We start from the raw sequence: 72089 nt of genomic DNA on the forward strand, positions 1-72089 counted from the left end.
TGCTGTTTCTCTTCACCCCCTCGCTTGAGGTGTTTGGTCCAAAACAGGAATAAGCCAGTTGGAGACCGCTTTAACTGCCCTGGCTCAGTGCTAAGGGATTCTGGGAATTGTAGTTCTGCGAGGCATTGACTTTTCTCGGTTAGATTCCTCTGGTGCCACAATAAACTACAAGTCCCGACTCCCAACATTCCCTAACATTGAACCTAGGCAGTTTTAAAGCGGCCTCAATTGAGGCTTCTTTATGTATGTTACATATTTATAGTGTATCCCATATATATTATCACTCTATGGTCCAAAACACACTGCAGAAATAATCCAGTTTGAGACCGCTTTAACTGCCTCGGCTGAGTGTTAGGGAATCCTGGGAACTGTAGTTTATTCTTCTCTGACAGAGAAGAAGCCTAAATGTCTCCCAAAATGACAGTTCCCAGAATTCCATACCACTGAGCCGGGGCATTAAAAGCAGCCTCAAACTGGATTATTTCTGCAGTGTGTGTTTGGCCCTCAGTGGATTTCCATGGCTGATTCCAACCCTCAGTCCAAAGCTCAAACCATGACACCCTTTGTGCCTTTGAAACCTGAAAATGTTGATCAAAGTCTTAGTTCAAATGCCTTTCTGTATAGTTGTTGTTGTGGTTGTTGTTGTGGTTGTTGTGTGCCTTCAAGTTGTTTCTGACTTACTGCAGCCCTAAGGCGAAGCTATCCTAGGTTTTTCTTGAGAAGATTTGTTCAGAGGACATTTGCCCTTGCCATCTTCTGAGGCTGAGAGAGGGAAACTTGCCCAAATGCATCCCTCCAGAATAGATGCTTCAGAACTGCAACTCCCAGCATCCCCCCTCACTAGCTATACTGACTGGGACAGATGAGAGCTGCAATCCAGAAACACCTGGAGGGCCACACTGTTTAGAAAAGTTTAGTCAATCATGATTTGAAGTTGGCTTATTCTCTTAATCTAGTTTGATGTTCACTAAAGTTGTTCAAATTTGGACAAAACCCTATACTGCCATTTAGTTGAAAAGTAGGTTGATTCTTTGGAGGAGGTGAAAGGTAGAGGGCACAAGCCTGAAGTAACTTATAGCGATCCTAAGGCTAACCTATCACAGGCTTTTCTTGGGCTGAGAGTGCGTGACTTGACCTAGGTCCCCCAATAGGTTTCCATGGCTAAGTGGGGAATCAAATCCTGATCTCCAGAGTCATGGTCCATCGTTCAAACCACAACAAAAGGCATGATAGAAATAAAACAACAGAAATAAAAATGTTACGGGGGGGGGGGGGCACAACTTCATTTTGAACAAATAAAGCAAAGTAAAACACTTGCCCAGAAGATCTGATGGAGAATCCTCAAAGTATGTTTCTGCTGAACTTCTGTAGCAAGAGAACTAATATTATTTTTAATGTGGAAAAACTGGAACCCAGCCACAAAACACATTTCTCATTTTGTGTTACTAACTTCACACATGTGGATTTTAAAGCTTGTAGAAAAACACACTCTTCCTGGGTTATTTACATTTTCCTGCAACGTTAAAGGAAATGTGAAATCTATTGGCTGCTGTTGTTATTGTTGTTATATGCAATTATTTTTTCCTCTGCTCCATAAAAAAATTGTTGGGGGTTAGGGATTAAGAGCAAATAACTTCACGAATGTGTCCTAAGTAGACATATAAGGTAGTTCTATGCACAGTTATTCAGATGTAAACCCTACTATTCCTTTCTAGTAAGGACTCCAGCATTAGCAATGTAGATGTCCCCACAGACAATGCCTTTAGAAAATTGAAGTCCAACTCATTTGCTAAATGTAGGTTCCCCACATTATGGTAGAGGTAAACTAAAGGACCAATCCATAGGCCGGCCTGCCATTGTGGTAAAGCAACCATCCTGTGATCAGGATGGCTGGGGAGTAGTTGCAAAGCACACCTGCAGGGAGACAGATTGGAGCTGACTGGCCTAATAGTGAAACTATTATTAGCCTGTAATGCAAGACATAATGACACTGTTTGAAGTGCATTGCCAGCTCGATAATTAGCTAATAGTAAATGGTGGCTGGTGGTTTCCATGTCAGCTGGATGGAGGATTCAAACCCAGGGTTTGGTTCAAAGTTGCTGTCCGAGGTTCCGAACTCTTTCCTCAAAATAGGTGTAGCACTTGGTTATCGCCATTATGGTCCAGATTAAAACCTGGAGCAAATTGATTATGGCACTGATATGTAAGTCGCCAATGTTAATGTTGTTGTGCTCCTTCAAGTCATTTCCAACTTATGATGACCCTAAGGTGAACATATCTCAGGATTTTCTTGGCAAGATTTGTTCAGATGTTTCTCTTTACCTTCCTCTGAAACTGAGAAATTGTGACTTGCCCAAGGCTACCCAGTGGGTTTCCATGGATGAGTGGGAATTTGAACCCTGGTTTCCAGTAGTCCAAAGCTCAAACCATTGAACTATGTTGGCTCTCTCTTTACTGCTAATAGTATAATCTTATTTGGTTGCCTGCGAGAAAGCAACTGGGATACAAATCAGTAGCACAAAAATACCACACAATTTACCTGAGTTCATTGCTTAAAATACAGGGGACACCTACTTAAATATAATTAGAGCTTTGTATAGTCTGTACATGAAATATACTGCCAAGTGAAGTAAGTATGTGCAGTTATACTAGCCTTTAATTTAGGTGAGGCATAATTAAGCTGCGTTGTGTGTTCTCAAGTGTGTGCTTTCTTGCAGACAACCAAATAAGATTATACTTTAGAACAAAGGAGCACCTTGCTGGCTCAGAACAAATTTTGTCTTGTCCAGCATACTTTGTAAGCCATCCCAGTACTAGATCATCCACTAGTGGACTGTGAGCTATATTTTCCCCACCACTGGCCTAATTATAATTCATGTTGTCCACTGAGAAAATCAGAGGTTAATCACATGTACCCAAGCAAAGGAAATACATTTGCACATATTTGATCATTATTCATAATTCATTTTATTTTTAGGAATTGGGATACAGCTACAGAGGATACTGAGGTTTCTATCCCTGGCAGCTTGCAAGGCTGCTCAGGACAAGAGCCAGACATCTTTAGCTTCTGCCATTTCATCAGACATTAACCACACTCTCTCAAACCATTTTCATAGCCTTGAGGCCTTTTCCAAAATGAAATTTGAGATGCCCAAGACAATAAATGATGTGCCTTAACAACAAATTATTTGCTTGTGCATTGCAGTTATAGAAATGTGGCCCAGGGCAGGCTATTGAACTATCATGAAAGTCCCCCAGTTTGGAGGTTGCAGCTTGGCTCCTGGTGGTCATGTACTATGCACTTGGTAAATTTCAGAACAGCCACAGCCACTAAAGATAGTTGTTTAATGTTCAGGATCAACCCAAGATGTTTGCTGCCTAACAATATGCCTCTTCCTGACTGTGTGTGTCCTGAGGAGGCTGCCTGATGTGGCCAGCTCTACCTAAAGCTGGTCCTGTTTGAATTTTTCAAGGAGTAATTAGCATGACATATTGGCCCACAGTATACATGCAGCTTGGTGGTTTGAGTGCTGGATTACAATTCTGGAGACAATGGTTCAATCTCCCATTTGGCCATGAAACCCATTTGGTGATCTTGGGCAAGTCACACCCTCTCAGCCTCAGAAGAAGGTAATGGCAAACCTCCTCTGAACTAATCTTGCCAAGAAAACTCCATGATAGGTTCTCCTCAGGGTCACCATGAGTCAAAAATGATTTGAAGGCACACAACAACAAAAACTGTGAAAGATAACTGTTTTGAAAGCATTCATTGGCACTCTTTTAAATCTGAAGATCTGAAAACTAGTATTTGATAATTGGGGAGAGCTGTTACAAAATCAGCTAAGCCTTAGTTTATTTGTACTGCAGTGCCTTTCTGTTTGATAAAACAACTGCCTGATTACCTAAAAATCCATCCTGGTTTGTGCCATTAACACTCCCACATCTCTGTGCTCCTGCTGATTTGATAATTGCCCGTGTTGTCTGCCAAGTTCTATGCTCACCAGAGAAATATGTTTAAATAGCCATAAGAAAGCAGCATGCATATTTTGTGTATTGTCTGTCACACATTTATTTGTGGGGATTCTTGCAATAAATTTGCACAGAGTCACACTACTTGAAATATTTGTTGTGATGCCAATCACTGTTTCTGCTGTGGCAAAAAGTCTGGAGCAGGATTACATCTAAATCCCTTTCTTGTGTAACTCAGATGTTTCATAAAACATACAATGATTTTATAGACAAAAAAACCTGCTGAGTTTTCATTCCAGATCTTGAAAAATTAACCACATTTTAAGAGCCATGCATGATCAGACAAGAGTTTTTCTAGTTCAAGAATGGATGAAAGCAAGAAAGAGTGTCCTTTAAAGAACTGGAAACTTGATATGATAAAAAAAAAATACAAAATAGCTGTACCTATCGTTCAGTCAAATGAATCTATATAACAAAAAGTATGTTTTCTGTGTCAGACAGATCAGTTCCTGAATTTACATTTGAAACTGGATTTGGGTATCTTGACTTTGACTATAGAAGGAAGGATGAATGTGCTGCTATAAGATGTAGAAGTATGATCTCCTGGTGTCGAGGGGCATGCTTTAATGACATATGACACAGAAATTAAGGTTAAGGGATTTGAATACATCTATCTTGGCCAGATATGCAGAGACACATTGCTGTAGGGGAGAGGTGGTTAGTGCACAGATGGTGTTTGGTGCATTCTCGCTCTGTTATTACTGTTGTTTTTAAAAAGGAATCCAGGGATAGCAACTTTAATTCCAAAAAAATATTTTTGGCATCCAAAACATTTCTCATACCCAAACTGTGTAGATTCTTCATGCAGTGAAAATTCTGATAGATTCTCCCAGCTATATATGTCCTAACAAACTGACTTTCCCCATCCCTGTGACTGTCCTTCCTTTGCAGATCATATAGCATGTATCATCAATCTCCCTTACTTTACAGGATAAGTGATCAGCTGAAAGTGGAGAAAGTGTGCAGAACTTAGGGAACTAAGCAACTGTGTTTGCTATGGCAGCCACCGTCTGATTTCTTACCTGAAGGAATATACGTTGCTTTTATTTTAAAATTGTCACACTTATAAGATTAATGTTAAAACCATTAACATGAATTGTGTTTGTCTTGTACACTGTTCGGCAATAGTGTAGGCACATAAGCCATAGAGGAATCTCATGTATTCCTCTGTATTAATAATATATAAATACAAGCTAATGAGAGGGGGAAAGGCAGTTGTCTTAATTGACTTTCTGAGATGCTAATCTGTGGCTCATTAGCTTTAAACATAGGTCTTGCAACACTGTGCCATGCAGAAATAACGTACTTTAGCTGGAAACACAGCACAGTAAATGCAGCATGATGTTCATCCATTATTCAGTTATAAATACCCCACCCCCAGGTTTGTTCTCCAAAGAGTTTTAGAAAGCAAAGATGATTAAAGGCAGAGAGGTCTGCAGAAAAGCAGGCATAATAAAAGCCTAGAGAAGAAGAAGAAGCTGGCCCTAAACATAAAAGGAGAAACAGTGGCTAAGATACACGCTATGGCTGTAGCAAAAAGCATATGTTCTAAACCATAAAAGCTTGTTGCCAATCTTAGGCCCTAGTTATAATTTGTAAAAGTTATTTTTGAGAACTGCAACTTCCATCATGCCCAAGCCAGGATAATTGTTCATGCTAAATCCAGATATGTGGTTATTTAGTAGAGATACTTTTTATGGATCATCTGGATGTCTTGACATATTCACCAGTGTATGAAATGCATACTTGTTTATGTAGAGAGCAGATCTAGTTAAAACTTTGCAATTGCTCTTAAATTATATAAAATGGAGCCTTGATTCTTTCCCACTTGTACCTTCATGTATTTTAAATGTGGGTGATCATCATCCATAGGCACACTTGGACATCCATGTCAAAGCTATCCAACTGTTCCATTTGCACATGTCCTGTCTAGCAATATTTGTAACAGATGCAGCCTATGAACTTCATATTATTACTGTTATATTGGCATCAGTACGTGTTTATTGCACCTGAACCCAGTGTGATACACAAGAGAGAAAACAGCTTTAAACTCTTTTTAGCAACAAATTTTAAACCACATAGACACGCATACGAATACAAACAAACTTAAAAACCTGGTTTTGAGGACCAGAAACCATATGAAACAATATAGTTTTGCTCCCAAGAACCTCCACAAAGATGGAAACCACTTGACTTTCCTTGAGAGGAATTGTACGACCAGAGTGAAAATGTAGAGAAAACCCTGTCTTATATCCTCACCATATCTTCCTGGGAATGGTGAGATATGCTACAGGACCTCTACTGAGAATTTCAAGTTCTGGGCCTGTTCATTTGGGGAGGTGGCCTTTCAGATATCCTGTCCCCAAGCTGTTTACAGCTTTGTATACTGAAATGTATAAAGTATATTGAATACAGTATACTGAATTGAGCTTAGAAGCAAACTGGAAAACAATTTGGTACATGTGATATGTCCTTTCTGAAGAATGCAACAGCCTGGCCACCACATTTTACACTAACTGTAGTTCTCTGAATACTTTTCAAGATAAACTTTTCATTCCTTCTACCTTCAGTGCTATGCTAACCCAGAGGAACTTGCATAAACCAGTAGCCCACAGGCAAGATAAGCCAGCAGTAGATGAAACCACACACAGAAGCAGTGGCTGTATCAAAAACAGTCCCCAAAAACTAGATTCCCCCCCCCCCCCCCACTTTCTTGCCCCATTTTGGTTGACCTAAAATCAGGTGCATTGCTTAGAGATATTAAAGCATGAGAAAATCCTTTAGAGTTAGCAGAATTATCAGTCAGGCTAATCCCTTCTTGCCAGTGCACCTGCATCCCTTTTAAGCTTTGTCCCTGTCTCACCCACTCTGTCATTGTCAATTTGAATGAGTAGTGTTTGGGAATTGGCTCCAGCAATGGCTGTTAGCGTCTGTGAAATGTCAGATGGAAAGAGTGTGTATATATATCTGTTTCATATTGTTATCACCGCAATCTCTTCCATTACCATCCTGGGATTCTGGATAAAACCTGGGAATCGGTGGAGAGGCTAAAAACACTCCCCTCATTCCGGACTCTTGTACTATGCAGAATACTAATCTCAAGGTAATTGTTTGTATTTAATTTTGTGCTAGAGCTTTGTAGGCCTTAATACCACCTCCTGCCCAGCTGTTCAGTTCATCTGATGCTGTAATGTGAGCTCTGCTTTCTGATAGACTAAAAGATCTCTGTGGATTTTTTAAATTGTATAATTTCAGAAATGTTTAATATCTCATCAATACGATGGCCATAGCAGTTCTTGCTTTTTCATATAATCCATGGAGTTAGAATGGTACACTGAAGATCAACTAGTCCACCATCATTTCAATTTCTCCTGAATGCAGGCTCTGCATTGCAGGATTCAGCGACAGCATTCCTGATAGATGGATATCCCGTCACTGTTCAGATCTTTCCAGTGAAGGAAACCCTACTATAATTTGAGGCAGTTTGTTCTGAACAGTCTGTTCTTTCTTTCTGAACAGTCTGTCCTGCACTGTTGAGCTCCTCTCATTGTTAGGACATTTCTCCTAATATTGAGCCAAAATCTGCTTCCCTAAACTCTGTCTGTCTGTCGGTTCTAGTCATGCCTCCTGGAGCAACAGAGACCAAGTATGCTTCCTCTTCTGCCTGACAGCCTTTATGACAGATATTTAAAGTCTGCTATGATATCTCCCCTTAATCATATTTTCTCCAGATTAATCATACCCAGATGTTTCTTCGTCATATGGCTTGGTTTCCAGACTCTATGCCATCCTGGCTGCTCCTTTGTGGACTCTTCTAATTTCTCAATTACGCTCTTAAAATGGTGCCTCCAGAACTGGAGACAGTACTCCAAAGGCAACCTGATTAATGAAGAATAAAGCAGAGTTATTACTTCTCATGATTCAGACATTGTGCTTCTGTGAACTCAGTTCAGGATTATATTAACTTTCTTAGCTGCTCCATTACAGACCTCTACTTTTCTCATGTGCTGGTGCTAAGATAGGTTTCCCAACGTTTTGATTTGTTTTTACCTAAATGTAAGGCTTTGCATTTATCTCTCCTGATTTCATCTTAATATTACCCCACCATTCAGCCACTCCACTCCTGGAGTGAATTACAAATTGTTAATTTGAGAGTTTTCTGCCCTTGGGTTTAAAATCTGGGCTACTGCCACAATGCAGAAATAAAACAGTTTGACACCACTTTAACTGCCATGGCTCAATGATATGGAATTTTAGGGTTTGTAGTTTTGTGAGATATTTAGCATTCTCTGTCAGAGAGCTCTGGTCCTCCACCAAACTACATATCACAGAAATACATTGCATTGAGCCATATTATTGCTGGAGAAGAACTAAGGCCAGGGTGGTGGTACCCCCAAGGTTAAGTCCTCAGTGATGAAAAGAAAGAGAACAAGGGGATAAACATGGCAGAACAGATTCCACAGTATAAAAGGTACTGAGGGTGAGGCTTATCACAGGGCCATGAGAATATCATTACAGAATTATTGTATTTGAAACCACTCTTCCCACTCTGTCCTGCCATAACTCTATGTAAATAGCAATAAAGATCAGACTGTACTCCATGACTCGTTACCTTTGGTAATAATGCATGAAATTAAAAGATTGCAACTCTCTCATTTCAGAGTATTCTGATGTAGAATTTTGTTATTGGCCAATCATAAAATTCAGGTGCAAGTGGAAAGACATTCAAAATGCTGAAGGTTCAGCATTGTTTGGCATTAATGCTGTTAATACATGTTAACATAGATCCACCCCCAGTTTTGGAACATATTTCAGGATTCTTTGTTGAAGGATTAATAAGAGAAAGTAAAAGGAACTGAAAAGTATTGTGTTTAACTGTGTACTTCCTTCCTTTGTGGTTTTATTACTCAACTTCAACATTTCCTTGTTGACTGTATTACTGACTAGCTCACAGTTGATTGCAGAAAGCCATGGTCCAGTGGCAGTGCACACTGTTTACCTACAGAAGGTCTCAGGTTCTATCCCTGGTATCTCTGAGGAAGGTTCATATGAAACCCTACAGAGTTTCTGCCAGGAATGAAAACAATACAGAGCTAAATGGACCAATGATCTGATTTCATGGTATAAGGCATGCTCTCATGCTCTGCATTAGCAGTGTAAACTTTTAAACATGCTAGTGAGAATCAGTGTGGTGTAGTGGTTTGAGTGTTGGACTACAACTCTGGAGACCAGGGTATGATTGCCGGCTCGGCCATGAAACCCACTGAGTGACCTTGGGCAAGTCACACTCTCTCAGACTTAGGAGGTTTGGCAATGGCAACCCCCCTCTGAAGAAACTTGCTAAGGAAACCCCATGATAGGGTTTCCATAAGTCAGAAATGACTTGAAGGGACACAACAACAAGAAGCTTTCTCCAATGTTAAAAAGGGGGGTTTTATGTGACAGCATTTCAGATGCAGGATATGTACACAGCAGAAACTATATCCTGGCAAAACAATCCTAGTATCAAACTGAATATTCTTACACATCATAAAACCATCTACACTTTCATCTATTTGTATCCAAAGTTGAGTGTGAGAGAGAAAGACATTTTTCTGTTCCACCAGCATTGCAAAATCCTGTCATATTCTAGTCACTTTCGTTTGGATACAAGGGGGAAACTGATAAAATAACAAACTACCCCCCCCCCAAAAAAAAAAAGCTGGCTAATTTATTATTATTATTAACCTTTATTTATAAAGTGCTGTAAATTTACACAGTGCTGTACATGCAATCTTTTTAATTGGATGGTTCCCTGCCCTCAGGCTTATTTCTTTGGTTTGGAATACCCATGAAAACACCTTAAAAGGATGAGCTTTGAAAGGAAAACATTCTGTCCTTCCTGACTTCAGTTAGTCATTTTCAGGTTCGACAGAGACTTCTTCAGGCATGGAAGGTGCAACATTTCTGCTTGTGTTCTAATATGACTTCACTTTAAGTCTTGCCTGGAAATGAGGGGTGAAAGCATATTTATCTGCTTCTGTCCTGCCATCTGGGGTGGGGGTGGGTGAATGCTGCCCAGAGACATTCTCAGTCATCTCTGCTAATATTCATTCTCAGCTTACAGGTATAAGGTTGCTGTAACCAGTGGACCATGCAACTGACTCATTGCAGCAATTCTTTTTCTATGTTCCTGGGCTAATAGCCAAGGCTCGATGTCACATGGATACAAAATACCCAGATTTTGCATCAGGAGAACCTAAATGCTGTGCCTACAATAAAGTCTGCTTTATCTAGAATGCACCAACCTAAATCTTTGTCGCAGAGCTTGGAAATTTACTTTTAAGAAGCATGGCCTATAGCAACACACCGAAGCTATCCATAACCAAACAGTGGCAGTGTAATGTTGCTTTGGATCCCAGAGTATCATAGATTAGTTCAGCATGTCATAATATTTATTTTAAAAAGGAAACCTTCCAACCTATAACTTAAACTGCACTATTTTAAATATTAAGATTAAAGTTAAGAAAAAGAGGAATAAGAGCATTTGCTCAGGGTAGAGATTGTTGTAAGAGAGTGTGACAGAGGAGCAGGGAACATTTCTAGTAGATGGAACATGCAGCAGTACTTAGGGTGTGTGCTATTTTTTAAAGCCTTTCGTTTCTTTCCTTAGAAAGAAAGTAGATGTATCTACTCTGAAGTAAATTCAGCAGTGTTGAATGGCATTTACTCCAAGGAAAGGTTGCAGTTTCAAAGCATCTTGTTTATTGGCCATGTGTGCACAGCTAGCCTCTGGCCATGGGAAGCCTGGCACAGATTCTCTATGACACTTGAGCACATGTATGGGAAATCACATGGGGGATGTGAACTCCCAGAACTTAGGTTGTGACACTCTGCTGATCAGATTGGATCATGGGCTAGAGCTACTCCTCCCTTTGCCCCTCCAGCTGTAGCATATACATTCCTTCCTATTGAATTTCTTTTTGCTATACCATTGAGGTCATTTTTAAAAAAATACGTAATTAAATTTAGAAAACTATGAAAGGGTATCAAGGCAGGCTCTCCTTGTGGGCCAAGTCTCCAAAGGTGTTTGCTTCTGTCTCAGCTTTGTCCAAGGCTGATGTACACCCCTAGTAGGGACTATATTGAGTGCATTCATGGTCATTAGTATGTAAGGGTGTGTGTGTACAAAACTGGGATCAGAGTTCAAGTGAGTGTGTGTGCATGTAGTTACAATTGGACAAATGGCCCCAGTGCCTGAGTATGTTCTTACTATCATGATTTCCACTGCTGAAAAGAGACAACAGTCCAGATGAGATGCAGAGCCAGGCCTGGGATTCTACTGCTAACCTAGTGCTAAAACAAGGTTATGACCTTGGACAGAGACAGGGGGCTTGTCTTCACTAGCCAGAATACTCTGGGTTGCCCCTTGAATATTGTAGCCTTGAATTTCCTTTGTTATCTGTGTTCTCTTTGCAGCGATGATGCCAGTTGCTTTCCTATGAGATCCCTGCTCACTGCCTGGCATTGCCATTGCGGTTACAATGAGATGCCCAACCATGTTATTGATGTTCAGCACCCTGTTCTGACTTCAGAGTGACTTGTGGCAATAGTGGAGGTGCCGGGCATCTCACAGGGACTTTTTGGAATTGCCTCTTGTCGCTGCAGAGAAAGCTGAAAACCTGGAGTAAAAGGTTTTAAAATTCAGGTTAAGGGAAGGAAAAACTGAAATGGGTGTAGAAACCATGAAGACAGGCAACCTCCGGTTTGGGGTTTTGGCCCTGCATCATGTAACCAGGATGCAGCAAGGGAGGGATAAAAGCAAATAGCCAATGTAGACAAGCCCAGAGTTATTGAATCAGAGTTCAGTGAATATTGTTCAGGACTAGAGTTCAGTGTGGTTAAGATGGAAGGTGTTGTCTCAGTAGTGACCTAGAACAACTATCAGAGTTTTATAATGAGGTATGTACAGAATCATAATGAAAAGCCCAGTGTTAAAGATACATCCTTGGATGTTACAGGATGGGATGCAGAATCTGATACTGTTGGATGAACTTGAGAGTGTAAATTCTACCATAGAATTCTACCACAATTAAAAATCTGTACATTTAATGTACAGATGGAGTCAGAAATTGATTTCAACTCAGCTCTAGGCTCTAATTACTTGATGGCTCCAATAGCTGATGGCTGTCAGGCAGAAGTCACGAGTACTAGCATTTTGTAAAAAAAGGTAGATGCTCTCCCCAGCCCATTTCTTGCCCTTATTCTTTTTCAGAAGCACTCTCTCCATCTGTTCCTGTGTTTTCTGCAAAGGCTTTTCCTTAATGTCACTAATGGCCTATCATGTTAGCTTCTATCTCAGACTGAAGAAAGACCTAACATTTTTAGGATAGTTTGGCCAGTTTGGAAGCTGTCCTACAACATTCAATTAAAGTATAGCTTTTCTTCTCCTGAGATGCATAGTTTTAATCACTTTCTCTTCTTCTTCTTCTTTTTAAACCCCTCTCATTAAAAAACATGCAACATGATACATTGATAAATGGTTTAAATTAAAAGATCATGTATATGCATAGCTTTACAAATGATTTCAAAATCGCAGTGGGCAGATCATGTAATGCATGGAGGAAAGGAGTAAGAATGACAAATAAATTAGTCATCTGTTTTTGAAAGTCATTCAACTGCAGGTTGGAAAAGTTACTTTACTATCCATTCTACATTCTCTATTTTTATATTATATTTGTCTCTTTTTGTGATACACATGTTTTCAGCCCATTGTGGCAAGTATTTAAAACCTCCTTCCTCTCTTAAATATCTTACTCATTTCGAAGAAAGCTATTAAAACTGATTTTAAAAAACTGGTTTGGCTGATCTGAAGAGAAATGTGTGTGCCAGGACACTTTAAATAAACAGCTTGAAATAGACTAGAAGAAGAGGATCAAGATCTATGTTTTGGGAGTCTGGGTTGGGTGCAAATCTATACAGGACAGAGAAATACTGTTGCATATGAGTACTGATACTTCTTAAGAACTAATAAGTGTCAATCTTCAGAAAATGCATAGTTGCAATACACAGTTAGCCCTCCGTATCCGTGGATTGTGATTCCATGGATTCAACCATCCATGGCTTGAAGATATTTAAAAAATATAAATTCCATAAAGCAAACATTAATTTTCCATTTTGTATCAGGGACACTATTTTATTATACCATTATATATAATAGAGCTTAAGCATCCATGGGTTTTGGTATCCATGTGGGTTCCTGGAATCAAACCCCAATAGATACAAAAGTCCCACTGTATGTATGCCTCTGTGTGTGTTTATTTATTAATTTATTTATTTTTACAGGGGTCTGTATTTTTCTCAAGAAATTTCATTCTGGTCTATAACTTTCCCATCCCATCTCTATCCAGTCTGGGAAAGTGTGAGATACAAAACAATATGTAAAATAATGCCTTTCCCCACTTTATCCATTGACAGCTATCTTTTTCAGTTGTGTTCACTGAAGTTTGTTTGTAAGGTTGCCAGTTTTCCAAGGGCAGTTAATAAAATATGATTTTGCCACAATATGGTTCTCGGGTTTTAAAAGCATCAAGCCAAAAAAGCTCTTTTCTTTATTTGGCAATGCCTTACAAATTCTGAACTGAGTGTATTAATGGAATCATCTGTCAACGTAAGGCTGGACAAGACAGTCTGAAAATAAGTATAAAATGCCTTTGCACATCCTAAATTGATTACCAGGAAAACAATGACATAAGGATGAGCAGTATTAAAGGAAATGCATTTCAGTCCAGGAAAAGGTGGGGGAAACCCTCCCTGCACTCTTAAAAATAAATGTCTTATTGATTTTGATTATATGCTCTGTCTTCAGGTTTCTAGTAAGCCTGGAAGAATACCCTAAGGCATTGCAAAGTGCCTCCATATTTTACCACAGAGTAATATACCTCCAGCACAAAATTTCCTGTTCTTACGGTGTCAATAACATTAATAACCACAGGCTAATACGTCAACAGAAGTAGATACTATAATTGATTTTTTCTCTTTCTTTAGAAAAGCAGTAAAAGCATCAGGATACTTTCAAATGATCAAAACTCATTATGTCAGAAAGGACAAGATATGACACATGAAATATGTCACAATGCTGAATACAGTTACCAGTGCGATGGAGAGCTCGCTTTCTGGATATATTTTAATGTCCCCACCACAGATTTAAACACTAACCTTTTGGACTACAACTCCCAGAAATCCCTAACCAGCGTGGGGATTCTGGGAGCTGTAGTCCAAATGTAACTTTTCCAACTCTGATTGGTACCAACTACTTGTTTGCCTTTCAGCAGGAATGATACACAATACGGAGCTATCATAGAGCAGCCCAATATTACCTGAGGTTCATCTGAGACACATGAAAGTATTTTATTTCCACCTTATTGTATTGCAAAGTAGGCACACTTTCTTTTTTCTCCTGTACTTTGCATGGGTCACATCACTGCATAGCTTGTGAGATACTAAAGTACTTTAAAACCTGGAGAAGCAGCCTGAGCTAGGAAGGACTTTTGGTGGCCTGCCACTGTTATAATGAACAAAACCAACTTTTTAGTCATTCTTCAACAGCAAAACTTGCTGGCCTGTTATATTTATCCAAATAGCATGATTGACTTTTCTGAGCACTTCAGCCCATATAATATTTTCCCTCACCTCCCACACACACCAATATTATCTCCATGTGCAGAAAAATATGTTAAATTTCACATCATAAAAAAATAAGAGAAGCCCAGAGTGAAACCTGTGACTTTCCAGAAATTCCTAGACTCCAGCTTCCATCAATCTGAGCCAGGATAGCCAAGAATCAGAGTTCAGGAGAGCTGGAGCTCAAGAATCCTACACCCACTGGTTCCCTATTCCTAGCCAGTACCTTGTTTTCTCACCACAATATGTAAATAATACATATTTTACTTTATTTTATTATGGTTAGCCATGCTGAGAAGTCAAGTGTGTGCAGAGCTTTCATCAGCGTAAGTAATTAAAATAAATTACTAAATAATTGTCACGGGTGACAGTGTACAGCCTTTTTTTTCATGTTTAGTTTCCTACAGAGATATTGTCTCCTTGCAGGAAAATCATCACATGTGAATGGAGAAACCTTGGTCAAACCCCATCACAATCAAGGTTAACAACACAAATAAATGGTCGGTGTTTGGCTTAGTTTGAGGTAAATCCCTCTTGCAGACTTGGAATTCTGAGAATGCCAGAGCTGAAAGTACATTAGAGAAAATCTTGCCAAGGAAACCAGGGAAGGGTTTGCCTTAGGCTCACCATGGGTCAGAAGTGATTTGAAGGTACACAACACACAAATGCCTCAGCAAAGTATCCCAGTGTGATTCATGCAAGGTTAACTTTTAGTTAGAAAAGGGACAGAATGAAGGGAGGCAGCCTGCTGCTCCATATAATCCTCTGTTCTTAGGTTGGGTCAAAATTTATTTCATATTTACAATGGAGAGTGAACAAAACAGTGTGTTAGTGTTTTTCTCCACCTTCCACCCTTACGTGTAAGTGAAAATATAAAGAAGTGGGACAGGGAGCAAAATGTCAAGTTTGCCTGTTGAATGTTTCAGCCAGAAAACTAGACATTCTAGTGTATTCTGTGTCACTCTTCTCACCATTTTCTAGCCCCCTCCTCAACAGTCAGGACTTTCTGCCCACTAACTATACTTATTCCTCATGAATCAGTTTCTTCCTCCCCATCGAGCTTAGGGCTTCCTGAAGTCTTCTAACATTTCTCTGTTGTGCTGTTTGGGCTTCTCATACATATCTATTCAGATGTAACCTCCATTTGATCCAATGGGACTTAGGGGCTGTGCAGACAGCCCCAAAGGGGCAGCCTCCAACTACCCCTTTTACAGCTGGATTGGGGCCACAGCAACCACATGGCATGGTCCCAATCTGGAAAGGACACGATAGCTGTGACGCTACAACTTTACAGTGCTCCTTCAGCGCTGCGTCATGTGGATGCAGCGCCAGAGGAGCGCCATGATGCCGCATGCCATGTAGAGTGATGTGCAGCATCACGCCACCCTGGGGCCAGAGCCGGGGCATGTGTCATATGGGTGTTATGCCCCAACACTGCCCCCTAGCCAGAGGCCCTGTGAAAACCAACCTTACATCAACTTGGGGGCAGAGTCGAGGCATAGCATCCAGATGACGCCAGGGCAGCATGACACTGTGTGCTGCTCTACATGTCACACGGCATCATGGCACTCCTCTGTCACTGCATCTGCAGAAAGAGCACTATAAAGTTGTGGCACTGCAGATATTACACCCTTTCTAGGGCACAAAAAGGAGCCACTTTTTGTGTCTCCTTTTTGCACCCTGAAAAGGCCATATCGGGGCTGTGCTGCCATGCTAAGCCCTTATATAGTTCTTGTAATCATGTTCCCATTCTGTTATAGGGTTTCTCTGCAACAACATTGACTCCATGTGGTGCTGAGCTGGTTTAATCACCGGATAGCCACCTCCAGCAGATTCTCTGATGGTGCATTTGCCTGTCTTTTTACCCTCTCTTCAAATCAAAGAATAGATGAGAAATGCTGCCTAAGCTTCTTGATTCCTATGGGCCCAGTTGACCAGTGCTGGTGTTTCTGATCCCACCCCCATCCCCAGAATTTGCAAACATGTAGATACTGGAGTACAGCATCTTGGAGCTGAACGTTACCAAAATCAACATGACAGGGTAAAAAGACAGGAAAGTAAAATTTGTTCAGATTGGGGTTTCCTTTGCCTTCTTCTGAGGCTGAGAGAGTGTGATTTGCCCAAGGTCACCCAATGAATTTGCATGGCTGAGCAGGGATTGGTCAAAAATTACACTTCTACATCTGAATCTCTGAATGAAGATTGGTCTGAACCTGGGTCCAGCCTGGATTAAATTGGGTTATTTTCTGGAACACTGTGTTAGGGTCCCAATTGTATCTTGCAGTGCGTGAACACCACTAATCTCCAGAAAGCAATTTTTGGACATTATCTGATAGGAACATGATGATTGCATCCCACAGGTTTTTTCACCATTTCTCAGAAACAACATTATCATATAGGTGATGCTCCTCAATACAGAGTGGGAAAACAACATTCTCTGGAATATTTAAATCAGCTAGTACCAAAATAATGTTTGCAGATAAATTGCTTGTGTGAAGGTTCATTACTAAAGAATGGTGACAATGTCTGTCTGGGCATACAATGAAATTGTGTTAATGAACACTGACTGTTGCATATTAAAATACCTGCCTGGAAGCAATCTAAAAAACAGTATTGCAATCTGTACTAGTGAGACTTGTTCACTAATCACTCTCGATGCAAATGAGACAGAACAGCTGTGAGGAAAAATAATATAAGGTCATCTTTGCTATGTATATGTATGGGGAGGCTAATTTTGATGTTTTGTTGCAGAGAAGAAGTGTGGAAATAGTGATTTTCCCCTCACAGAATTCCAGCTTCAACTGACAATTTAAGTCAAATTATTACAAAGCAGTCTAATTAATGTCAGTGACAGGACTCCTGAGTAAACCGGCCTGCTTTCATGTTCACCAAATTATGCCAGTACTTTCTTGTTGTGTCCCTTCAAGTCATTTCCAGCTTTTGGTTATCCTAAGGCAGACCTATCTCATGGTTTTCTTGGCAAGATTTGTTCAGAGTGGGGCTGCTTTTGCCTTCTTCTGAGGCTGAGAGAATGTGCTTTGCCCAAGGTCACCCAGTGGGTCTCCATAGCTGAGCAGGGATTTGAATCCTGATCTCCAGAGCCATAGTCACATGCTCGAACATTACACCATGCTGGCTCACTATCTGGTTTTTAAAAAATAATCTTTAGACTGTTTTGCTATCTCTTTATTTAGCTGAAGTCAGCTGAGGTGAGCGTTGCAGATCAAGTAACATCACATTCCATGATTCTTATCAGGGCTCCAAACAGCTGAACAGTTTGACCTTGAGGGAACAAAATATTTATGTTAAGGTTTGGCTTTATGGGGAGTATAAAGTACTTAAAGATAAAAAGCATTTGCCAAGACATGTTGCAGGATTTTTCTGTGTCTCTCAGGGAGTGCTGAAGAGCCAGACAGGAGGGAGATAAAGGGGTTTCTTGCCTTCTCATAGCGAGAATGACTCCTTGTGTCTCTTGCTAAGAGTTTTCCCTCTGTACCCATGCTTTCTTCTTCACAAAGGCTCCCAAAGTTTTAACACAAGTTTAATAGATTTTATTCCAATGTAGCCAATGGAAATGGAACTGTTGTTCTTAAAGAAGAGTCACACTACCAGCCTCAGAGGATGGCAATGGCAAACCCCCTCTGAAGAAACTTGCCAAGAAAATCCCATGGTAGGTTCGCCTTAGGGTCACCAGAAGTCAGAAATAACTGGAAGATACACAGCAACTGAGTTTATGTTGCATATCCTTCTTCCAGATGAAAACTACAGATATTCTTGCATCCTTGTAAACAGCAGCATTCTTATACCGGGAAGGACTGCCTAAGCACACCTCCTTCCCCCTCCGGCACAGTGGAGCTTTTTTGGCAGGACATCAGGACAGAAACTGCATCCTGCACCTGAAAAGATCTTTAGAATGGCTCTCTGTGTCTTGTTTTACAGAGCACAATACTCTGTTTCAAGGGTTAGCATTTGTGTAATTTCAAGTCCAGAAAAATGGTGAAGAATCACATGGAGGTTTCCAAGAGTGGGACCATATTCAGTCCAAGAGCTACACAGTTCTCACCCCTAGTCTAGGAGCCCTGGCGGTGCACTGGTTAAATGCCAATACTGCAGCCACAATGTAAATTCGATCCTAGAGGAGGGCTCCAAAGTCTACTCAGGCTTCCATCCTTTCATAGGTTGGTAAAATGAGTATCCAGCTTGTTGGGGTCAATTGGCTTACACATTGTAAACCGTTTAGGAAGTGCTAGTTTACTGATAAACAGTATAGAAATGTATTTGCTATTGCTAGTCTACACTTGCCGTCAACAGCTCTGTAACATCACAGACTTGACATGGGTCTGGATCAGCCTGTGTGGGGGATGTTCTGTGTGCAAAGAATGTATTTTTGCACTGAGCTGTAGTCCCAGCAGATTATCTGAATTAACTCCTTCCCTTTTCATATGACTAATATTCCCTTATGGCCCTTTGCTATGTACTATTCATCTCTCTCCTCTGCCACTTTTAAGAGTTTTGGCTTTTAGCCCAGCTCTCTGGTTAATTTCAGTGATGCAATGAGATCTACAAGGATATGCCTTGACCAATACAGCTCTGCTCCCTCCCTTGAAATGAATGCCGCAGTGCATTTGCACATGAGCGCTGAAATGAATGCTGAAGCATACTTCCGCAGAACGTACCAGGGCCCACAAGGGGCTCTGGGTCAAACCAGTTATCTCTGGTAGCTAATTCTGAGCCTTGCCAGAAAATGTTATTCTTAGAAATTTCCTGAGAGGTAATGCTGAAAAGCAACAAAGAGCTTTGTGGTATCTGAAAAACTAGCACATTTTATGACATGAGCATTTATGGATTCAGTCCACTTTATTAGTTGTTGCAACATTATTAACAGAATGAAGTAGGCTATTATAATGGCAAAAAATCTAACCCACATGAACAAGACATAGATCACACAGGCAATCTGATGATGGACTATTGTTAATTTACCTTGCTTCTGAAGTATTTTTTTAAAATACTTAATTAAGCTTTATTAGCTGCCTCATACTGAGCAACATGCATGCCATAATTATGCAGTGGAATGACATTAAAATACAATATTGTAAATTATGCTAGTTTGCAACTACAATCATAATAAAACATACCGTAGTCATTCCTCTGCAATGTTAGATACATTAAAACCCATTTGTTACAGTTGGATTGAGCTAAAGGCAAACACATTTTATGATTACAACACCTCATGTTTATTATTATTATTATTATTATTATTATTTGTTTTGGTATAGACATACAAATTTTAATTGTAACTTATAACATTATTAGAAGGTTCTATACCTTTTTCTTAGCATAATAGAAAAAGAAAAAGAAAATCAAAAATCAAAGAGAAGAAAAAAAGAAAGGAAAAGGAAAAGGAAAAAAACCTATTATACCTCTCATTCAAAATTCTCCTTCTAAGAAGAGTTCTTGTCTCTAATTCTTGAGGATAGTATTTTTAATGTTATGTTCACATTTAGAAAATATTCATGATACAATTACAGTTCAATCAATTCTCCTTTCATCTCAGCTCTAACTCCCTTCGCCCTCTCTTTATTCTTTCTCTTCCTTTTTTCTCTCCTTTTAAAAAGGTTTCTATTTCTTCACTGAGAAACCAAAGGTACTTCTGTTGTAGGTTAACTGTATGTGTTGGAAACATTCTTATCCCTTTAAATCTCCTCATCTTTACTCACAATAAGTGATGAGCTAGAAAATGCCTTTTCTATTATTTATTATTGTAACAATCATCGGTCAATAATCTTATTTTATGTAAAAAAAATGGGTTGCAAGGGTCTATGTAAATGTTCACATATACAAAGAGCCTTTTAAAAGAAGAGAGGATATAGCATATCTATCTATCTATCATCTATCTATCTATCCATCCATCCATCCATCCATCCATCTCAGGACATGCTAAATCCAGTCAACCAATCTAATCCTTAAAGAAATTAATTGCTCCTTCTAGCCACAAGGTGGCAGTGCTGATTCATTTTCTGTAAAAAGTTACAAATATGAACTTTACCCCCATAAAATGTATTACTAGTGTTGCTTTATATCTGCAAAAATTGACTCAACCCCTATAATCTATCCCTTGCATAGTTATTAATATATCTAACAATTGACATGCATTCAATCCATGTATTTTGTAGCTCTCAGGAATTATGTTGCATTCAGTATAATTTATATAATCCAACATGATGAAACATTTAATCTGTATCTTTTGGGGGGGAGTGTTGTTGACTGAATCAAGTCGGCAGTGGGTAGAATAATGAGCTGGTCCCTTGAATTAGGCTAAATTAGATTTTGTGTGTGTGCACATTTAAAGGAAATCAGATTACTTATTCTATCCTTTTTACTCCTATGTCTTGCAATGTTGAAAATTCTGGTGGGCACCTTGAAATCTGCCACAAAATTAGTGTAGTTTCTATATGTCTATTTGAAAATAAATTCAATTTCTTTTAGTCAGGTTTACTCTCAGGTAAATTGATTTAGGATTATTTATCATTATAAAGTGCATAGTCTTCTCACTGTTGTTTTTGCGTCAAATATAGCAATATTACAAAATTTCCAGGTAGATGGCAGTGGAGGGTTGTCTGTTCACTGCCGGGTCTCCTGATTGCCTTCTTGAGGTTAGGCAGCCCTCTGTGCTGTGTGGGTTGGGCTCCAAGACTCAAAGGAGGTATGGGTCCTGGTGAAAAATATTGTTCAAGTGTTCCTTCTAGCTGTTCAAGTGCTTCCTCCACTCAACACCCTCAGACTCATCAAACAGATTGGAGCAGGAGGCAGAGGCTGCCAGAGGAGGGGGGATTGCAAGCTAGTCTGCCACCAGGGTAAGGATCTCTGGGCTAAGCCAGTGGCTTTGGGTGGAGCAGGAAAGGTGCTCTTGGATATCCATGAAGAGAGGGGATTTGAGGAGAGTACTGTTCTCCTGCAGACTTTCTGTGGGCTGGGAAAAGACTACAGAAACTTGCTGTGTGTTGGTGGGGATCTCCCAGTAGGCATTCCTGCAGTGTTCGCAGTGGCAAGGGAAGTAGTGGGCAGACAGGGAGGGAGGAAGAGTAGAGTGGCTGAAGCTGGGTGGGAGAAATGGGTTGGTACTTCCAGCACCTGAAGGCTTGAACCTGGCTTGGCTGGATAGAGAAGGACTTTCCTCCTTAGCTCCCATGATCAGGCCGCTTCACTTGGTGGCTGCAAGAGCAACTGCTGGTCTGGCTTCTTTTCCTGACCTAATGTGGGAGTTTTAAACCCTTGGAAAACCAGCTAAAATCTTTATGCATGATCTAAAAAATATAATTTTCTGTGAAATTCACCAATTTTACAATGGATGTCAAAACCAATTGATAAGTAGTGATACTATCCAGAAAAGAGCAAACACACATGCAATATAACCCTGCCCAGGTCCCCTTCTGAATCACCAGGAGCTGATAATTTGTACCAGCTGCCCCCACCCACTTGCCACTGGCACTGTGCATAGTAATGATACTCCAATGATCTCAGATTTTGCCTTTTCTTTTCATTTTCTATCCCTCAGGAAGTCCCCAGCAACTTCAGTTCCACTGGATGTTCTTTTCCCACCTTGACTTAGTTAGGCCTCTGTATGGTGAAATAACACCATCCGTCCCAGGACTTTGTTTTAGCCTCTCCAAAGGACACAGGACAGCAAGTTTAGGAATTGCTCTCAGCTCTCCCAGCATTGCTCTGCTTTTCAGAGATTGGACATTATGTCCATGGACTTTGTCACACAAGGCTTCCAAAGGCAGAATTACAACAGGACAGTAGCATCTGTGGCTGTATCTTATCACATGCCACCGTGGCTTGTCCTGTCACTGCTTTGTCTTCCATCCATTTTTGGAGCACTCCTTTTTATTGGGATGAACTACCTGATTGCTCTGAATGTGACAAAGAAGGATTCATGCATGAAGAAATTTCTACAGTTTTGTGTTCAGCTGTGTTGCTGCAAGCATGTGCACTTTGCCTAGCATTCCTTTTGCAACACACCTGCAGGGTTCAATGATGTCTGCTTTTCATCACTAGATTTTGTACCAATCAATAAGACTGATTGATTGTAATGACTTTCACCACAGCATAGGTTTTGTTAATACCGGTTAACTTCACACTGCTATTGCCCTTCATGGACATTGCCAATATACTTTCAGTCAGTCTCTCAGAGAAGCTGTCAATCACTTTCTATAATGTACTATATTGCCATGCAGAATGACATGTGGACCACCATCCTGTACATTATAGCACAATAGTTCCACATATAGTACTACATAACATCTGACCGCTCAACACCTTCAGACTCATCAATTAGCCACTGGAGCCTCAAACTCATGACCATTTTCTGGCTGATGGAGAGGAATCTGTCAAGATTGTCCTTAAACTAGCTCTGCATATGGGATAGATGGGTTCCTGTTTAGCTGACATACCTAATACGCATTGGCTGGAGACATATCTTGGTACATACATCCCCCCAATGCCACAACCACTGCCATGAATATGTTTGTCAGATCAGAGAAGGTAGCATGAGGTCCCCACTGACTGGGGACCTAGAGGCAATGTCCCACCTAGTCCAATGCCCTCTCTGCTCCTGCTATTGCCAGGCCTCTGGTACAGCATATTGGAGGCTAGGAAAACAATAGCCTGGCCAAAGTAATCTAAGGAGTGAAACAGACAGGCAAAATAAAACTGTTTTCAGCTGCTTTGAAGGATGACGACGCATGCCTTGGAAAGCGGTTGGAAACCGGACTGAAGCCTCACTCCAGGGCTAAAAAGTGGAGGAAAAAGAAGCTGGGATAGTCCAACTCAATGTGAAAAATGCACATCTTTGATGCTGCATATAAATAGTCTGACATAAGTGTGGGGCTGCAGCAAAGTAAAGCAATGAAAATGAAACAACTCAAACAGATGTAATTACAACATACACAAACCATACAGTCCAACAGGGGACATGGATGGGGGGCCTTCATGATTGTGCTTTGCCAATGTATCACTTGCACATCACTGCAGCAATGGCATGTACCATTGGAACATTGCACATGTGGCTATGTGGCAAATCAAAGGGGCAGCCATGGCATGGGATGGTATCTGGACAGATGTGGGAGGTACTTGGAAATCTCAGGTAGTGTGTGTGATGGTGCACATGTATGGTGGGGAAGCAACCAAAAAAAATTACTCAGTGGTGCAGCTTGACCATCGCTGTGTGGTTAGCCCATGCTTATTCAGCCTGCCTTGGGAGTGGGCTGTGAAGGCAGTGGGGTTTTGACCCACTTTTGGAAAAAGCAGGATCAAGCTGCTTTTTCCTGCCCATCTGTTCCAGCCATAATAAGAAACCAACAAGAGTTTGAGATGCTCTGTCAGGTGCCCCTTTGAAGCAAGGATTAAGATTTGAGCCTGGATTGGTCAAGCCATGCCATTTATTTCTCGCGATAAAGCAGTTCAAGGTAAATAGTTCCCTAAATCAACCAAATTATTTTGCTATTTCAGGCAAAGTATACAAGTACTTCTTCCTTTTCTAGGCAGTAAAAAAGAATTGAATTAAATAGAATAATTAACAAATTGCAACCCTTTCATGACATCCAGAAACAGATGTCTGATGCATCTGTGACATAATAACATTGTAGGCTTGGACAGCATGGCCCTGGGTATGCTTCAGGATATATTTTTTTCATATAAATCTCCATTTCCCTGAGATAAGGTTGTCAGTGTTACTCCAAGCAAGCTTAGAGATGCCCATTTTAGAAGCAGTGGAACCTGTTAACGGTAAATACAGTGTTTGGATGCCTGGCATTTTTGTTACTTCATTTGATCAACACTTCATGACCTCATTCTGCTCACCCCATAACAGCAAGGAAGCTGGCAAGGGTAGAAATAAGGGGCCGTGAAGTCTGGGAAGACAGATGCTGGTATATATGTGTTCCACATGTACCACAGGGGGTGGCGATTAGGCAGAGCTTGTGGGGGAAGAGGACCAGAGACTCCGAGATCATTTTTGAGAATCAGACTGAGGGAGCTGTTCCTGGAATAATGACTTTGAGGAAACAATTTCCCCTCCCTCCTTTGAGGTTTTCTTGAGGTGGTACTTAGCCCACAAAAGAGAAATTACATTTGGGCCTATGCAGCCTGAAATATGTTTGCAGGGATATATTGATCTCATACAAGTCTTTCTTTTACTTTTGTATAAATACAAAGAAAAGCTTGTATCTGGAATGGGAGATGGATATGTCTGGGGACTATAAATCTACAGTACTTCTTGACAAGGTTTCTCATGCTTATTAATATGGCAGCTGACGGCTAAAAAGCACAGCAAGAGATGGTATGGAAGATCATCTTCAGTGAAAAAGCTTCTTTCAAGGGAACTATGTATTTGAAGACATGTTCAGGGTCTACTATGCTGAGTGAGAGGAAGAAGTAAGGTGAGAGAGAAAGTGAAGTCAAGATTCAGAATATCAATCTGTAGGTGAGAAAGCAACTGAGCAGACAATACAGAGGAAAAACAGCCAGGAATATTGACTATTTATCTCTCTACTGTCCCCTAGAGGCACACAGCCACATATGCAAAACATGGTTGCACATTTCTCCACATAATATTCCCAAAGAATGGATTGCTTTATTGCTGGAGATATATGTGCATGTTATGTGAGCTCTGCATACCTCTGGAGTTATAATTTTAATGTGTTAAAATGTGATGCTCTGTTATCAGCTTTTCCTCCTCTTCTCTCCCCCCCCCCCACTCCTTCCTGAAGGTTCAGAAGATTCTGCTTTATATTTTTATTTTTGGGAAGACACATATTAATATTCTGTATCAAATTGTGCTAACCAAACCTCCAGAGAGAGAGAGAGAGAGAGAGAGAGAGAGAGAGACCAAGCAGTGATATTAGATCAAAAGTTAAAAGGAGAGCTTGCACTAGGACCTAATATTTATATTTGCCCTGGGCTAATTAGAGAGTTGAAGGCAAATAGAGATCCTAGGCCCTCTTGCAAGCTCCCCTTTTAACTGTTGATCTTCTAACATCATTTCCTGACCCTGAGGCCAGAGGACATATTCTGAGATTGATTTTCAGATTTTGTTCAGAACTCTTTGGTTGAGCTCCGTGTCTGGGCTTTAGAAACATCAAATGAAAACTGTAATAGGGTTTATGTTTGCTGCATACTCTTTGTCAGTAATGTAATATAATGTATAATATAATTTCAGTGCCCGACAGATGAAAGAGAGCAGGAGGTATTTAGTCCCTCTCACTGTACAGTTAATATACAATCTATAAACAAGCCCCTTTGGCTCAGCTCCCTTACTGTGGCAATTTTTCATTACATATCTCTCAATAACCTTGCAGACAAAATTATTCCAACTTTAAAGGCTGAACAGGTTATCCCTTTTCATGCAGGGTACCACAAACCATCTGATAGTTTAGTATTTGGGAAGACTTCAGCCCATAGAGATTCAATTAATTTTTCATATGCCTAGAAACAGATTCAAGATGTTCTCTCTCAACTTGGACCAAAAGATCTCAGCTCCTATCTAAGTTCTAGATCAGCAAGCAGCTGACTTCAAATGTGCCAAAGTCATAATTGCCATCATGTGTGCTCACTAACGCAGACATATTGGAATCCAGCAAAAACAAGTCCTGGAACTATTTCAGTGTGTTAGCTTCACGTCCATGTTGTTCTGCTGTTAGAAAGTGTCTTCAGAACATGCCTGTGGCCCTATTACAATAAGCAGATGTCTCCTAAAATAAACAAGGTCAGGTCCTGGGTTGGGATGCATGGGTGTGTGTGTGTGTATGTATGTGTGTGTGTGTGTGTGTGTTTCAGTTCATTTTTACAAGAACTTACCAGGCTTTACAAATTTCTCTGTATTCAGGATGGAATTAATTTGAGATGGGGGAAAATGCAGGAAAAAATGGAAACTAAATCATTCACCCAGGCAGTGGTTAACTCTTAAAAGCCTGACCTTGTATCACCTGAGTATTTGTCAACACCAGTATTTATTTATTTCCTGCCTGTTTTCTTACATGGGACCCAAAGCAGCTTACAAATATTAAAACAAGAAAAAGCAAAAAACATGATAATAAAAAAGTGAAACTATGAGTAACCAAGTTGTAATAAAATGCCATTACATTTTTAAAAGTGTGATATTATTGAAAAACAAAGTTAAAAATACAACACAGAGAGAGAGCAAAAATGACTTCCTGTAACCATTTAATCATTGTATGTCTGCTAAAACAGAAAAGCTTTTGCCCACTGGTGAAGTAAATACAGTATTGTCCTGCCTGGGCCAGGAATAGATGTTTCCCCTGGCATTTGGTTGCTGAAAATGGGAAAAACCATAATTTCAGTTACGTTTTCAAGAATTTACAAAGATTTTACACATTCAAATACCAAAGAAAGTGAAATGGACAGATGTTCCCATTCGTTGTCCTTTGTGAACCCCCAGAATGTGGCATTTCCTAGTGGTGTTGTTTCATATCACAAGCAGAGATGTAATTTCAGTGAGCTTTGAGTTTCTCAGGTTCTTATGATCATATTTGGCTGAGATACATGGGACACCATAGAAAGCATCTATGTGCACAATTAGATTTCAAAAACCCCTCTTTCTCCACAGCCTTTGAAACCACTCCTACAACTGTGAAGCCATTCAAATCAGGTGCTAAATTTTAAGAGAGAAGAACAGAGACCCTGAATTTGCCTATCAACACAGATCTGTTTTGGATACCATGTCAGCTGGGCATAGGGGTGGAACTGACTGCCCCTGAGAAAGCCAGATTGGGGCCACAGCAACCACATGCCATGGCCCCAATGTGCCTTTTTGCCAGCCCAAAAAGAATCAGCAAATTGCCCGAAATTTGGACAGCTGGGCGGCATGAAGTTGGCTTCTGGGCATCTTGGGGGCATGTGTCATCTGCATGCCACACCCCCAAGCCAACTTGGCCCATCTGTTTCGCACCATAGTCGTCTTCATTAATATGAGATGAATTATATCTCTATATAAATTATCATAATTATTTTTACATTTGCATCTGTACCTATAAGTTAGCATTTGTACACTTTGTGCAGCTATGATGGGCATGGCATGGACAGTGATGCCATGTAGCCATCCTAGTACACGTTCCTTCAGCTTGGATGAAAGAATCATGAGCTCATGTTACAATCCTATCATAGTCTCATGATGCATATCCCACTCTAAATTCTCTTTTATGGTGTGGTAAAACCATACATAGAGCCAGTATGGTGCAATGACTTGAGTGTTTGGGATGGAGATTTGTCAACCAGTCTTGGACAGGTTCACACTTATCCTAAAGGACAAAGTTCGCAGTTTGGGAGTAGTCCTGGACTCGTCACTACAACTGTCATCTCAAGTGGATGCGATGGCCAGGAGTACTTGGTACCAACTTCAGTTGATACGCCAACTGCATCTCTACCTGGACCAAAAGGACCTTGAAGCAGTGGTACATGCATTGGTAATCTCTTGTCTTGATTTCTGCAACACGCTCTACATGGGGCTACCCCTGTACCAAGTTCAAAAGCTTCAATTGGTTCAAAATGTGGCAGCCAGATTGGTCCCCGGTTCATCGAGATTTGATCACATAACACTGTTTTAAAATCTCTTCAAAGGCTGGCAATTAGCTTCCAGGCACAATACAAGATGTTGGTTATTACCTTTGAAGCCCTATATGGCTTGGGTCTGAGTTACTTGCGGGAATGCCTCTCCCTACATAATCTGCCCTGGACACTCAGAACAACTGGGAAGAATCTATTAGAATGTCAACCAACCAGATTTGTAATGACTTCCCAAAGAACTTTCACTGTGGCTGCTCTGAAATTATGGAATAGTCTTCCGGAAGAGGTCTGTCTTATTGCCTTCTTGGAAGCATTCAAGAGGGCACTTAAGACAGATCTCTTCTGGTGAGCTTACCCACCTGATTCCGTGTAAGAAATACTGTTCCACCTTCAGACCATTGTATAATCGTATTGTATTGTTGCATGACGATTACTTAGTTTTAATGTAATTATCTTTTATTGTATTTTATTGATGTGTTTCTGTATTGGGTTGTAATCTCACCTCGATCCATTTGGGAGAGGCAGGGAAATATAAATATATTATTATTATTATTATTATTATTATTATTATTATGGATTTCAGATTTTTTATTTTGGAATACCTGTATTTGCATATACATACATAATGAGATATATTGGAAATGGAACCCAAGTCTAAATACAAAATTCAGTTATATTTCATATGCAGCTTATATATATAGCCTGAAAATAATTTTATACAATTTTAAAAATAATTTTGTGCATGATACAAAGTTTTCTACACACACACACACCTTTATCTGCTAACCAGTGCAAGAATAAGGGGTCAGTTTACAAAATCTATTATTTCCATTTAACATCTTAAAAGCTATACAATACTAAATGATTATTACTGGTACTTTCCAAATGAGTACTATACAGCTTGAATTCAACTATTAGTCCCCTCTAGAGGAATCAATGCGACTTCTGTGTTGACTCACCAGGTAACAATTTATTTAGTGGCTCTACTGTAGTTAGGACTGGTCAGTACTATACAGGCTTGTGTTTATTTAATTTTCACTTTATTATTATTATTATTATTATTATTATTATTATTAAATAGTGCCCTTTCCATCAAAACATATACAATAAAAGCAAACAATAAAACTCCACATCATAAAATACTAAAATAATATACTAATATGCTAAAAATAAAAGAAACAAAATCTTCCTGAGTCACTGTCCATCTCGGCCACCTTAGGCACTCTTGGTCTTGTTCTTCAGTGAGGTTTTTTTAGAACCAAATCTTACAAATAATTGACAAATGCATGAAGCTCACTGGGCAACCTCAGGCCAACTGATATCTTTCTACTTAACCTCCATCACAGGATTGTTGTGAGGATAAACAGCAGTGAAGCATTGCCTTCAACTCTTTGAAAGAAATGTAGACTATAAATGTAAGAAAATAAATAAATGAGAGGTTTTAAAATCCATCAATAGCGAGAGGGTTCTTTTTAGTATATGATACAATAATGCCCCTCCAGTCACCACTCAGTTGCCTTATTTGTTCCCCTTTGTTTCTGTTATTCTGTTCTCCCGTACTAGTTACATTTTGGTGTAAAGAACTGAACAAGGTTACTTTCAGTTACTTTCAAAGCTTGCATTTAAAAGGCATTTTAAAGCATTTAAGGTATTTTGACAGGAACGTTAGAGGTTTTATGTCATTCTATTATCAGTCCAAATCATTTTTTTAAGTAACAGAAAGTAATAAAAAGAAATGTGATGTGCAACAAGTAATCTAGTGAGTTACTTTTTCAACACTATAATAACTAACAGCAAATTACATTCCAAACAGTGAATGAGTAATGAGGAACAAGGCCTGAGTTTGATGGACTTATTTGTTATATGCAAATACATTTGCAGCCCAAAACAACTTTATATTAGGTGTCCATCCCCATTTTTGAGACATTAAAGGATGAAATAAGTTACAGTTTTATAAATAAAAGTTACCATTTCTTCCGAGAGGGAAAGGCTACCTATAATATTTTATTTTTCATTCAGTTCTTGGTCCCCTGCTGGTTAACCAACTGAAGCTTGTGCCCTCTGCTGATAATCCAACACAGCCTTCAAAAGTAGTTTGACCCTTTTATTGATGGAAATATGGTCAGCTACCTAACAAGTAAAGATACAGAAAATGAACAAAATCTGACAGTGCAGAAGACATGGTTTCACATTTTATTTAATGTCTTTGTGCTGTAAAAGTTAATGGAAACCAGTCAGACTGATAAAATCTGAAACTATCATCTTAAATAAAAGGAATTTTGAGGGGGGGGGGAGTTTCTTGTGGTAGACATAAAGAGTGGAATTTAAATTCTAGGGATTTTCCTCTTTGTTTATGAGCCTTTTCTGTGTGGGAGTTAGCAACTACAGCAAAAGGAGATGGAAAATCCACATTTAAATGAAGCAGAAAACTGGAGACAAAACAACATATTGAATTTAAATCCGAAAGAAACATCCACAGAACAAAACCAGAAGGCAAGTGAGACCTACTGACAGAAAGGCCAAAGAGGTATGCTTTAGGTTAAACAAAAATCCTCCGTGCTATTGAGATGAGTATAATGGTTCAAACTAGAAATAATAGCACAGAATAAAAGTTGGTGGGGGTTAGAAGGTAAATGGACTTCATTCTAATATGTGTTGTTCTACAGATATCATAAGTACCAAAGAATAAGAAGGAAAGGAGAACAATGAAAGAATGCAATTCTCTGAGTAAAGAAGCTGGAACTCCTGAACATATGGCAAATTCAGAGGGGGGAAATCAAGGTGGGATGCTTAGTATTATCTTTATGTACATATATGCTTTTTTCAGTTAAAAAAAACCCTCTGGAATCATGGTAACTTCAGTAATGGATGTCTGAAGGATTTAGTTCAAATTTTTGAAGAACAACCTGAACTTCAGGCATTAGATAAATGAATTATTATTATTATTATTATTATTATTATTATTTTGAAAAAAGCGAAAATAGATAAAATTCAAGTGAGCTCTTTAGTTAAAAGAATGCCCAAATCTGAAATTTGATGATGATAGCATTCCAAGGCATCCTATTTTGTACAGGATATCCTATACTCAGAATCCTAAAGTTGGACCCCATATTGGGGTGATATAGGATATCCCAAATACAATATCTGAGAGCGGGCACCAGCCATGTTCACACTAAACTGTTTTTAGAACATTTGGTATATATGCACCAACCAGTCCTTACATAGCAAATGCTGGATGTCTGCTGGAATTGTGTTGACATAGCACTGATCTTTCCCCATCTTTCCCCAAGTGAACTGATGCAAAGCTAGTTTACAGCTCAAAATGGCTAGACTGCCATTGAAAGATCTGCATGGGATCTCTGGAGCTCTGAGATCTTGTGGGAATACCTGGTAATGAAAGATGGTGAGAAAGGGAAGGTGGAAGAAACTATAAATGTTTGGATATCAAAGTGCTTTGAGGAAGAGTTACTACAGTCATAATTCTGTTAGTGATATCTGCATGCTTTCTGAGAACATATGCTATGTTATGATTGCTATGCAAGGAACTATCTAGTAGCTCCTTGCACGATGCCGCCTCCCTGATCTGCAAGCCAACTGAAAAACAAAGATACAGTATGTGTTCTCTCAGTCATTTAGTGTCTGGGGAAGAATGCAATGTGCTACCTAGGTGTAGCTGGGGGAAAAAGAGTATACTTCCTAGAAGGAAGGATCTGCTGTCTATTCTGAGATGCTGCCAGATGGAATTTGAGTACTATGCAACCTGCTCCAGATGCTAGATATCTGAGTGAGTGTGTGTCTACCTGGTCAAGCTGGCTTGAATAACCAGTAGCCATGTGGAATTGTGTGGACTGTATTATGCAGGGCAGAATCTCAGCCATAAAGATGATGATAATGAGAATGGTGATGCAGCTAAATCCAGTTGTTAGTTCCAACAAAAGCAGATGATTGAATCAATAGGAATCACATGATTACTTAATGTAATTAATGATGACCTAATGAGTCCTATCAGTTCAACAGGTCTATTTGGGACTGAAAATTGCACGTAGCCAATTGCTGAGCATAGAATCGTAGAATTATAGAGTTGGAAGAGATCAAAAGGGCCATCCAATCCAACCCCCTGCCATACAGGAATACACAATTAAAGCAATACCAACAGATGGCCATCCAGACTCTGTTTAAAGATCTCCAAAGAAGGAGATTCCACCACTCTCCAAAGCAGTGTGTTCCACTGTCAGACACCTCTTACTATTAGGATGTTTTTCCTCATGTTTAGATGGAATCTCTTTTCCTACAGTTTGAATCCATTGTTCTATGTTCTAATCGCTGGAGCAGCAAAAAATAAGCTTGCTCCATCTTCAATATGACACCTTTTCAAATATTTAAACATGGCTATCATATCACCTTTTAACCTTCTATTCTCCTGGCTAAAAACACCCAGCTCCTTAAGTTGCTTTTCTCAGGGCATGGTTTCCAGAACTTTCACCATTTTGTTCACCCTTCTCTGAAAATATTCCAGTTTATCAATATCCCTCTTGCCAGGTAAGGTCTGACAAAACAGAACAAGTGTGGCACTGTTACATCCCTCAGTCTAGACACTATACTCCTACTGATGCCACCTAGAATCACATTGGCTTTTTAGCCATAGTATCCTACATTTCTCCCTGTTGAAATTCATTTGTTTAGTTTTGGGGCAGTTTTCTAATCTATTAAAGTCATTTTGAATTCTGATCCTGTCCTCTGGGGAATTAATGAACTCTACTTATTTACTGTTCTCTGGAAATTTTATATTTGCCCTCTATTCCATAATCTAAGTTATTGATAAAGATGTGGAATAGCACTGGACCCTATGCACATAACTGATCCCTTCTCTCCAGGATAAAGAATAATTGGGGAGCACCCTTGGGATTGGTTGATCAGCCAGTTACCAATCTACCTAATGGTCACATTGTCTAGCCTACCTTTTACTAGCTTGTTTACAAAAATATCATATGGGAACTTGTCAAAGGCCTTAATGAAATCAAGATATACTACATCCACAGCATTCCCTTCATCTACCAAGCTTGTGACTTTGTCAAAAAAAGAGATAAGATTAGTCTGGCATGACCTGTCTTTCAGAAACCATGTTGACTTTTAGTCATTCCACTCCTTTCTAAGTGCTGTGTATTTAATTATCTGCTCTAGAATTTTTCTGGTATTGATGTCAGGCTGACTAGATAGTAATTGTTTGGGTCCTCTTTCTTCCCCTTTTTGAAGATGGAGACAACATTTGCCCTTCTCCAGTCTGCTAGGACTTCTCCTGTTCCTCCAGAAATTCTCAAGGGCCTGTTACAGACTGCCAAAATAAAGCTGCTTCGGGTCTCTTTGGAGGTATGCTATTTAAATGATGCATGCATCCTAAGAATCCGGAAGCTGCACCAAAAGCTGCACTCTGGTGCTTATGAATGGAGTGTGGCTTTGGTGCGACCTCCGGACTCTTAGAACCCATGCATCACTTAAATAGCATACCTCCAAAGAGACCCGAAGCAGCTTTATTTTGGCAGTCTGTAACAGGCCAAGATTATTGCCAGTGGTTTTGACATCACTTCTACCAGTTCTTTTTATATCCTTGGATGGAGTTCATCTGGTCTTGGAGACTTGAATTTGTTTAGAATAGCCACATGTTCCTGTACTACCTCTTTACCTATTATGTGTTGCATTTCTCCTATTGCATTATCTGATCCATTTCCCCGAGACTGAGCACTACTGTCCTTTTGGAAGAAGCTGGAGGCAAAGAAGGTGTTGAGTAGCTCTTCCACTTCTCTGTCCCCTGTTAGCATTTTGCCATCTTCTCCATGCAGTGGCCCTACGATTTCCTTGTTATGGACATAACAAAAAAAAGTACTTTTATTTTTTTTAACCACTCTAGCAAGCCTCAGGTTGTTTGCTGCTTTTGCTTTTCCGACATTTACTCTACATGTGCTTATTAGTTTAAATTGCTCTTTGATGATTTCCCCCTTGTTTCATTTCTTGTTCATGTCCCTCTTAAATCTTAGCTCTGTTGAAGGTTCATTAGACACCAGTCCTGGTTTCCTTAGACACCTCCCATTTTTCCATTTCAATGGAACTGTTTGAAAATGTGCCTTCAATATCTTACTGTTTAGAAACTCCCATTATGAATATCCTTCGCTTTTAGTATTCCTGACAATGAGATCAAACCCAGTATTTCCCTAAGTTTACTGAAATCACCTTTCTTTAAGTCTTGAAAACATGTCTGACTAAACTTGGCTTCTCCTGTCCACTGTATAACAAACTCCAGGAGAATGTGATCACTCACACCAAAGGTTCCTGACACTTCATCCTCATTAACCATGTCATCCCTATTCATTAGGATCAGATCTAAAATAGTTTTTTGTAGGGTTTGGGGGCTATGTAGCCGTGTTCTGGAAGAGTTTATTCCAGTATCTGTGGTTGGCTTCTTCAGAGAATGCTGGCATGAAAGAGAGTGGGGTATATATACTCTTCCACAACACAGCCACATAGCCCGAAAAACCCACAAATATTATGGATGCTGGCCATGAAAGCCTTCGACTTCAGTTCTAAAATAGCTGGTCTCCTTGTTGCCTCTTCCACCTTCTGGACAATGAACTTGTCTGCAAGGCAAGTGAGGAATTTGTTGGGTCTTACATTTTTTGCAGAGTTTTACTTCCAACAAATATCAGGATAGTTGAAATTTTGCATTACTACTACATCTCTCCTTTAGTCACCTGTTCCAGGAAAGAATCATCCAAGCCCTCAGCCTGGCTTGAGGGTCTGTACTAGAACCCCACAGTTTCATTGTTGTTGTTTCTCTCCCCTTAATTTATTACTCACATGCTCTCAACATGGCATCCAAAATTTAAGTCACAGATCCAGGTTCAGAGCATCCGAGGAGGAAAAGGAGGAGGAACAGTAGCACCAGTTAGGGTTTCCATTTCAGGATTATCTCAGGGCCAAAATCTGAGGTTTTGAGAGGCTGTTTTATGATGTCACTGTAAGGACCCCTGGGTATGCCACATGGATGATGGTACATGGGGCAACCCCTTATGATGTTATAAAGTATAATACCTTAACCATCAGCCACAGCTGTACAGAGTATGACATTCAAATAAAAACATACAGTTTTAACAACACATGTACACAGTTATACACACTTCAAGGCAACACCCTACTCTTGAGGACTAGAGAAGTGGGGCCAGGCCCTAAGATCAGGGAACCCTAGCAGTAGTAGTAGCAGCAGCTGTACTTGTCCCTTTCTATGATTGGATTTATAATGGATATGCTTTATGTTAATGTATAAATATATACAAGCATTCAACAGAAAGGGGCAAGACAGAAAAGGGAGATGGCCGTACCAATCAATCTTTACTAGAACCAAATCCTTTAGCCTCAACCTGATACATGTTCTTGCCTACCATTGTTCATTTACCATAAAATGTTGAAAAAGACACATCCATCTTGCCCTAAATTAAAACCACAGTAAACTCTTTTTCTATTCCACTCGCCTGCTGATTCACAGAGGGTGAGATCATTGGAGATCATTTAATCCAAAGAGGAAAATCCTCTTAGCTATTTTCCTAAAGATTTGCTGAGTGGGCTAAGCATAGGCATTCATGTTGGAAGGAATGGAGAGGAATGGCCATACATTTTTTCCCCAAGCAATAATTTGCCAGAGAACCACATGTTTAAAAACAAACTAAAACACCCTCTTATAATACAGGAGAAGCCCTTTAAGGTGGTTACCAGGCATCCTAGTAATTTTAATTAGTGTTACTTATATAATCACATAGTACCCAACAAGCAAGCAAGCACCCTGTATTAGTGACTACCATTCCTTTGATTGGCCAGAATCCTCTATGGGAGATACATATATACTGTATAAGCTACATAGTTATGGTGCTGTGAAGTGAATCCTGGCCCAATCCCCCCCATCCCCACAACCCTAGTGATAGCAGTAGCAGTACTTTTCCCCTTCTGTAATTGTATTTCTAATGAATACATTAAATGTAAATGTATAAATATAACATACACATAAGCAGAGTAGTTATGGTGCTACACAGTGAATCCTTGCCCAATCTCCTCAATCCTCACTTACTAGGAAGCAGCCACAGCAGTTGACAGGGGTCTGTCCTGTTATTTGGGAAGTAGCTGACTGCCATTTTTGCCCTCTCCCGTGAGCAATATCCAGCACAAGAGACATAAGTAGGATCCTTGTTGCAATTCCTCTTCATGGTGGAGTTTATTCGCTTAAGGGGGGTAGGTGGGAGCATCAGCCAGTCGCTCTGCACAGGATGGAGAATAGACCCCCAATGACTGCAGTGGCAACTTCCTGGTAAGTCCAGATTGGGGGACTTTCATGGTCCCTAGGGGCTACATACAGATCATGAAAACATACCATTCACGAGTATGTGTAACTCTAGATTATGCATTAGTAACTGCCATAGAGGAGTCAATCCATTAAATTTATTGGCAATCCCATGTGCTGGGTGAATAGGATAGCAATTCTCTACTAATTTTCTTCTCAAAGGGCACAGGTAAGCAGTTTTTGAAGAAAATTGCCGCTCAAGACTATTTCTGCAGAAACTTCACAGTTTAAATGGTTGGAGCACCAAGACGGGTTGATTAGTACTGGCAATGGCATCACCTGAAGGATGCATCTAACCCTCCATCTGCCATAACACTCTGACTATGCCACTTATCTCCATGCAGCCTGGGCAACCACTTCCAGCCCTTTTGTAGTTGGAGGTCTGGCAGCATCTGGCTGTATTCCTCCAGCTAGACACGTGAAGAAATAAGCATCTTCCTAGACCTCCCAAAGGCCCTCCAGAGATCCAGGAGAGGGAAGTAATTTTTGTGCATCTATCTACAGAATCACAACTGGATGTTGTCTGATGACTTCCACCTTCCCCTGGCCATTAAATGGTCTGGGAAAGGTGCCAAGATGGTACAGAAATAGGCAGTGTGCTATGGGAGAGAACAGAACTATGATTATGCAAGATCTTGAGCTATGTCTATTTTATACTAAAGTATATTAATGCATGTGTATGTGTAATGCATTATATTATAAAATATATTTCATAATTTTAAAAATGTATTTTATATTAAATACACAATGTACAAAGACTGCTCGATACCTTGCTCACATACATGTACACCTCCACATATATCATCTGAATCTCAATATATGTGGCTCAAGCTTTTAGGTGTAAGATACTATCTAAAAATGAGTTTATAAAGCTCTCTTTTAGGTTTAAACATCAGGTTTCCAAGGGAACATTCTCCCAGATCCATTTCCAGGACTCTGCTGAAATCTCTTGACCTAAATCTCTTTCCCCTTTTGTTGATAGAAGTTATACACTTAAATCCTCCCAGATGTTAGCTTTATTTTGGGTACTCATTCCAATTCATTCTGGTTCTGATGGAGTACTACATAGTCTATGGTTTTTGTTTTGCCTTTTAAAAATCTTTATTCTGAACTATCTCATTGTTTTTATTTGTATGGGTCTGTTCAAATTCAGGTTGTCCAAAAACTTTCAGCTGGTATTTCAGGTTTCCTTTCAGTTGAGAAAAATATTACGGTTCAACATTTTAGGCCAAATTCAGACTTGGTTTGATTCCCTGAGTTGATCCAGATGTTTCTCACACTGAATGGCATCACTAGGGGGTGCGTCTTACACTGAGTGAAACCCAAGAATAGAAGTGACATTCTGTTGAGCCTCTTCCCAGTGCAGGGTGAAAAGGGATGAGAGGTCCCTTCCTGCATTTGCTGCCATGGTGCAGGTCTCCTCATGTGAAGGCAGCCACTGGTACAGTGAAAGAGAGGGTCAACCAGTCTCCTCCTGCCTTTGCTGCTGTGGTGCCAGTCTCTTCACAAGGAGGCTGGCACCACAGAAGTGAAGGAGAAGGCCAAGTAGCCCCCTCCTGCCTTTGTTACCACAGCACCAGTCTTCTCATGAGGCCAGCGCCACCAGTGGAGTGAAAGACATGGCCAAGCAGTCCCCTCCTGCCCCCTTGCACCCCAGCAGACCTCTTCTGGACTGGGTGACACCAGGGGTGGGGACGCCACTGTCAAAACATTGCCCTGCCTCATTCACTGAGTTTTGCAGATAATTTACATGATCCACCTTTTCTTGTTTTTTCCCCCCTGATACTTCAATCTTTTCTCAAATGCTGAAAATCTGTTAAGCAGGGGAAAGATGGAATAGGTTCACAATGCCTTTTGATTATGAGTGTAAGGAAACCTGTATTAGCAAATGCCCTTTTATCAGAATTTGGAAAGTTACTTTTCTAACATATTTTGCTCTCATTGCTCATCATGGTGTTTGCAGTGCTGTTACTTTTCCCAGTATTTTTTTAAAAAACAACTCATTAGGAAGAACATCTTGATGGTAAGAGCTGTTCAGCAGTAGAATAAGAACAGTAATCAACCTGGGAGAAATAGAGCAGATAATGCAGTAGGGAAAATGCAGCACAGAATAGATAGAGACAGCTCAAGAATATCTGGTTACTCTAAACAAATTCAAGTCTTCAGGGACAGATGAACTACATCCATGGAAATTAAAAGAACTGGTAGGAGTAATCTCAGAACCACTGGCAATAATCTTTGAGAATTCCTGGAGAACAGGAGAGGTCTCAGCAGATTGGAGGAGAATAAATATCTTTTAAAATAAATAAATAAATAAATAAGGACCCAAATAATTACTGCCCAGTCAGCGTGACATGAGTACTAGGAAATAGCCTAGAGCAGGTCATTAAATGCAATTTGTAAGTACTTAGAAAGGAATGCCGTGAGGTCTAGAGTTTAAATGTATCTAATTTTCCCACTCTGCCTCTTTGTTAGGACACTCTCCCCTATAACCCTATAGAAGAACATATTTTTAATCTAGCCCTCTACATGAAGAGGTGTAGAAGTTTCATAATTTAAGGAAAATACTTCTCCAACTAGTGTTTTCATCACAGCACAAAATTAATAGGGACCATAAGGGCTGTATGCATCATTCTGTGCAGTGGCAGGTTTCCTTAGGCCTAAACCATCAAAGCTCATAACAGTTTCCTTGTGCATTTTCAGCATGTGCACTGCAACTCTGAGCAGTATCCTATTCCCTCTCTTTCTTAGATCAAAAAAAGTACCTGATTATGTATCTATCATTCATAGGTTTTACCAAAATTCTACTTCTCTATAAACCATATCTTCCCTTCTGTTTCTCAACCTCTTTTTGATGATGCTGCACAAGGTCTCATTAGATTATCTGTCTTATTTGGATTGGAGGCCCCTTAGAGTAGGAATCCAGTGTTTGGCCTAATGCATATACTTCATCATGCAGTTAGATGTGTCTGCTGGGACTGCATTAAATAAGAGTGGAATATTATTAAAGGAAAGTATCTGCCAAGTCTAACACCTGGGGTCTGTTCTACTGTGGTATCAACAACATACAGGAGAGTACCACTGACCAGTTTTTGCCTCTTAAATAAATGCAGTTTCATCATAACCATTTTTAGCTTCACCCTCATACATCGAATGTTCACCCATCCATGAATATTAATTATTTTATAGATTTGCTGATTAGCTCTAAGCCCACTAGGGCCCTTGAGGTGATACACAACAGGTTAAAAACATATTTAAAATATTCTTTAAATTAGATGATGACGACGACGACGATGATGATGATGATGGCTGGAACTCACTATGACAGTTATGAATGCATAACCAGAGTTATGCATGTGTGACTGGTTCACAGGGCCTCTGGTGAACATCTCAAATTTTAGAAAGTTTCATGTGGAAGGAGACAGTCTTTCAGATATCCTGGCCCTAAGCTATTTAGGGATTTATATATTCAAACCAGCACATTTAATTGAGGTCAGAAGCAGACTAGAAGTCTGTGCAGTTGATACAATATGGATGATATGTGGTCTTAGAAGCACAACCCAGAGAATAGTTTGTTGTATTTTGTACTAGCAGTAGCTTCCAAATGCATTTCAAGGGCAGTTCCATGTAGAATGCATTACAGTAGTCTAATTGGGAAGTAATTAAGGGTTTAACTACTATGGCCAAACCCACCTTCCTTGGCCAGGAACACAGCTGATGCACCAACCATACCTGAGCAAAGGCACTTTCAGGCACAGTAGCCACATAGCCTTCCAGTTCCCATGCAGGTCCAAGAGCACACCCACGCAGTGAACCAAAACAGTCTGTAATTCCAGTTCTAGACTGTCTTTTCTGCTGATCATTAAACTTCTGTCTTGTCTAGACTGAGCATAGATGGAACCTCAGTTGTTCATTACAACCAAACAACATTTTAGAACTTGCACAATCTTTTTGCCTTCAGTTATAAAAGTGAGATAGAGCTGGCTGTCATCCACACCCAGCCTCTAACTTCTAGATGATTTCTCTCAACAGTTTTAGACAGATGTTAAAAAGCATGGGGGACAGGACTGCGCCAGTGAAATTTCACTGTCTAATAGCCATAAAGCTGAACAGCATTCTGCCAGAACATCTTCTGGAAGCATTCAGTCAAAAAGGACTAGAACTATTACAAAACCGCATTCAGTCAAAAAGGACTAGAACTACTACAAAACCATGCCTCTGAGTCCCATATCAGCTAAATAGCCCATAAAGATACCATGATGTTGCTGAGAGGCCCAGCAGAATCAACAGAGACGCACTCTTTCTGTCTTGTCATCTGCATAGTTCATCCATCAATCTGCCTAGCTTGTTTCTGCCCTATCTCAGTTTAGAATGAATCCAGATTCTCAGTTTAGCTTGTGGCTGTGCTGCCACTATTCACTCCAAGACCTTATTTTTAAAAGAAAAACTGGCAGATAGTCATCTAATGTGATGGTATCCAGTGAAGCTCTCTTCAGCAATAACTTTTTTTAAAAAAAAATGCAGCTGTCTTTTTAAAGAAGCATTCAAAACTACAACACTCAAATTACTAGCTCACCTCTAATAGGTCTAATCAGTTAGAATGAATGTAGATTTATTGATTAGTTAGGGAGAAGGCTGTACGCATGGGCGTCTGGGCCTGCCTGGGGCAGACCACCACTCTGATGAAGAAACTCTACATGGATATGTTAGTAAATATATAAAGCCCTTCCCCATCCAATCTGTCCAAGTGCAAAAAGTTGAGACATATTTCTTTCAAAATATTCCTTTCTTCTCTCATAAAGATTATGACTGAGATCCTGCACTGAGAAATGTATGTGTACTCCATAGCTATATCTCTATAACAATGAGTACATCTACACTGCAGAATTAATGCAGTTTGACACTGCATTGACTGCCATGGCTCAATGCTATGAAATTGTGTAGCTTTGTGAGATATTAACCTTCTCTGTCAGAGACCTTTGTGGCCACAACAAACTACAAATCCCAGGATTCCATAGCACTGAGCTGTGACAGTTAAAATGGTGTCAAACAGCATTAATTATGCAGTGTGGCAGTGCCCTTCTGATGCTAGCTCATTCCAGCCCATCATGTAAGCAGTCCTGCCTCCCCAACACAGCCTCTTCTGTGTTATTGAAGATCGGGGGATGAACATAGACTTGTCCAGTTATTTGCTTCTAGGTGGATGCAATGCAAGAATGTCATTTGCAGGGCCTCTTGAGGACCCGCCCAGAGGTCTCTGCAGATCCCTATCACAGTATGTCCATCTACAGGAAAAAAGCTGGGTGCATCCTTGCTCATCTCCCTGCCCTCTTACAATATGGGACTGGCCATGTTGTAAAGGTTGCACTGCTTACAAGGTGGACTGCAGGGGGATTTGGCACACTGCATGGCCAGGAGGACCCAATTCTTACAACAACCCAAAAATTGAATTGCAATGGCATATATCTGACTTAGGCCACTGTAATTTACCAGCAGGCTGATAATCAATATTACATACTGGGGACATGTTAGTATATTTCAAAGCTCTCTTTGAAAAATTGGGCTATAGTATGTATGTATCCATGAATTTATTGATTGGGGGGATTTGTTTATTTATTTATTTATTTATTTAGTATTCCAACTTTTTCCTGGGGTTGGGACCCAACTGTTATACCTCAACTTTTCCCTCAAGGGTATTCAAGGTGGCTAACAATAAAATTAATAATGGTATAGAACGTTCCTAAAGGCAAGAAGATCACAGACAATACATTGCATTCACTATTTTGGTGACCAGAAATGATTTTAGATCATTTTCTCTCATCTTTTTGGCTATTTGGGGGGAAGGAGGATCTTGCTGTTTTGTGCCCCTTCCCAAACAGCATTTTTTAAATGTTAAAAGCATTTTTAGAGTTTTTCCATTAATAAATAGACTTTTTTTTCAGTCAAAAGGTGAGGGTGCTGAGGCCTTTGGGGGGGGGGGGTCACTGGGTGTCCCAAGGGCCATGCTGGGTATTTTCTCCAAGGGCCATATACAGCCCATAGGGAGCATGATTCCCACCCAATTTAGCCTTCAAGTTAAATCATATGATTCACGTGGGTCATAGTTATTCCATACTGACCAGGTTTCCCCCCCCCCCCCCCCCATCTTGTCTAGCAACATTCAATTGTAATGCAGCACCAGATTCACATGCAGCAATTTCCATTCTATAATTACTGTTTCTTCAGGTATGTGTCATCAGACATTTGCAAAAACATCTCCAAAGGCCTCACCTACATGCCCGCATCAAGTATGCCAAATGGCAGCCATTTGATATCCATGTGAAGCTTTTTTCTTGTAATCTCTCTTAAACATACTGAGAACAGATGGCGTTATCTGCACTTCATCTTGACTGGTGCCCCTGATTAGGACTCCATTGTTGGGTTTTGTTGTGCTAATGCCCCTACAAAGTCAGGCGCATAACCTAGTTTTTATGAAATAAGGCTTAAGGGAAAAGCAGAGTCAAGCATCACTTCCAGAAATAGGAGATTAAAAATATAGTCAATTGTTGCCCTGTTCTTCCAATAGCAAATTGTATTTACTACTGAGCAAAAACCCAGTAAACTGAAAATGCTTCATTTTTGGTCAAAAGTATTGATAGAGAGTGAAGACATTGATGATACATGCTGTCTGTCTAAAAGAAAGTGGACATTTCTTAAAGGATGTTAAATCGTCACCAAGGAGATACTGCCAGCTGTTTAACCCCACTAAAAACCAAATACACGAACTTGCATTTGCTAACATACATCCCTTGCTATTTTTTGTTACTCCCATCACTTCTCCTCTTCTTTTCTCTCCCCACTGTTAATGATAACTGTTAAAATTATTAATTTGGGGGGGACGTTAACATTAGGGGTTTTTTGCTTTCATTGTAAATGTCTATTTATGACTCTGTTGTAGTTGTCATTCCCATCATCCCACTTAGGCAATTTAATAAAAAATGGGAATACAGTAGTAAAATCTATGTGGAATAGTTTTACATAACTGCCTCTTTCCTCCACTTCCTGCATACAAAGTAATTACTGTAAATACTCATATATAAGTGTAGAAATTTTTGTCAAAAATTTCACCTCAAAAATCCAGGTTGACTTATCCACAAGTTAATGTATGTACTGTATTTTAATTCTTTTTTTTTTTTTAAAGGAGGGGGAACCATCCCCTTCTCTGAGTAGTGGTGAAGAGTGAGAGAGCTTGGTCCTATCCAGGAGAACCTAAAAGCAGCACTGACTGCCCTCCACTCTCTCCACTGTGGTGCTGCTTCTGGCCGTTTTGAATGCCTGGGTGAGAAAACCACAGCAGCAGCAGCTCTTTAGAACTTTCCTGCAAAGGAGCACTGAGAGAGTAAAGGGGATTGGTGCTTCTTTTAGGTTTTCCAAGGATGGAGTAAACTCTTGGTTTTCACCATTCTACACAGAGAAGGGGATGATTTCTCTTTTGCTGAGTTAATACAGTGGAGCCTCCACATACGCGGTCTTTTTATAGGCGGCTTTGAGCATAGGCACTCAAAGCCGCCGGTGTGCACGGGGCGGAAGGGGCGGCACGTCCCATTCAACTGAATGGGCGCACGCACCCGTTGCGCCTCGCGCGCCGCCGCACACGAGCCCCATTGGAAACAATGGGGCTCGAGCATAGGCGGATTTTTTTATACGCGGAGGGATCCGGAACGGATCCCCCGCGTATAATAAGGTTCCACTGTACTGTACCTTAACTCTTGCCTTTCATCCCTTTGGACATTTGCATGCTTTCTTGAACTCACCCAACCCTGGTTGCTTCCTCTCATAAGTTGCACAGCCACCATTTACTCTAGTTCCTTTCTCATCCATCCAGCCTTTAGACTGATTTGTAAGTTCTTTGGCATTGTTTTCTTTTGCTTTGTCCTTTACATCCTTTGTTACATGCCCCTAAATTTTACCCTCAAGTTATCTATGGGCCATATCAAAATCTATAATTCTGGTCTCAATACCTGCCCTTGACTTATACACGAGGTCAATTTATACATGATTATACATGGTACTAGTTAATCTTATTGATTTCATTATTACTGGCACAAATTGTTTATGGCTGTGGCCTAGGCTACACATCTTGACAGTTGAAAGAGACTCATTTTGACACAAGCGTAAAGGGTTGAGAAGTCCTCAGCCATCAGCAACAGAGATCTGTTGGCTATCCCCAACATTTCCAATAAAATTGGGTGGCAAAATCATTACCCTTGCATCAGCTTCCCAAAGTTAAGGAATCCTAAGCCCTTACCACCTACAACTCACATTAAAGACTTAAACTCTCATTTCTGTGTCTTTCTAGATTCAACCTATTCATAGCTCTATTTCCTTTTTGTTTCCACAGGTGAAAGGTATCTGTTTCCAAAAGCTAGTGAGACAGATTTCCAGCTATTAAGAAATATTCATGTCTTCTCTTAAAGTGGACTTCAAGCAGATTCTAGCCTCCTCAGGCCATTTCAATTTACTAAATGTCTACTGCAGATGATTGATCACATCTATTAAAAAAGATTAAATTTCAAAATGAATTGGAAATTAAGAATGCATTTTTCCCTATACTGTTATTTTGTAAGACTGAAACTAATGTTCTGGAACATTACCAGATATATCTCTTCTTCTACCCAATTACACAATAAATATGTTGTTGTTGTTGTTGTTGTTGTTGTTGTGGTGTGCCTTCAAATCATTTCTGAATTATGGTGGACCTAATGTGAACCTATTGTGGGTTTTTCTATACCTACTTATCAAATTCTTTCTTTTTAAAAGAGATTCTAAAGGTACATTTTCAGAACTGCATGGATAATTTCTTAGCTGCAAAAAATAATAATAAAATGCTATTTTCCTGGCCAGTTTAGATCTACACCAACGGCTTTTGTACAATGAAAAACAAAATCTGTTTTAAATACTCCCCGTCATTTTTTAATTTCCAGTGTTCTCACTAACATAGAGCTTCTTTTTGTTATTCCGAAACTAGTCCAAAACATATATTACTTGATGGCTCCTCAGTTCTGAAAGTTAGAATTTAAAATGGCGTCCAGTGTAATGGAAAGCGGGTGTGAATAACGTAGCTGCTTTCGTACCTAAAGAGAGGGTTTACCTAAATCATGGAGAATTTCATGGAAACAAATCTTGAGATGATTGGATTGTTTTGCCATTTATTTATTGCATACCTACCCTACTCATTCTCCAAGGATTTCAGAGCAACTCACATATGGTTTCCAGGTGGTCTCCCACCCAGGCAGCTTACGTGGCCAGACCTGCTTGTCTTCAGTGACAGAACTACTTCACAGGCCTTCAGATCTTTTTCTGGGTATTCATTTGCTTGCAGCTTCTTTTGCTCACAGTAGATGGCAGCCTATGAACATGGAAGGATGAGCATTACCAGGAAAGGGGGTTCAATATGAAAGAGTCAGATTGGAATATGAAACACATTTGGAGCATACTAGGGTCTGACAGGATAAAAAGAGGATGAATAGATAGGCTGATAAAACATATGAAATTACCAAACTATACCACAAGGGCCATATGAGCAAATAAACTAAGTATGCTTTCACTGTGATGATTATAACCATGATGGATAATACTCAGGAAGCTATAATTCCATTTCTTTCATTCTTGTACGGTTGGGGGTAGATATACATCAGTTTTGTGAGTTGGGTTTTGTTTTTAACCAAAAGCCTGATATCTACCCATTGAAAAGAGATACAAAATGGAAGGTTAGAATGGAGCCAGGTACAAAATGGAAGTTTCAGCTACGGTCCTATGCACGCTTACCTGTGAGCTTGGATGGGGAAATCGTTTGCATCGAACTTAATGTGAACATACAAGAATTCAACTGATGAGGTCTCTGTAATTCATAGTTCATAACTTTTGTAATGGAATTCACTCCCTCCATAAAAAGAACAAAAATGGACATAGCAGGGAAGTGTGCATACAAAAATGTAGTATTCATCAAATAACATCCATAATGCATTACATTAGGAAAACAGTTTGCAAACATGTTCTGTTAGACAAAACTGCATACAAAAATACATGTTTCAAAAGAAATACACACAAAAATGTGTATGAATTTTCATATAAACTTTGATTTTTAATGGCTAAAGTTTGGAATGAACTGAAATTTAAATTTGTAAAATTCTTAATGTTTTGAATGAAATGAACAAAAAACTGGAAAAATTAGAAGCTTCAAGAAATATAAATTGCCCCATTTTTTCCTTCCATTCCTTGAGAGTAAGGCCTGTTTAAAGTATGGGGACTTCCTTCTGAGATCATATGGAAACATAGTTTGGGATGAAGGCCCATATACAAATACTAGAAGTACCAATACAAATCTGGATCTGTAGTGTTACAGATCAAGAGTTGTGATATCAAACCATACAAATATACTGTGACAAAACCAACCTCTTGCAAAGCTTATCTTAAGCTGCAGAGCTCAATCTTATGCATGCTTCCTCAGAAGTAAACCCCAACAGACAGTTACTTTTTCAAGCATTATCAGGACACCAGACTTGCTTGTAAATTCTAAACTTTAATTCATTTTACACAAAGCCTACCTCTTGCAAAGCTTATCTTAAGCTGCAGAGTGGCATAGGATTGCAACAAGCATTCCTTTTTCACCAGCCTTTAGCTGGGTTTGAATGCTTGATAGATAACATATTATTTCTGTTAGGGCTCAGCCCTGGATCTTGTGTATTGGGTGGCTAGAGGGTATTTTTTCCCTACCAATGTTTCTGTGCAAGTTTTGGTTAGCTTTTTTCCTTGAATGCAGATGAGGTGACTAGAAAAGTGTCAACTCCTAAATGTCTGATTATTTAAAGGGCCCTTCCACGGTGCACAAATATAACACTGTGATTCCATTTAATTGCCACTGCGTAATCCAATGGAATCCTTGGATTTGTAGTTTTGTCAAGGAGCTTGGAATTCCCTAGTGATACAGCTACTGGAGTTCACTGGTAGGAAATTATAGATATTTTAAAAACAGCTAGAGATCCCAAGATTCCATAAGATGGAAGCAGAACTGTTAATGTGATGTCAAACTGCTAAAATGAAATAGTATGGACATATACCCAAAAGCCTCCAAAGTTCCCAGCATCTCAACTGATTTACATCTAAGTAACTGGAAGGAATATGAACCATTCCCAACTAAGTGGTGGCTGGTGGACCTGGTGTTGTGGAGGGAATTATTTTACCACCTCTTCTCCTGCAGCTGCTCCAAACTGAACAGGAGCTTTTCTGTGCCAGTTCTCTGATGGGATGGAGTCCAGCACCAGAAGAACGCCTGCTCACCTTGGAACAGCTGCAAGAAAATTAAGAGTACATATGTTTGCCACCACAGTGCTGGATCCACCTGCTCTTTCAACCCATGCATCCCACATGCTAGCACTACAGTTAGCTATAGCCACTGCTACTATTCATGAGTAGAAAAAGACTTCAGTTTTGCTTTCTAAAAGTTTTAGATTTTACTAATGGTATGAGAAGACTTAAGAATGTCTAGAGATCTTGAGCGAAGAAGTAATGCTATGACTGTATCTACATTACATAAGTTACAGCAGTCTGATTATACCTTAGCTGCCATTGTCCCAGCCAAAGGAATCCTGGCATTTGTATTTTTTGTGCAGTACACAGAATTACCTGCAATAGAGCTCTTGCTTGAACTACAGTGCTTAGAAATCTAAATTCCTTAACTAATTACAAACCCCAAGATACTATAAAATGGAGCCATGACTGTGAAAGTGATATAAAATGGCTATAATAGTGTAGTACAATATACTCACACTCTGTGTGTGTGTGTGTGTGTGAAAGAGAGAGAGAGAGTAAATGATTTTGAGAAGTGATGGGGGGGGGGCAAAGGGAGCAGCATGGTGTAGTGGTTTGAACTCAGAGTGTAGTGGAATCTCCCTCCTTGGAGGTCTTTAAACAGAGACTGGATAGCCATTTGTCAGGGACTGTTTGTTTTGGATTTCCTGCATGGCAGGGAGTTGGACTGGATGGCCCTTGTGGTCTCTTCCAACTCTATTCCATGATTCTATGATTCTATAACCCTGGAAACCAGGATTCGATTCCTCATTTAGCCATGGAAATCCACTGGGTGACCTTGGGTGTGTCATACACTCTCAGCCCTAGAAAACCCCAATGATATTGTTGCCATAGGTCAGAAATGACTTGAAAGCACAAAACTACAATAAGAACAACAACAAGGAGGAAAGCAGAGAAGAATTATTCCAGAATTAAATATATTCTAAGAAAAATTTCCTGCTGTGGTTGAAATGAAGTCTAACTTATGCAGCATTTACACTGCAGATATAATGAAGTTTGATACTGCTTTAACGGCCATAGCTCAATGCTATGGAATTCTGAGATTTGTAGTTTGCTTTGGTATCAGAAGTCTCTGACGGAGAAAACTAAACATCTCAAAAAACTACAAATCCGTGAATTCCATAGCATTTGGCCATGGCAGTTAAAGCAGGGTCAAAGTGCATTTTTTTCTGCAATGCAGATGCAGCCTAAAAAAGAAAGTCAGTGAATGATGAGGTGCAGAAGGACGAATTTCCTTAAAAGATTCAAGATGTCACAATTAAGATAAGCAAATATTTAAAAATAAACTATAAAAACACTATATAAACTTTTAAAAATTTGCTGGTCTCTACCTAAATGAAATGCTGTCTTTCCCAGCAGGCATCCAATAAGAAGGCAGTGAGTCTCACAGCAGTTTTGGGATGTATTTGGCTTCACCCTATAAAGGGCTGGTCTTGCAGCTCCAGAAGGTGCTGTAATCCTCCTCCTCCATCATTGGCAATCTTGGCTAAGGCTAGTGGAGACTCCAGTCCAACAACATCTGGACAGCCATATGATTCCCAGTGCTAATCTGTTACAATCTTCACATAGCTAACTGATGCAAACACTGAATCATTGAATCATAGAATCATAGAGTTGGAAGAGACCACAAGGGCCATCCAATCCAACTCTCTACCATGCAGGCAATCACAATCAAAGCATCCCCGACAGATAGTCTCTGTTTAAAGACTTCTAAAGAAGGAGAGTCCACCACACTCTGAGGGAGTGTGTTCCACTGTCGAACAGCTCTTACTGCCAAAAAGTTCCTCCTAATGTTGAGGTTGAATCTCTATTCCTGCAGTTTACATCCATTGTTCTAGTCTCTGGAGCAGCATTAAGCAAGCTTGCTCCATCCACAATGTGACACCCCTTCAAATACTTAAACAGGGCTATCATATTACCTCTTCACCTTCTCTTCTCCAGGCTAAACATACCCAGCTCCCCAAGTTTTTCCTCATAAGGCATGGTTTCCAGATCCTACATCATTTTAGTGACCCTCCTCTGGACATGCTCCAACTTGTCAACATCCCTTTTGAACTGTGATGCCCAGAACTGGACACAGTATTCCAGGTGAGGCCTGACCAAAGCAAAATAGAATGGCACTATTTCTTCCCTTGATCTAGACATTGTACTTCTATTGATGCAGCCTAAAATTGGCTAGAGTCCTGTTGATGGCTTATGAGGCATAACCCCAGTAATACCAATGTAAGCATTCCTTGGGCATTGCCCAAGGAGGTATTGAGTAAGGGGTTATGATGGTATAAGGGCAGCCAGATAGCTCCAATGTGCATCTCCACCACTCCCCAATCACTGATGGGCTACAAGAGCTCTATAGGCATCATCTGGCTGTCCTTGAATACAGAGGAAGAAGCAGCAGTCTTCAGTTTTGTCCAGGTGTTCCTTCCTCCCCAGTTGCAGAAGAGCAGTTGAATGACTCCCGGGTGGAGTCCTGTGGCCAGTCAGTGGTCCAGGGTGGAGATGCACCTGGGAGCCATGCAGTTCTCCTTGTGCAACCAGGGAAGATGAAGCAGCCTTTGCAACCTAGCCACCTCTTATCATTGTATTTTCTCTGCCAGATGTTTGTGGGTTCTTCTGTCTGACATGTCAAAAGAACTCCTCTAACTTTGGCCACTATGCACCTTGACATGGACGTAGTGGGATCAGGAAGGTTGCCATTTTGCTGTTCTGCCTCAACAGGCAAAATAATAATAATAATAATAATAATAATAATAATAATAATAATAATTTATTTATTTATATCCCACCTCTTCCGTTTTGACCTTGGGCAGAAAACCAACCTATCTCAGGGATGACTTTTTACTCCATTTTACTCCAAGGTAGCTTAAATGACCAGATCCTGTCTGATTTTGGAAGGTAAGCAGGGTCAACCTTGGTTGGTAATTGGATGGGAGACTGCCAATGAACACCAAGTGCTGTAGGCTATATTTCATCGGAAGGAAATGGTAAAATCACCTCTAAGGATTCCTTTACTAAGGAAACCCTATGAAATTCATGGGGTCACCATAGGTTGATATGCAACTTAAGGGCACACACACACACAGGCTTACACACATCCCCCCTCAGCTTTTTGTCCCTTTCATTTCTCACAAAGAATCTTAGTGAGTAATTAATCCTTAATAGTGCCAAGAGGCACAAACCCTAATTTCCTTTGTTTCCTGTTACTTGATTTTGAACTGGTGTACTGTAACTTCATAGATTTTGCCTGATGCAAAAAAGAAACTGTGCTGAACTGATTAACTTTGGGAAAGAAAGGTCAGCTTACAATAGCTGAAAACTAGGTTCCTTGCCTTCAGATAGACTTGATTGTCTAATGATAATACATCATTTGTTATATCTATGAAACCAGATGATTCTGCAGATCCCAGGCATACTTTGTATGTATAAACAATAACAGACTCTGAGTTTTCTTGCCTTATAAAAACACACCATTTCTGTTTTTCAGCTTAATGAGCAAAAGAGGGGTTGCCAAGGTGCAATTATACAAAATATACACTCCACTGATTAGGGAACTTTTTCTTTAATGTTCAGAAGAAGACTCTGAGTTCATGTTAAATCTTTTTCTCTCCCTCTCTAATGAGATATAGCTTATCTGACTCCGGGCACAGAAAAGATACAATTAGCTTATGGGGGGAGAACTACATTTTTTCTTACTAAAACATAAAATGAAATCTTGGTTAACTTAAACTTCCATCAAGAGCACTGCCTTGTTTGGGTGCTGACCTTTATCATGACCAAGTTAAATCAGAGAGAGATGAAGCAAGTTACTTCTTAGGAATGCAAATAAGAGGCAAAGCCAAGTTTGGCAGGTGAAGGTAGGAAATGGTACAGGCCAGTTGTAGCAACTATTTTCTAGTGCAGTGATACCCAGAATTAGGCTCCCAGTCTTTGTGACCTGCAGGTCTGAGAATCTCTGACCACTGAGCATGCTCTCTGGGTTTCTGAAAGCATCCAGGGACCCAGTCTTCAGAATCACCACCCTATGGAACCTGATGTGTGTCTAAGGAGCTTATCACTTGGGCAAATAAGCTGGCTTACCTCTTCCAGCTTTAATTCTGGAACCGGGATGCCCTCAGATGTTATCATACCTAAATTGCATCCGATTTAGGTGGGATGCCCCCACCCAGATGCATCCTGGATCAAAGCCTTGCTCAGCCTTCACTTTTTCGAAGTTGGGAAGTTTTGACCCAGGATGCATCTGGGTGATGGCATCCCACCTAGATTGATGACGATTTAGGTATGATAACATCTGGGGGCGTCCCGGATCCAGAATTAAAGCCAGAAGAGGTAAACCGGCTTATTTGCCCAAGTGATAAGCTCCTAAACTGCACAGTTACAGCATCTTGGTACTATTTTAACTACCATGGCTTTATCCTACAAAATCCTGGCATTTGCACCTTGATGAGCTACTTAGAATTCTCATATAAAAAGCTCTGATCCACTACCCTGAACTACAGCATTAATACTTCAGCAAACTACAAATCTCACTATTCCATATGATGGAGCCAAGACATATTGGTATCAAACAGCTATAACTGCATAGCATGGATTAACTCTTGATTCAGGCCATGTCCACAAGGGCAAGAATACTCCAGGACGAGCCTGAAGTATTCTGAGCCAGAGCTAACCCAACATTCCCGCATTACCTGGGGCCTTCTGTTGCAATGCTTGGAGACTGTTTGCATACACATCCCAGACCTCCACTTGGCATGGCCACCACCACGGCAAATCGCTTGCTCTGAGGTCAGTAAAAGGTGCCCATCATTGATCACAGCTGTGCTGGGTGGCACAGCGAAGCATGTGAAAAAGCTGCCCAGGGCTCTGGATCTTCCAGGAAAATCAGGAGCAAAAGGTGAGTTTTTAAAAATCATTTTAATGTGGGTATGCAACAGGTTTAGTGCAGAACTGCCTGGATGTTGACAGTTTACACCAGAACCAGGGATTAGGTCCTGCAATATCCAGACTCAAAACTGTGGGAATGCGGGAAGACATTTTATTCGGTCCATGCAAACAATCCCTAAGTTGGTTTGTAAAGCATACAGGGTGGGGAAAGATATGACCAGATAGAAACTTACCTGCCCATCCTGTCTCTGGCACAACAAAATTAGCACAGAAGAAATCATTGAGGAAAGTGGTGACAATGCAGACATGGGAAAAAAGAAACCTAGGCTGATCTTAGAAGAATAAGAGCCTGGTCTGATTGTTTTTCCATCCACTATCTGTGAGAAAGATTCATAACAAATCTGAACTTCTAAACTAAGCCTGGATTAAAAACAGTTTCTAGCTATTTACCATGAGCAATGAAATGTGGGGAAGTGGAGCATTTGGCTGGAAGCTGATTACTCCAAACATCTTTCATCAGAATAATGATGGCACCAGCTAATCATCCTGGAAAATCTGAAGAATATAAACACATGCAAATGGGGGTATTCCTTTAATACTGAGACAGGTCATCCATTCCATCAGATTCTTTCATACTACTAGAATTTTTTATAGGTGACAATGGATGTGACTGAGCCATGGAGATATAGCTACCATGCTATTCTGGCAATGTCTAGAGTCTAAGATAAGCTCTATATGGAAGCATACCTGTATTGCACCATCTTTTCTGTAATCTTTTGTGGTTATAAGACTGTCATGTGTCAGGGAACAAAGATTGTTTCCTTGTTACATGACAGCCAAACTGTGGCCCCACTGAAAACTATTTCAGTAGAGCAATTTCAGTATTATCAATTATTTTCAGGCCATTACTATCACATATAATAACCACTCCACTCTCGAGGCCAATTAGATAACATGTTGACTGCATGATCCCACTTGTGTATCTTTGGCGCGTTACACACGTGCTGAAAGTACGCGCTCCGCACGTACTAGGGTTAGGAAGGGGCGTATTAGGGTTAGAAAGGGACATCTATTCTAAATGCCCTTCAACCCTAGTACGCGCAGAGCGCATACAAAATGACAGCGCCCTCCCACACGGGCGCTGCCATCTTGACGTCGCAGATGCATAGCGTCCGGACATCGCATGGCAGAAGCGCCATTTTCAGGCTTTTTTTTTTTTGCTGCGTCTGGGAACAGCGCGGTTTGGCCGCTGCGGTTCACAGACACAGCAACCAGCGGCGCCGGCACACCACCGATTTCAGGTGGTCTGTTACGCGCCTATGATTCTTTTATTTGACTTTATTTATATTCTACTTTTCTCCCAAGAATGGGACTTACAGTTAAATAAAGCAAATGCAGTTTAAAACTTAAAATGAATACAAGCATAAAAGATAAAAACACAATTTAAAAACCCACCAATGGAGGAAAATGCAGCCTTCAACCTCTTAAAGCCCCTTCTATACCAAACAGGGTCAATTGCTATGGGTCCAGATTAATAAGAGCATCTTTGCTTGCTGACAGAAACACACAGGGAGGGAGCCAGCATAGCTTCCCTTGGTGAAAAGGTGTAGATCCTAGGATTGGTAGTTTTTTGAGATGTTTAACTTTCTCTGTCAAAGAGCTTTCATGGCAAAACAAACTACAAATTCCAGGATTCCCTAGAATGGAGCCATGACAGCTAAGGCAGTGTCCAAAGGGCTTTAACTCTGCAGTGTGGCAGAAGCCTGAGGAAACCTACCAAGAAAGTGCTATTAAAAGAAAGGTGGGAAAAGACTGTAGCTGATGGGAACAGAAGGACATTTGCCCTTGTACTAGCTGTGCAGGGAAAAATAATCTTCTCCTCCTTGGGGACTAAAAGGATCTCTGTCACAGGCTAGCTAGCTTGACAGAGAGGGGAAATCCTCATGGGAGAAAGAGTTAAGCTCACCCTCTCTACATTCACTACATGGTTGTGAATTTAACTGGGGCTCTATGGTTGCTTTTTATTTGTGTTCCTTTTAAAGATACCGAAATATAATGTATCTTCAAGTACATAGTATCCCAATGGTAACAGAAGTCTGGGATTCTGATGGCTAATTTGTACTAGATTCCTGAGCAATGATGGTAGACATTCTTTTTTCCTCTGTTGATTGGCTTAGCTAGGGCTGGATAAATTCATGACAGGCTAGCCATTTATTTACTGCTAGGAAAAGGATAGTCTTTCCTTTTTTTGGAAAGTCATCACCAAAAAAAGAGAAGAAAAATAAGACAGAAGCTGCTGCCGCACAGCAGCAATAATGCAATTTGACACCACTTTAACTTCCATGGCTCAATGCTATGGAATTCTGGGATTTGTAGTTTTATGGGGCACTAGAGCTCCCTGATAAAGAAGACTAAATATCTCAAAAAACTACAAATCCCAAAATTCCACAGCATTGAGTCATGGCAGTTAAAGTGGGGTCAAACCTGTTTTATGCATTCTGTGGATACACCCAGAGGTTTGCATTTGCACATGCTTTTTGCCCTACAGAAATGTATACCATTTCTCAGTGTGCATTTCTAGTGAGAAATAAGCATGTGCAAATTTGATGTTAATCTCTGCTCTCTTTTCATTTTCTGGTAATGTACTACTATAGTTTAAACACAAGTAAAGTATATCCTGTCATAGCTGGATCATGTGCCCTGAGTGTAAGTTGTTTAGCTGCCCTCTGAGTGATAACGTTGATCAACAACTTCAAGGCCTTAATTCTTCCTTCTTATAATATTTTATATCTAAGCCACAGTTCTGTTAAACAGCACTTCCAACAAAAGATGCATTCAGACTAAGAGCTGTCCTGGCAACTTTTCAAACGGAGGATTCTTCTGGGTAAAAACAGGATATGTGACCACTCCAATTGATCACTTAATAGCAAGAAGAAGAGGAAGGAATAGACAAAAATCTTGAAGTAATAAGCAAGAAAGTCAAGGTGGAGAAAATGCAATGTAGCCATAGAGTGAGTGTGTGTGTGTGTGTGTGTGTGTGTGTGTGTGTGTGTGTGTGTGTGTTGGGGGGGAGATATACCTCTACTGAGTAAGATTTTAGAAACTGCTGGTGTTCTCAGAAAATACTGTCCTGGTGATGCTATTTATTCATTCTCACCACTAATGGCTTGATGATTTTACAAGGGAGTTTATTTCTACGTATGACAAAACTCCTGACCTTTCTATGGATCACAGAGTGATTCCAGGGAGCCCAAGATAGATAACCTTTAATCTGCCAAAGTGGAAGTATTTTTAAAAAACATCTAAAAGACTTCCAGCAGAAAATCAGTATGTAGAAACTGCAAATAAGACATGCATACAGACAAGAAAACAACAACCATACAACCATGTGAAGTGTCCTGGTTGTTTGATTTTTACAACTGCAGCAGGTGACAGCAGGTAAGTGGTACCCATGCTCTGCTGACATTGATATGGATGGATATCATCAGTGCTGGATAAATGCACAAGCTAGTTGGGGGCTTCACATTTAAGGTGCCTTTAAATTAATAATTAACCCACCCCAAATCTGTTTGAAAAAATATATGTGGATATTAACTTTATGGGACCTCTGAAATCTAACACAGTTTAGGCTCCCAGCATGTCTTAAGCTGGATAAAATGACAGGTGAACCAGTTATACTAAGCTTCAAATGTTTGACCAGTCTTACTGTTATTGGCTGGAGCCGTATCTGCACTGGCCAAAAAGCCTGTCCCCTGCCATCTGTTCTGAAAGCATTCTGTTTGTATAACACACATACCAAACCCTGGTTCTGGTGCAAGCAGTCCAGACAGTGCGCAGCATGTTCCACACCAGTAGTAGGCAGTACTACCTTTAAAACAAAGTAATATAACATACCTGTTGCTCTTCCAGGAAGATTCAGAGTCCTCCATTTCCACAATATGGTGGCTCTCTGCACAGGCATCCTACTGAGCCACCCAGCATATCCACCAATATCATGGATCACTCATTCTGTAGTCAGAACAAAGCACTCAGCTGAGCATCACTGATCTCAGAAGTGAGCATCCCACAGTGGTAATAGATGCCTGTGCAGACAGCCACCACAGCACAGGAATGGGCACCAAAGTAATGGGACAGGTCAGGGCAACTGTGGTGCCAGGATACTCTGGGGTGCTCTGGAGTATCCTGGCCAGTGCATACACGGCTTTCAAATTATGCACACCTTCAAAGTGGCCCAAAACTACACTGACACTGCACTCCGGTCTGAAGGAAAAAGGAGCTGGGATAATCCGGCTCTTGGTGGTGCGGTTTGGGGCCAGTATCCACAGCCTGCTTGGGGAGTGGGCTGTGTGGTCGGTGCAGTCCTGACCCAGTTCTGGCCAGAGCAGATTTGGGCCTCTCCTCCCCACACATCTCCTCTGGATTGAAGTCTTCTTCAAACTTTTCAAGCATTCAGCAACAACAACACACTGCTTCAGTTTCAACAATAGTCTTTTTGAACTCAAAGAATTACACTCACATCTAATTATTCAACTATAAAGTCTTTTGGAATCAATGCAGTTTTCCTGCACATGGCTTATGACAGATTTTTGCATGTCAATGTGACTATAACTTTATTAACTTTTACAATTACTCTTTTTTACATTACTTTATTAACTTTTAAAAAATTACTTTATTAACTGCCACTTACAAAGGTGGGATTTTGCATCATAATGCTAAGCATGTTTACACAGAAGTAAGGCCTTTGGATTTAAGTGGGACTCCCTTCCAAGTAAATGTCTGTAGGGTTATAGCCTTCATCAGACTAGAGCTGTGCCTATGCAAGAAAGGAAAATAATGTTACACTAATTCTGCTGAAGAAAGAAATACATATAATGCAAGTATCACTACAAATTCTAATAAGTTAGTATTTATTTTAATTGGTTTCTTAATTGATTAATCCAACTTTTCATGGAGTAAAAACATCATATTGGTTGAATGAAGGGGAATGATTCTGAGCATGTGGGAAATGGAAAACATTACTCAAGAGGATTCTTCCAAAGCCAGCTGCCCTAATATGATAGTCCATCAGGGAACCCTAATGATATCATATATGGCAAACCAGAGCCACAACTCCTTCCATATTTCAGTATCACATAATTGTTTCAGAAATTCTAGAGAAGAGTTTAAAGTTTAGGAGTTGGTTACAAGCCAAGGTCATGGAACGTAAATTTGGTCCCTGGGATGTTATTAAAAAGCTTGGCTATTGAGCAATTGAGTAATGAAACACATTATATATGCTGAAGGCAATTACACACACATCTAGAGGACAACCTTTAGTGACCTCTTTCCTCCCTTTCCCATCTTTAAGCTATATTTGTATGCCTGTTTTATGTGTCATTAAGTGTATATATACATTCTTATTTACATGCCGGACTAGATTGTCCATCAGCTCAGAAGCAGGGATCACACTGATAACCTGATCACTCTCTGATAGGAAAATATGGATTGCTGTTGGTTTTTTTAGTTGAGGAAGGAGATAAAATAGCCATACATTTTCTACATTCAGAGCCAAGCCTGTCCACGCTGCCTTGAATATCTTTATAAGGCAGCTTTTGTCTTCTTCAGTTTGCTCTTTATTCTCATTCTGAGTTCAGTAACATTAGGTTTCTGTTCAAGAATAATATAGGGAACCTGCATCCAATGATGGTCTTTATGGAAGAATTAACCAGTATAGTACACAATACTGAAAACCCTTGGTGTTAAAAGTTCCTTAATGACTCTCAGTTAGATCCAGTACTGAGTGGAAGGCCTTCTCCTGGGAACTGTTTCAATTGATCTTGTAAATTATCATTTACATTCCAAAGGTCTGTTAGCTACTAGGTTCAATAGTGTTCATATAGGGATGGAAGGAATGGCACAAAAACCAGCTTCTCACCTTTTTAAACTGACCATAAGATGAAGCACACCATGCCTCCCAAATCCAAATATTTGCAAAGCTTGCAGTGCATTTGTACAAAATAAAAGTGCACATAACCATGCATACAGTTCAAAGATATATTTATATTTAGAAAATGTGCCTGAACATGCTTTAATCAATGGGAAAAAATTTCAAAAAGGTTATACATTATGAAAAATGCATTAAAATATACGAAGATCTCACAAACTTTGCACTTCAGTACTGAACTGAGTTGGGATCAGAAAACTAGCGTAGTTCTGAGAAATGCAATGAAAACAAAACTGATCGATTTTCACATTTTTCCTTTCATATGGTTTTGCTGAAAGGACAAAGCTACAATACCTGTTTGAACAGAAAACCTTGGTGATTTTGCTTGTTTGATTTACGTTCAACTGTGTTTTCTTTCTCCAATCGAATTTCTTATCCCTTTGTGAGGTCCAGAAATAAAATAAAACTCTGAGTGACAAAGCTGCTGCAACAAAGACAGAAATCCAACTAAAGTACAATGACCAAGTTCAACATCACCAAGTTCAAATAATTTGGGTCTGGATGATTAGCTTGTGTGAAGAGAGCTCACTCTGTTTTTTCACCCTATTGTATCACTATTTTTACTACAAACTTTAGGTTGGATTTAATGGGTCTTCTTTAAGTAGATCTGAAAGTTCTAGTTTGTCTCATTCTCATGTTAGAGAACAAGGAAACATCCGCCCCCTATACTTGTCAAGCGAGTTACTTTTTAAAGGTCTTGAGAAATATTTTGCATTTGTAAGAACAATTTTGCACACATTATGTACAATGCATAGCTAAATTGCATCACCTTTCCAAACTCAGCACTGGATGAACTGTATGCATTTTTAGATCAATTGCTCAATCTTTGTGTATTTTCTGGGTGTATTTGTGACTGTGAGCTTTACCAATGGCCTAAATCCAGTATTAGTCCCAAGCTGAGTAGAAACACTGAATTAATAGAATGCATGTAAGTGTTGACTTAGAAAGTTCCCATTGATTCTCTGGGTTTACTGTAATTGGGAATAACAAGTGGATTCAGGTGTGTAGTTTTACTAAGTTTTACAATGCAGAAATAATATAGTTTGCCACATTAACAGCAGTGGCTTAATGCTATGCAATTCTGTGAATTGTAGATTTGTGAAATATTTTGCCTTCTCTGTCAGAGAGCTCTGGTGCCACAATAAACTACAAATCTCAGGATTTCATAGTACTTAGCCATGGCAGTTAAAGTGGTGAAAAGAAATAAAGCATTATTTCTTCAGTGCGGATACAGCCCTAGGCCCGATACACACGGGCCAAAAGAAGTGGCTTCTGACCACTTTGGGAGTGTGGCATTTAGATGATGCACATCCCCAAAGTGGCCAGAAACCACTTTGATGCCACCAAAAGGAATACGATGCTGCCACCAAAAGGAGTCAGTTTAAACCATCTCCTAGCTGGTACAGCTTGAAACCTCTGGCGGTAATCAGTTGTGGGAACAGACCGTGCAGTCGCTGCAGTCCCAGCCTGATTGCAGTCAGAGGCTGCTCTTCCTGGCTGTCTGCTTCACCCCCAAGACACCTTTTCAAGCAAATTACACAATGTCCAATGAGGAACAAAGAGCTCTCTTTCTTATTTTCATGCTGCAAGTAAGAACTCTCATGGAGGCTAGTGCAGATGTAGGCTGGGTTTCAGCTAAATTAGCTTAAGTTTGTAGCCTTCATGTCCACTGAATTAAATTGTGAATGTTAAATGATGGATTTAAAATGTGGATTGTTTTAATATGTATACATCTTTTTTTTTTTCATTTTAAACTGATGTGTGCTTTAACTGACTCTTTTAACTGATCTTGTTTGTCTGTTAATTCTTCTTGTTCTCCACCTCAATCTGTGGGGAGAGACGGATAATAGATAGACAGACAGACAGACAGACAGACAGACAGATAGGGAAGGGGTGTGCCTTCCAAAGCAGAAGGGGCAGAGCTTCCACAAGGAGGTGTGGGGAGGCTGGACTCTGTCTTGCTGAGTGCATGCACACATGCCTGTCCCCTCCTTGCTGCATCTTGGTTTTCCTCAGGGAAAAACCAAGGCATGGAAAGAAGGGGCAGAGGGGCACATGTGCACTTGGCAAGGCTGAGCCTGGCCTCGCCACACCTCCTTGCAGAAGCCGCATCCCTTCAGGTTGCCACAGCAAGGAGTTGTGGGGGGGTGTACATGCATGGTCTGGCTCCTTGCCACTCGCATTTCTCCTTTAAGGAAAACTGGGCCACAGAAAGGGGGGGCAGTGGAGGGGGTGACTGGGTGTCACCCCACTCTGAGGTGGCACCCGTGTGATCCACATTTAGAAATATAGTTTATGCACACACACCCAAAAAAGGAGAGACAGGTAAAGTTAGTACGATAATGTGAATGCAACCAATATTAGAGTTCTACGTGTGAACAATTTTCAATGTGCCACTCTTTGCAATGCTAGAAATTTCGTGACTTGAGGAAAATTTGGAGGGGGCAGAGTTCTCATTTGGAGGCAATGCCTTTATTTTGTCATCATCCCCACACACTGTATCTACACCCGGGGGGGGGGGGGGGCTATTCAGTTGGCAGAGTGGCCTTTTGCACTTTGGCAAAAAAAAAAAAAAAATAGAATTGCCAGCTTTGATTATTTTCTACTTCCATTAATTGCTATTATCATTATTATTGTCCCCATAATTCCTTACTAATTTGACAGTGTGCTGCATGCATTCTATTATTTCTTCTGACCTTTGTTCCCATTACATGTTTGTGAGTCTGGGTGAAAAAAATGGGAATGTCACTATCTTTCCATTGGCCCCGGGGTGGCCAGATGTCATAACTACAAAGGACAAGGCACAGCAAAATGTAGGACATTCAAGAAAAATGTATAACATTTCAAAATGAAATCTAAAAACACTAATATAAACAAAAAAATTATGCTTCTTAGTCATGCTCAAAATGGAGGACATTTGGAATTCCTTTTGGATAGAAGGCTAAAATGTAGGATAAGTCATGGAAAAGGAGGACATGTCTGGTCACTCTGCATATAGTCAATATTGTACAAAAGGCTCCTAGGAGAAGTAATTCACCTTTTTTTTGCCAGAAAAAGTGCAGTCAGGAGGGGTCAAGGGCCACAAAAACAGCTTGGAGGGCCTCATTTGTTCCCTTCTGCATTAAAAACACAGACACAACAATTTAAACAATAAAAACACTTAAAATAAGTGATGAAAACAGTTTGAAAGCTAGTTTGCTGTGTCTGACAAATCCTTTCTAAAAGCATCCAGAGTGAGAATGGGTTTTAACTCTGAGTCATCCATACTCTGAGCAAAACAGGAGAAAGACTTCCCTTAAATGCCCATCACACAATCCTCCTCAGGTGTTCTAAAGACAGTATCTTCTGAAAATCTTAATATCTGGAGAAATTCATCACAAGACAGGTGCTCTTTTAGATAGCCAGGTCCCAAAGTCCTTTAGCCCAGGTAACAGTGTTTTGTGATGCAGATGTGGGGAAAAGAAGGTGGCATTCAATATTCACATTTCCACAGTGAACCTCTTGTTAAGTAGCATTGATAATGTAGCTCAATTATACCTTTGTTACCTGAAAAAGAAATTTATTACAAGTAATCAGCTCTACTTGAGATGGGTTTCACTCTGGCTGTCCATTTGCAGTACATAGTCTGCACATTTTCTGATCCTTAAATTTCTCCATATTCTAGCATTCACTTTGGAAACTACACATAAGGGGACTGTGGGACGTGAGGGGGAGGCTGGTGGTGGAACGAATTAGTCTAGTAATCTGCCTTCCTTTTGCTTTCATTCCATAATTCAAGTGCAAAATCAGAGAAACTTACAGAAACTTTGCAACTCAGCACAATCATGAGGAAAACCTAGAGGGACAGCTTAACTGGATGGTAGGCCTTTTAAGAGGAGTACAAAGGAAGATCTGATCTGTCATCAATAGGAATTAATGTAGGAATAAGCCCTGATTTCTCAGCTCAATAAAACATTCAAACATTAAAGAAGTGGGACTAATTTCTTCCCTTAACCATTAGAATTCCTTGTACTGTAAAAGGCACCCAGCTGCTCCCTCCAATCAGCACAAAGTGAGCAAAGCAAACAGCTCTCGTTTTTCTGTACTCTCATTGCCTTTTCCAGCCTCCTCATGAGAAAGAAAAGCGGGTCTTATTGGGAAGGGTCTGCCATTTCAGTTGCCAGATTCCTCTTAGTCCCTTCATCCATTTGTCTACCCATCCATTTGTCTACCCATCCATTCCTCAAGTATTTTGCTTCCGTATATTCTCAAATTGGGTTTTTATTTAAATGCAGCATATACAGTAATTGGCAGTGTTCACTAGACTGCAATTATCATGAATATCTAGAAATCATATCTGGCAATTGGAGATTTGGAGCTACATCATTATAGTCTCCACCTCTTAATAGGGGCTGCAGGCCCAGCTCTGCACCTGTAGGTTTTGGATGGCATGAATGGCAGTAAATTCTTAGTTGTTTCATTTAATATTTTGATATTTTTACTATCAAGAGAAATGCTTGTGAGATTTTCTTTGTCACAAAGAAGAGTCCTGAGCACATTGATTTTGGAAGTGTACAATACCACTGAGTGTTCTTCCTCAGGTAGCAAAATGTCTTGAGCCATCCTTAGTGGACAATAAATCCCACAATCCACAGCATGTGTTGATGCTGCTGATTGTGACCTGAAAATTTCCCATATCACACAGTGCAGCTCTAAATACCTCTACCAAGGGGCCATTCATACTACCTTTTAACTTGGTTTTGAAATCGATTCTTCCACATGAAGTTCACATTGGGCCCGATTCTGTCACAATCCATGTCGAGGCTTGCACAAGGAAATACCTCTTGTGCATATTTTGTCACATTTAAAAACCTCCTCTGTGTGTGTGTGTTTTGGGTATTTGGGTCACTGCAGGTTATGGATCTTCCATTGGCCCCGTTTTCAACCCCAAAATGCAATCTAATGCCATCTCTGCATCCTGCATCCTCCCTCCTTGCCACTCAGAGTGCCTCATACATATGTAATAATAATAATAATAATAATAATAATAATAATAATTAATTCCTCACCTCGGAATGCCAGAAAAGGATGCCATGCATCATTTGCTTTCCCTCAGCTACCCCTGAATTCCTTACAGACAGTAGCAAAAGCATTCTGTATCAATTTGCCAAATTGCAAAGAGAAATGTTTGTAACATTTGCATTGTAGCATTCACAAAGAAAAAAATCCTTCTGCAAAGTGCCATGCTGCTGGAAGCAAGGAAATGAAAGGGAAAGTGAACAGGCAGGCAGCCACATTCTATCTATATATCTATCTACCTGTAGTAAAAAACATGTGCATAGTCTGTCAAAAATAATTTAAAAAATTAAAAAGAGAGAGAAAGCTGCCTGGTGTGAGAGCGGAGGCTTGCTCCGTTCTGTGCCCTCCCTCTGACCTACCCTGAACTTCACCCTTCATCTTGTTCCTTCCTTCTCCTCCTCCTGCTGCTCCATTACCCCGATTGCCCTCCATGGCCCCCTTCTTCCCCCCCCCCCGGCTCCTTCATCCTCCTCCTCTTCCGTCACTCTTGGCACCCTTTCTCCAGTGGCACCCTCTGCCCTCCCTCTGACCTAAAGCCCTCCCATGAACTTGCCCCAATCATGATCAGGGGCAAGTTCATATTCGCCGAACCCAGTTTTTAAAAAAAGATACAGCTTTTACTCCGATTTGAAAATACCCGTGCTACGGGGCATTTGCCCCTCAACTGGTGTGCAAGCCTCGGATTCGCTTGTGGGAGATTTGGGGTGAATATGAACTTCATGTGCATAATTCGGTTCCTGATCTGAGGTAAAAGGTAGCCTGAATGGCCCCTTCATTTTCTTCTTATCAGCTTTCTTCATTATCCAACTCTCACATCTATACACAGTGGTGGGGAATACAATGGCTTAGATGATTGTGAGTGTTTTGGTAGTACACTCTTAACTCAACTTCACATGGAAATCAGCTGTAAAAAAAGATCAATAATTTTTTGTAAAGTGATGTCCATCCTGCCATTGCCAGCTGTAGTGGTGAAACTGTATGTCCCTCTGGCTGGTGCCCAAGGGAATCCAAGCAGATTGCTGTTAAAGTTAGGATTTTTTTAGCAGTGAGTGTAAAAGAATATAGATTCAGTGTAAATAGAACTATTATCTGCTATTTTTTGCATGGAATATCTACATCTGTGGGCTATTGTACATATATATGCATAGGTATGTTTAGATACCAGGTAGGTATCTAAACATACCCATGCATATATATGTACAGTATATTACTTACTTAAATATATAGTATTATGTAAAGAAAGAGATGAGTGATTTGTTTATTATTATTATTATTATTATTATTATTATTATTATTATGCTTTATTTATATAGTGCTGTAGATTTACACAGCGCTGTACATACAAACAATAAAATAGATAAAATAAACCTGCCCATGGCGTACAATCTAAGAAATAATAGCATAATACATATAAATAATACATAACAATACAGGAAAGGGTTCAATAAAGTAAAGGAGGCAACAAATTAAAAATGTCAGATAACAAATAATAGTCATGCAAGGCCTGGGAACACTTCTCTGAACAGGATGGTCTTCAACACAGTTTTGAAACTGAGTTCACAGAGCTCTGGGTTCACAAAGCCTCTGACAGATATAGAGTATTCCTTCTTCTGAATCTCTTGAAGTTTCACAAATGAGGAAAATATATATACAATACACTTTTCAAGACAGTTCTTTCACCCTAAGATTCCACCTCTGAGAAAGAAGTCAAGAAGGGAGGGGAAGGGAAGAAAAAGTATACACATGCACTGGTGTGAGTGGAGTGGGACCCCCATTACTTATGAACTGGATGATAGGGAGGAAGAGGAGGAGGAAGATCACTGGTGGCGCAGTGGTTAAATGCCTGTACTGCAGCCATTCACTCAAAACCACAAGGTTGCGAGTTCAAGACCAGCAAAAGGGCCCAAGCTCGACTCAGGCTTGCATCCTTCCGAGGTCGCTAAAATGAGTACCCAGACTGTTGGGGGCAAATTAGCTTACTTGCTAATTAGTTTACTTGCTGTTCACCGCTATGATCTTTGGAATAGCGGTATATAGATAAAACAAATTATTATTATTATTATTAATTTATTAGACATTGATTTCTCTAAAAAGAATACACACATTCTACAGTATTAAAATGTCAAATATATAAAAATAAGAACAATAAAAGCAATGCATTTATAGAATAGAGCCAAACCATCCAATATCAATATATGGTTAAAAGAATCAACTGATTGGCATAATGCCATTTCTTTTTTTAAAAAAATCCAATCATCAAATGCTTGGGAGTAAATGAATGTCTTTACCAGGCACTGAAAGGATTATAATATTAAGGCCAGGTGGGTCTGCAGCACTGTATTAGCAGATATGCTTAGTATCCCAAAACATATGGCTTGGGAGTGCTTTGATAAAAGAGCTTCTCATGGGAATGGCAGACATATTGTAGACCAAGTCACCTACTCTTGGCAAGTTGTTTTATAGTAGTTTGAGGTCTCCAAATTTGGATCACTGCTAGTTCTAGTTATTTGAACTGTGAACCTCTGCACACTTACCTGCAAATAAACCAGTGAAAACAATGAGACTTTACTTCTGCAGATTTCTATATAACATTTTATTGTCAGTCCCTACTGTCCTCCACATCTATTGATATTCCAGTATGAAAGCTGCTCACTCCAGCATAGCCTAGAGTATTTATTTTGTTTCCTATGATGCTCCATTATGGAATACATTCCATGTTATTTTCAAATGTAGAAAGAAAGAAAGAAAGAAAGAAAGAAAGAAAGAAAGAAAGAAAGAAACTCTGCAACATAAATTGGACACAGGAGGACAGCTGTAGACTGAACAGGAAGTGCGGGCCCAAGGCTAAATGAAACAGCTGTTGCCATTGTTCTGGATAGAAAGTGCCTTTGCAAATTCCATCCAGTCCTGGATCAGAAAGCAGATGTTAGTAATTACAGCACATGAAAAGAAGGGCACAGGATCAGGCAAGTGACGAAAAAGCAAGGGGACCCATAGATTTATAACTCACTGCTGCAGAACCAGCACCTACGAAGAAGAGTGTAACAAGTGTCAGCATTTATCTCTGCTTCTTCCTGTAGAGTTCACACTAGGGGTGTCATCACTCATTGTCTCCCCGCCTTCAGCTTAGAAGCCAATAACCAGCTGAACTCCGTACGGCAAGAAGGTGAAAGAACCTGGTTATTTATTGTAATAAAACCTACTGTATTCCACTTCCCCATAAATAAAAATGCCCCCTTTCCTAACACCTTCTCAGAGCATATGATTAAATGACCCTGGAAATGTCTAATCCCGTACAAGTTGAAAATGTATGAAAAAGTACTGATATATCTAATAAATTTGACTTTTTTTAAAAAAAGGAACTGGTTGGTTTGTGTTGTGTGTATATAACTGAATGGTGTGTATATAACTAGATGCTATTACAAATGTTAACTGTAAGTTGGTCCCTTTATAGATGATTCAATACCTAAAGAGCTTAGGACCTCTCTCTATATATGCTTCTCCAAGTACTGAAGATTACTGGGGAGTCCTACTCTGTGTCCCACTGCTAGATGTAATAAATTGTAGAAGAACATGGGAGACAGCCTTCTATATAATGGCACCCCAGTTATAGAATACCCTTCACTTGGACAGCCAATTGGAATTAGTGGTGGTGTCATTCCAGCACCAAATCAAAGCATGGCTTTTTCAGGCCTAATTGATTCCATTGAATTTGCACAGGTGCTAAGATTGCCATTATTTAAATTGTTTAAACTGGTCAGGCAAGGCTGCATTCTATAGCCCTACTTGTTCAACTTGCACACAGAAAATATAAGAAGAATAGGTTTAGACTCAGAAGAAGGAGAAGCATAGATAGTAGGAAAGAATATCAACAGTGCAAGATATGTGGGCGACACCATACTACAAGCAAAAACACCAGAGACTTGGAACAATGAAGGTGAAAGGAGAAAATGCCAAGGCAGGGTTAATGCTGAATATAAGTAAAAAAATAATGAACATAGAAGAACTACATAAATTCAACCTAGACAGTGAGGAAGTTGAAATAGTTAAGGAGTTCCTATACCTTGGATAAAATATTGATCAGAATGGAGACTGGAATCAAGAAATCAAAAGAAGACTGGGAATGGGAAAAACAGCTATGAAGGAACTAAACCAGGTCATAAAGAGTAAAGCTATACAACAGAGTACTAAAGTTAGAATTCTCCAAACCATTGTATTCCTCCTCACCATGTAAAAGCTGGACAGTGAAGAAAGCAGATAAGAGGAAAATCAACTCATTTGAGATGTTGGGCTGGAGAAATAATCCAGTTTGAGACCACTTTAACTGCCTTGGCTCAGTGCTAGGGAATTCTGGGAACCCTGCTATGTTTATGCCACCCCATATTGCTAATAGTGGGATTCTGAGAATTCAGCTCCTGCACGTCTGAAGACACCATGATGGAGAGGGTGGTCAAGATATATTCTAAATTTCAGCTACCAAAAATTATCTGAACAGGAAGAAAATTAGGAGGACAAGGCAGTTTTGTGAGCCTGAGGTTGTTTTTAATGGGATATCTGAGGGTTAATGTACTCTGTGAAGCATCTTCATGACTATATATAAAAGAAGAGTTACTCTCATAGTAAGGAGCAGAGACTGTAAGAAAGGTTAGTTAAAAAGTAAACCATGTGTTTGTCATCTTTGCTCATGATATGGAAACCATATGCTTAAATACATGAGCAACCATACTTAATATAACACTCTTTTTTATTAAACCTGGTTTTATAAAAACTATCCCCCCCCCCCCCACTCTCTCTTAGTGATTTCCAGAGAGGTCACATATTCCTCACTGAAACTATCATTATGTATTTAGAGTAAATTAGACTGCCAGATAGACTGGTTCTGATTATTACTGCAAAGGAGCAAAGGGGCATCTTATTTTTCTCTTCTGCCTCTGATAAATTAAAAGAACTGTAATGGGTGATTTCTGCAACCTGCAAAGGGGCAAGCCCATCTGTGACTCATTTAGTGTTGCTTTAAAGAAGATTTATTTTATTAATTTGGGCAGAATATAGAGAGGATATAGATGTCCCTCCCCCTCTTTTTGAATCCAGTTCCTCAGGAGTGGGAGAGGAGACAAGGAAAACCCAACCTAATGCAGACATTTCAGGAATGAAAAATTGCCCGCACTTTATTACTGTAAGAGCAGAGATTGCTGCCTTAGTGGTGAGATAGTGGACTGTTACCTGGCCAGCTGGAGGAAATCAGCTCCAGAATGACTTTAATAGGCTCTTTGCCACCCTAATGTCCCACACAGGAATTGAGGCCTAAAAAGAAAATGGAGCAGAATTATCAGGGCATTCTAGCTACTGTGGTAAAGAATCAAAGCAAGCATTCACAAAATTCTGTTATTTTATTTCTGGTTAAACCCTTGAGAAAAATAACATGGGTCAGATATTATTTCAAAATCAGTAAAAAAAACTTACCTTAAATGGTCTGCCTTCCTGCTTTGGGGTAAACTGTTAGATTTTCTCAGTAACACAGATCATGAAGATTAGTTAATCTTTTGGGTGTACAGCGATCAAGGTAGTTCAAAATGTGATGGAAAAAATAGACTCACCCCTATCTATTATATGTTGGTTGCGGCTAGATTAATTTACGCACGATTCTGGAAAATAAAAGAAGAGATAAAAAATTGAAAAATGGGAAATTAAGCTTTTAGATATGGAGATGGATATTATATCTCAAAAAAATCAATGAACAAAAAACAGATGCAGTACAATAATAGATAACAGGGGGAAAGTATACGAACATTTAAAGAAAAAATTGGAAAATCCAATCATTTTGAGCTTGATGGAAGAATAAAATTTCTGGCAAAGTGAAACACTAGTAAAACAACACCAATACAGTGCTAGGACAAGATAAGAACTCTCTCAAAGGTACGAATTTATAAGATCAGGAGATGATAATAGATATTCTAATGATCTGACTAATTTTCATTCAGATAAAGAAGGTTGGGGGGAAAAGAGTAATAAAGTAAACAAGGTATACAAGTAAGAGAAAAGATGAAGAATCAGATGAAGAAAGGTATAAGGAAGTAACGAATGTCAATGGATGTAAGATTAGATGAATAAGAGATAGGTTTGTATTATTATTTGTTTGTATAGTGGTGTTTGATGTTTTATGTAGTATGTTTTATGTGACGGAAGTTTATGAGTGGTGTATTTTGTATTATAACAATAAAAACTTTATATAAAAAAAAGAAAAAATAGACACACACACACACACACTTTTCATGTATATCGATTGAACAAATCTCCAGTCAGTCCATTCCTTTCACTTTTTCACTTTCAATTTTTCAGCATGAATCTTTGTGATCACTAACCCAGAATTATCATTTCATATCAGACATGTTTGCTATTGTGAAACCTCATATATACATGCCTATATTTATGTACATACAACTGGTCCTCCATTTCCACCAATTTTTTTATCCATGGATTCAACCATTCATGACCATTCATATTGATTTTTGCCATTTTATCATTTACTATGCCACTGTATTTAATGAGACTTGAGCTTCCACAGATTTTAGTATTCACGGGGGTCCTGAAACCAAAGTGGATACCAAGGGACCACTCCATACATATGCAGCTATACATGTACACACACACACCCCTTCATTTTTGCAAGAGGTGTACCAGACTATTCATGATGGTGACCAAAAATGGCCATTGAGAAGGTTGATTGGTATGACAGTTAATTTGTAATAGGGCTGATCCCACCAGTAGGCAAAATGAGTGGCTGCTTCAGGCAGAAGACAATGAGAGAGGCAGAGCAAAGTGTTAGGACAACAGAGTTATGGATTCCATGAGGTCTGCTCTATGTCTCAGGAGCTAGCCTCCTGCCACTGGGTTGACAGAACTGCTGCTAAAAAGTTTTGGGCCAGTCTTGATGTGTTGGGCAGCTTTATCAACTGAGCTATGAAACAGCCTGTTGACCAGACACATGTTGCTGACAAAACTCTATTTTTAAAGGTATGTTGACCTACTAAGGGTCTTATCTAGACTTGCCTGTTCAGTTTTTAAAGGAGGGCTTTCTAGGCAAAAGATTAGAAGCTTGGTTATAATCATGCAATATTCTTACAACTTTTCCGCACCTGACAGCCAGTATCACCTAACTCCTGACTCCCAGGGGTCATATGTCCTCATAATACTACGTGTGGAGTTGGCACCCCTTAAATTCTGGAGCAGGGGGACAACTAATAATCATCATGAAGCATAGCATGAGATTCAGTACTTCTCACAACATGGAAATAGGTTGCAGGTAGCAAGGGGAAGAGCAGGCTAGGGCCAGAATCTGCTGGTGCAGTAGACCAGTGTAACTAATTGTTTAGTTGGTTGGTTGGTTGGTTGTTGAATTTTGCCGTTCTCCCAAAATGCCAACCATGCCAGCATAGACAGTGAAAAGAGGAGGGGAAAGGCCCTGGGAGCTGCAGCCTCAAACGAATTAAAGCATTGAAGAAACAGACTCCTTGACACCAAAATTTTTTGTCTTTCCTCATCTTTACTGTATGACCCTCGAAAAAACGCATCAGCAAATACAGTGCACTAGTGGGATTCTAGTGTGCATTATTGTTAGCCACATATTGTTAGCTACATAGCAGGTCTTACTTTGAGCTTTTGCTGACAGGGACAGGTGGTGCAGTGTTACTTCAGTCTTGTTATCTGACTTTCCTTGGCCTGTTGCTGTTCAACAGGTTCATATAGCATTGATTTTAGAAATAAATAATTGAATAAACAGCTTGGATTTCTGAAACTGAATTGAAAGCCACCACTAGCCAGTGCTCACTGTGGATGCAGAATGCATATCAATCAGCTTCTTCCATTTATAGGGAGAAAGTCCCATGTGCCTTGTATTGGTCACTTGAAGTGGCTATCACTTTAATGTAACACTTGTAGTTATCAGAAGGATTCCATAGATGTGCTGGTTTTCATGCAATTACAGTCAGCCCTCCACATTTGTGCATTTCAGTTTTGTGGATTTTATTATTCACAGATTTTTGTTGTTGCCTCCACTGCTGTCCTATGCAGTTTTTAATAGGGGCTGCAAACTTCATGAAACTGAGAGACTGTGAAGGATGCTTGCAAATCCCTGTTTAAAACAGCATAGGGCAGCAGTGGAGGTGGTGC

General features: G+C 39.9%; 1 long non-coding RNA gene across 1 annotated transcript; it reads left to right on the forward strand.

The window, feature by feature from the left end:
- Positions 1-6951: 6951 nt before the first annotated feature.
- On the forward strand, positions 6952-45297 carry LOC149318545 (uncharacterized). The gene is made up of 3 exons (XR_016279814.1): positions 6952-7132; positions 30939-31053; positions 45033-45297. It is a non-coding gene; the product is annotated as an uncharacterized LOC149318545 (long non-coding RNA).
- The last annotated feature ends 26792 nt before the right edge of the window (positions 45298-72089 follow it).

This window comes from Sceloporus occidentalis, unplaced genomic scaffold (genome assembly GCF_023333645.1).
Source record: "Sceloporus occidentalis isolate IW3139 unplaced genomic scaffold, rSceOcc1.0.p SCAF_2, whole genome shotgun sequence".
Lineage (NCBI taxonomy): Eukaryota > Metazoa > Chordata > Lepidosauria > Squamata > Phrynosomatidae > Sceloporus > Sceloporus occidentalis.